Below are 72,089 nucleotides of genomic sequence, written 5' to 3'. Positions count from 1 at the left end.
TACAGGATTATAAAGCAAAATACAGGATGTACTTTTTATAACCGGCAATATTTAAGGAGGTGAAGTCATATAACTGTTACCGAATACAAAACACTAAGTAAAACTGCATCATAGTAAAAAAAAAACGCCCAATGGACTTGCCTCGCGTGACGTCACGTAGTGTTTTTAACCGTCGCCTCAAATCTTTCAAGAAGGACGGTTCTCAAGTCGTCTGTTTGTTTTTTATTTTATGTTTGTTCCTCGATATCTCCGTCGTTACTGGACCGATTTTGAAAAAAAATTTTTTTTATTGAATGAATATGCATACAGATTAGTCCCACTTTTCTCAGAACCCAGTTCTGATGATGCGATCCTGGAGAAATCGAGGGAACTCCTCAAATCTGAAAGGTGTACATATGGTGATTTTTGTGTTTTTAAAGGAACAGCATGCATTTACGTACGGAACAGTGACATTTGGTGCAGTGGAACTGCTGATGATGGCCAGAACGGAACTCTTCAAATCTGAACGGCACGCTTATAGTGACTTTGGTATTTTTCTAAGAACAGCATGCACTTACATCCAGAACAGTGACATTTGGTGCAGTGGAACTGCTGATGATGGTCAGAACCGGACTCCTCAAATCTGAACGGCACGCTTATAGTGACTTTGGTATTTTTATAAGAACAGCGTGCACTCTCGTCCAGAACAGTGACATTTGGTGCACTGGAGCTGCTGATGATGGTCAGAACCAAACTCCTCAAATCTGAACATTGAGAAATAATACATAGATTACAAAAGGACTTTTAAATAAGACAATTTTTAATCATGTATTTCTTATATTTAAAAAAGAAACAACCCCAATGAATGATCGATTAACGTTATACCGTTACGCCACCGTTTTTGACTTTCCCAAAAAAAAATTCTCATTCCTATTTTTGGCCTCCGGTTTTACCTCGTGCCAAATTTTACCGCGCTCGGACCGAAGATAAAAAAATCAAAGTCGGCCATTTTGAAATAGTGTAGTTCAAGCTTTTTTGAACTTTTTCCAACCGTTACGGAGATATGGTTATTAAAAAAAACTTCCATACAAATTTCAATTTGCCTTCAAAGACCCCCACTTTGTATCTTGAGGCGGCTGTCCACCCGTGTGCCGAATTTCAGCGCGCTCGGACCATTTTGAAATATAAAAAAAAAGTCGGCTATTTTGTTTTATTTTTAAATGTCATTCGATGGATCTCAGATGACTGTACAACATTTGTTCAAGCACTTTTAACTTATTTGTATTATTATGGAACCATGGCGACTAAAAAAAAACCTCCACACAAATTTCAATTGGCCCTCAAAGGCTGCCATTTTGAATTTTTCAAAAATATTCTTTTTGAATACTAATTTTGAGGTGGCCATCCACTCGTATGCCAAATCTCAGCGCGCTAGGACCATTTTGAAATAAAAAAAAAGTATTAGTAGTATTATTAGTAGCCATTTTGAATTATTTTTAAGTACAACTTTTTTCTACTCCGAGACTTGTATGACATTAATTTGGTCGAGCACCCCGGCTAACTCTTACGATTTAAAAGTTGCCATATAAAACAAAAGTGGCCAGTTTTCTCACATTTGCAGCAGTTTTAGGATTCCGTAGTCAACTAGGAACCCTTATAGTTTTGCCATGTCTGTCTGTCCGTCCGTCCGTCCGCGGATAATCTCAGTAACCGTTAGCACTAGAAAGTTGAAATTTGGTACCAATATGTATATCAATCACGCCGACAAAGTGGTAAAATAAAACGTAAAGCGGGGACTGGTTTTCTTTTTATTCCAACCCCAACGTGTGATATATTGTTGGATAGGTATTTGAATAACGGTGTAATAAAATCGTTTTTTGGAAATATTAATATTTTCGGAAATAATCGATCCTAAAGGAAAAAAAAGTGTGTCCCCCCCCTCTAACTTATGAATCATAATATGTTTAAAAAATATTTAAAAAATCACAAAAGTAGAACTGTATAAAGACTTTCTATGAAAATTATTTTGAATTTGATAGGTTCAGTAGTTTTTGAGAAAAATACGGAAAACTACGGAACTCTACACTGAGCGTGGCCCGACACGCTCTTGGCCGGTTTTTCCAAAAAAAAATTATTTCATTCCAATCAAGGCTGCTTGGAGATTCTACGACCAAAATTTGAGTGCTCTATGACAAACTTGAAAAATCGTCAAAAATAGTCGGCCACTTAGAAAAAAAATGGCGGCGTCAAAAACAGCCCAAGATCCTCTATGACATTTGGTCGAACACCCCCCGGCTATCTCCCGCCGTTTGGCCAGGCCGTCCAATATTTTTTTACCCGGAATAGGTAGACCGACGGTCGGATTTCTATAGGGTCGCAGGACAAACCTCTATACGGCCACACTAAACACTGCCACCGGCGGAACCTCCTTCTGGCTATTTTTGGAAAAATGTCAGTCGTGTTGCAGCTTTATATTATAACAGCTTTTGCACGCGGCTTCGCTCGCGTTAAAAAGAGACAAAAAGTAGCCTATGTCACTCTCCATTCCTTCAACTATCTCCACTTTAAAAAATCACGTCAATTCGTCGCTCCGTTTTGCCGTGAAAGACGGACAAACAAACAGAAATACTTTCACATTTATAATATTAGTATGGATAGATAAATGTGAGTAAAAAAATTACATACCTATTTTGATTACCATTTTTTTTTAAGGTAGGGTTAAATTCTTAACCAATTGGGATAATGTCGAAAGTCTGTGAAAAGGATTCTTATGCCATATAATGAGAATAATAACAATAATGGCTACCGCAGTCTCACCACCCGTGTTTGCACACACGCGCGCGCACACAGACACACGCGACTTTTGTTTTATAAGGTGTAGAGATATATTATACCGCCGTGCGCTTCGTGTCCATTATAAATGAAAATTAAGGAAAATATGAGAAATAATATTCAAGTTACAATTTATTTTACTGTTTTTGGGTTTTGTATTAATTTGCATCCATAAATATTTACCGTCATAAAAATTACACCCTGTATTGTGTAACTAAAAACTGAAATCAATAGTTACAATAATATTAATCACGGTATATGAATAGGAGTGCCGGATCGAATTAGGCACTTCAATATCGGAACAAAGGGTTCCGGAAATTCGAGGGAAATGTAAAATAAAATAATAGTGCATTAGGGTAATTCCGAAAGTCGTCTAATTACGAAAGTCACATAAAAATCACCATTATTTCCATCATATCAAGATTCCCTTTTCGGAATTACCACAGCATTTTTGTCATTCGGTATTACCCTAATGCACCACAATAAAACTTAACTATAGTTTAGCTAGTTTAATTCGTTTATTTTAGATACCTTTACGTGTTTTCGAGATTTATAATTGGTCTGTTTTCATTACTAATGTAATACAGTTCTTAAGGTTAGTAATGTATAAGTTTTAATTGGGAAGACATGCAAAAAAAAATAATCAGGAGAATCCCGCCAAAGCCCGAACTTCTGGCAGTTCTGGCAGTTCTGGCAATCTTAAATTATGTATGACTGCGCACGAGAAGTAGGTACCTACGCCTCGTGTCACAGCGCGGCGTCGCACCAGCGGCATGCGCCAACCTGATTGGCTATCGGTTGCGCGCCACACAGCGCGTAAATTTAAAATACTATTGCGTTGCGTTTTATTCTGCCAAATATTGAAAACCCATGGATGAAAGTGACCCAAATTAAAAATGATGACTTGATATCATATTATAATTATGTAGACGTCAACTTTTTAACATGAAAATTTTTTTGAGGCTTTGACAGGGTTTTTATTAAAAAAAATTTTTTTTTAACCTAAGCATTGGATGAATGTGACACACTTTTAAAATATATATATATAACAATGTCCTGAATAGTATAAGACTTCACTTACCAACTCTAATATTTTATTAGGTGTTTAAAGGCCAATATTAGACATTTTTAAAATATAATTAAACCCATCTATGAAAATGACCCAAAATGCATATGTACATCGGCAACCACGTTGTTTTTACATAGATACAAATAATTTCTTCTCGAATATTTTTTTGACTGAACACTGCTTAAAAATAGAAATACCTAAATTTCGAGCTAAGCAAGTACCTAGGACGACCCAAAATATTATTTTTATATTTGATCAATAGTCTGAAAACCATATGCAAAAAGTAAGCAACATGAATATTATCGAAACCTCAAAAGTTATCGCTACCCGACTATGTTGCAAGACTTTCAAGGCACGAAAGCTGAAAACAATTGAAACGAGAAAACGAGAAATGTTGCTGCAGGTAACAACCATTTTTAAAATACTAGCAAAATTAATGTTATTTTATTAATAAATATTTATCATAATTATTATCACATCAGCGTATCACAAAACCAACCATACAAACAAAAATAACTAAAAATTTGCCTAAGAAAACTTTGCACGCTAGAGAACAAAATGCTACTATGCGCTGATTTTGAACAAAGAACAAAGCTTTTCAGAGCATTGTGATAAAAAGTGTTTACATCGTCATTGCTTTCCATGCAAATGTCTGCAGACAGTGCCGCAACGCTTCCTTATCTTTTATTATGGTTTACACTTTGTTTCATTGCAAAATGGTGGTTTGCTAGATTTTTAAAGCGTTGCAGACATGTGTGATAAAAATAGAAGTTGTAAAATGTATTGTATTATAAGTAGGTAACGGGTGTTGCCCTTGAGCCATCTTAGATGTCGCTGTTTGTGGGAGCCCATCTTGTGGGGACGAGTCACCGTCTGCCGGAAATAAAATTGCATACCGTTTTATTAGGCATGCGTCCGGTTTTTATCCCGTAGCCCAGTATTTAGTCCATCACTTTCATCCAATAGCCCAGTTCATTTTAAATTCATTTTCTCTCAAATACTCCTTACACCCTGGCGGGTGTTGCCTCTGCGTGTGTCCTATGATACGGGCAAGGGCAACATCCGTTCGGTGTACCCGTTACATTTCATAAAAGTGTCAAAAGGGCCTCTACGCGTTGGGTTCGGCCTCGCACATGCCTCCCAAAGGTCCGGAACACCACTGTTCCGTGATGGGGAAGACATTTTAAGTAGGTATGTTACTGGCGCAGTCAGTGGGATCAGTAAATAAGTTTTTAGGACCAAAAAACTTTTCAAAGCATGCACAGTTAACCAATTGGAGTCAAAATGGCAAGCAGTAAGGGACTGCTTACAATCTGATTTATAACGTCACTGTGACATAGTTCTATTGTGGCCTAGGGTTCTAATTGGTTGACCGTACCTCCATGCATTTCCGAGACAAACAGACTCACAGAAACAAACAGGCAACAAAGTGAATTTATCAGGATTTCCTTTTTGAGGTAATGTACCCTAAAAACTAATCATGACAGGAAATTGAGAGCCACACACATAATAACGCAATAATAGTTTAATATTACAATCTCACATAATTGCATAACAAGCCCTAAAGCAGTATCGAATTGATATTGCTATAACAAACTACTAATATGATATAACAAACAATATCGGCACTTTGCCAAAACCAGCCAGCGAATTATAAACTGATTCGAGCATTAATATACGTCAAATACATGTTCTAGTAATTTAGATATGTCAATGGAATCAGTCGTTGCTTTGCAGATATCCATGTTAATCAAAATCTAGAAAATTATTTTGCTATACTTCGAGTACAGAAGCTAGATTTTGATTTTGGTTCAGATATGTACTGAAGTGACACTCTTTTAGACATTGTCATATTATGACCCTGAAATATTCGACCCATATCGTATTGAATATATTTTTACGTACCTATATTAAATGTTGAATCAGGTCGGATATCATTCGGTAGCATATTAGTCGGTAATGGCGCTTGAGGGACACTCAGTCGTAATAATATTGGTATAATAGTAAAATACTTTGGCTTTTCTTTGTTCATAAAGTGTCTCCGCAAAATGAGGCAACTATGTTAATATATTTTCATAAATATTAGTAGGTACGAGTATCCATAAATACTCGTATCCATATGCCTTCCAAGACATAATAATATGTATTTATAAAGTTTGTACGAATATTAAATCAAAATGCAAGCTCTATTTATTTTAACTTTATCAAATATCAATATACATAAATTACACCATACCAACCTCAAATTACAAACAATAATACAATTATCACATTTGAAAAGTCATCCGCAACACAGGCTTCATCAGTAAAGCAAAATACTACCAATTCTCATTACAACAAATGACAATTGTCATGAAATTGAGAAAGGATGACACCTTTCAAGCCACCATTTCAGCAGGCTGACAGTGGGCTGTTTCACCATAGTGACATTGACACTGATTCTTCTGTGACTGTTACTGGGTCGATAATAGTTATTTGTTATACAAGGGTGCAAAGTTGTATTTTAACGCCGAGTGAGGGATTGAAAAACGAGCAAGTGAAAGGATTCTATAGTTTTACAAAACTTTTCCCCTCACTACAGCGAGGAAACTACAACGCAAAAAGCGCGTTTATTACTGCTTCCAGTACTTCCACAGGTGTTAAGTCATCGTCATGACTAGATTCACTTACTTTTATCAATTTTAAAGCAGAAAAAATGACAATATTCAAGGTCAAATTACTTTATCCACTAGTGGATAAAATGCGTTTTTACCAGCTGGTATTGAAGGACAAAACACGTGTTTCCGAGCTAGTGAGGGGAAAATTACATTTTTACTAGCGGCAATATTTCCATGTTGAATAGGGCAAAGTATTTTACTATTAAGGGCGACAATTGTCATTGTGGTGACACAGGCCACTGAAATGCACACAGTATGACATGTATATAATACCTACAACTAAATAAATATGGGTAGACAGGGTGTGATCAATATCGGGACATGTGGAAATAATGGCCCTTGCAGAGCACAGGGTGTTGAATCGATACACAAGGTGAGCGTTAATGTGGGCCTATTGATAGCCAAGCATATACCTATACCTATAAGTTTTTACGTAAAAATTCAACTTACTTCCATTTATACAATTGTTTTTGCAATCAGATTTTAAACAACCAAATACTGGGACAGCAACGGAAACTGATGAATATACCTTTGTGGAGACTTTTTAATACGTTACTGGATAATGTGTAAACGCCTCGGATTATCAAACGGTTATTTAAATAAAATTAAAACCAACCATTTTACCTTCTAGGTTCGATGGTTACGCCGCCACTTGTTTTCGTAAAAACTATTGTCTACGATAGATCTTGAGATCAGTAGGCCTAGCACATGATTGCCGCGAGAGTATGTCGCCGCGAGATAGAATCACACGTCTTCTTTTATCTATATTAATGACATAAGGACGGGTACTACTCGCGGCGACATACTCTCGGCAATCATGTGCTAGGCCTACAGTTGCCAAAAAGGACCGCAGGCTCTCAAGAGCCTTGGCGAATTGTTTTGATAACGCTCGGAAGCAGAGGGAGAGGCTTAGTTTCGAATTCAATATTATATTCTTATGTAAGTAAATAAGGTTTCCAAAATTAAATTCATCGTCAAAAATTCCACATTCAACTTTCTCGCGCACACAACAGCAGGCGGGAATACCCCGAATAATAAAATATTTCCTAAACCGGACCCGCCCAGTATCACTTGCGCTTTGACCTTTGGACTGAGATGTCCCTTCTTACAAGTAGACGTTGGACTTTGAAGAAAATATTTTAAGGTTCATCTATGCATGCACAGTCACCGTCATAAAGAAGTGATGAGGTCAGTACCTTGTCGCTTCTAACCTTTTGTCAATTTTGTATGACATTTCAAACAAGACGTTAATTTGACAAGGTACAGAAATCATCACTTATTTATGCCGGTGACTGTACAGTGTGTTGACTTGTTAACTGATGTTCTATTATTACAATTTCGTGTTCTTTCCGTGACTGTGTCTTACACTTTAACAGTTTCATATACTCTTCCTAACCCGTTTGGGAAAACAGGTGTGAGTTATGCACTCACGTCAAAATTGCTGTCACAATGCCTACCCCCCTAAGTCCTCACGTACAAATTTTTACATTTAAATACAACATTCATTTTGAACATTTATTGAGTAACAAAAGGTTCCAAATTCAAAAACAGAACAAATGCTTCCAGAGGCCCGTTTCTCGAAAGGTACAAGCCTTGTATTACAAAAATGTTTCCATGACAACCCATACGTTTTGACAGTTCGCGCACTTGTAATACAAGGCTTGTACCTTTCGAGAAACGGGCCCCAGGACTCAGGAGGCTATATGTACAGTCAAGTGCAAAAATACGTATCGAAATAATAGTCTCATAAATATGGTACTACGCTCTTATTACACCGGACTAAGGTGCTATAGGACATATTTTTGAGTAAGATGTGTACACCCATATTTTTACACTTGACTGTACTGTGAACTGTTTCCCAGCAACGAAAATGAGGAGGCACACTCAAAGGTTATGATAGATGGCGCCACCCTATTTAGTCCATTGCACAGATAAATAATGTCATACGTGAGAGTGAGATGATATTTGTTTTCTCTCTCACACATATGAATGACAGTGATATGCCTAGACACTTGCACAGGCGCCGCCTGGCGGTATAAAATGTCAGTGTGCCTCCTTATTGTCGCCCGACAGTGACAGTTCGCCGTTCATGGCCTGTTCAACAAGGGAATATTGACGCTGAGCAATGTTACTTATCAACGCAGAAATAGGCACAGAATTGTCAGTGTCAGGTGTCACTGTGGTGAAATATAGCTCGCTGGTCGGTACAAGGGAGCGGTCTGAAAGTTTTGTGAATCGTTACAGAAAAGGGGAGGCCAGGCTAAAATGGTGACGCGATATCAATTTGATTCGGTATTGACAGCTTCGCTGACGGCGGTCATCTAGTTAGAATACAGGACGGTTTTTTTTTTATTTATTAAATATTTTTTTTAATTTTGGTTTCGTATTTTTATTTTATAAACGTAACTTGTTTGATTATTCATCATAGAGATTCAGTTAGGTACTTATCGTTTAGTAGGATGTCCTCACTATGTTTTGTTTATTAAATTAATCAAGACTAACTAGTAAATAATAAATCAAGACTTTTATCGTTAATTTTGTAGACCATCTTTTGATTTTTCGTACTTTTGACAATGAATTTCGTACTTTTGACAATGAATTTCGTACTTTTGACAATGAATTTCGTACTTTTGACAATGAGTGAATGACTCTACGATATCAAAATACCTAAACAATTTCAATAGGAGTGACGCCATAACAATTTTTATTAAGTCTTGATTTTTGCTGCACTATTATATTTGTATTTTTGTGGAATCTCATAAAACCAGCCTGTATATTTGCTATAGTAACAGGAAAGGTATCTGCAGACTTAATATAAGTTTCACTATGAGTTATGGCTATAATATAAAACTGCCAATATTCGGACTTCATTTTATTTGCATTCGCTTTTAACTTATTCTCAGTCAGTGTCCTACGTTTATTTTTTTAGAAAAATGTAATAAAAAAGTAAATCCTCTGCCACGGTTTTGATGTTTTTGACCGGTCTGGCGCAGTCAGTAGTGACCCTGCCTGCTACGCCGCGGTCCCGGGTTCGAATCCCGGTAAGGGCATTTATTTGTGTGATGAGCACAGATATTTGTTCCTGAGTCATGGATGTTTGCTATGTATATAAGTATGTATTTATCTAAGTATGTATATCGTCGCTTAGCACCCATAGTACAGGCTATGCTTAGTTTGGGGCTAAGTTGGTCTGTGTAAGGTGTCCCCAATATTTAAATTTTAATTTTAAAAATTTTAAGTTACGTTATTCTATTATCTTAAACGCCACAGGATACCTATTTGTTTTTGGTTCCAGGTAGCAAAGAGGATCAAATATTATAGAAAACTGTCAAAGCAAAATGTGTAATCACAGGGCATATACTGCCATCTCTCGACACAAGCTTAAAACTGGATTGACAGAAGCGCATTGAGTGAGTCTGTTTGGGTTTTTAGGTTATCATCCTTGTATAAATAAAACTTCCTTTATTTACATACAAAAGGTGACGGTATATTAACTAACTTATTCTATATACACAAATTACACATAAAAAACTTCCGGCTGAGAGGCAATAAAGGTAATGGAAGGGAATGAGAAGGAGAAGCCGCCGGACCCCGGTGGTGGCAATTTCAATGATCTAGCGGATGCTCACAATGCAATGGAGGTAGATATAGAGACTAGAAAGAGAAACGCTAGATCCTTGGAATTGACACAAGCCGACCAGGCCCGCGAACCCCAAGAAAAACGTCCTACACAGGGAGACATTAGCAATGCATCTGTCTCTACACTATATAAACATCCGGACCTTGAAAAAGAATCGCGCAAATACGACACCAAAGACTGTGGCCCATTCATAGTTCACATCTCACGTGAATCAGAATCCCCTAATACGAGTTCCTCACTCCAGCCTCTTAGAGTTGGACAAATTTTTGCAAGGGAGAATGTCCCTGGCATCAAAAAGGACGGCATTAAATCCATGGGCCGCAACCGCGTCGCGGTAGAGTGCAAATCCGCAGAGGCTGCCAACAAATTAATGGAGAACTCCTGTTTAGCTCGCAATAAATTAACAGCATTGATCCCATCCTACCATGTATCCCGCATGGGCCTTGTCCGTGGTGTTCCTGTAGACTGGTCAATGGAGGAGTTCGTCTCGGCTACGGATTTAAAAGAGGGAACTGGCAAAATTCTGAAAGCCCGCCGACTCCAACGCAAGGTTCTCAAAGAAGATAGTGCGCCATCATGGGTCCCGACCCAATCTGTGGTTGTCACATTTGAGGGTCAGAAACTTCCTTCCAAGATTTTTGCATGCTACACATCACTAACCGTAGAAATATATGTGTTGCCCACTATTCAATGTAGGGAATGTTTGCGCTTCGGACATATCCAAACTCAATGCAGATCAGATGCACGGTGTTATAAATGTGCCAAAAAACACCCAGGCGATTCCTGCAACATTGCTCCAGAGCATATTACTTGCCTTTTCTGCACAGCTCGTCATTTTGCCACAGATAAAAAATGCCCAGAATTCAATAGGCAAAAATCTATTAAATTGCTAATGTCAGAGCAAAATATCTCTTATCAGGAAGCAGCGGCCCGTACTCCAAACCGTTCGTAAAACCTACTCTGATGTAACAAACACTATGTTTAGCCCCATAGTTCCAGATGCCCCTCATCTCTCTCCCCCGATTGACACAACTCCCTCCAATTCACAACACCCACATAATGGACCAAGTGTATCTCAATCCCGCCGACAGACTATATACCGCCCCGTCCGACCTAGGACGCCACTTTCCCCCAGTTATGACCGCCATGCTCACCAAAATATAATTTCTACACCTCCTTCTCAATTGCCAAACGGACATGCCCTCTCATTCCCCCAATCATTTACCGAGCCCACAAATGACAACAGTCTATCTCTCATGATAACTCTGATGGAGAAGTTTACCTCCATGATTAGCGAATGCGTACCGAACAACGTTGCCCATCACCTTGCAGCCATCAGAACCGAACTAGCCTCAGTTAGCTCCCCCTATTATGGCCCCTACGGCCACTATTCTTCAATGGAATAGTCGTAGTATTATTAAAAACAAAACAGATTTAATCAAATTAATCAATGATCACTCTGTTACGGCCGCGGCCATTTCGGAGACATGGCTTAGGCCTGGATCCCGCTTTCGGATCCCAGGATTTTCATGCCTCCGTGATGACCGCAATGATGGCCGTGCAGGTAGTGCCTTATTGATTAACAGAAAATTCCCCTTTACACAGATCCAGCTTCCCCCCCATTCCCATGACATTAACGCAGTCGCCGCTAACGTCGTGGGAATAAACATTATATCGATTTATATCCCTCATCCGAATCTAAATTTAATTCCTGATCTATCTACTCTCTTTTTTTCAGTCCCACATCCTCTTCTGATTTTAGGTGATTTCAACTGCCATAACACCTCTTGGGGTTCATCATACAGTGATACATTCTCCTCATTTCTCATTGACCTGTTTGATGATATCAATGTATCTATAATCAATGATGGCTCTCCTACTCACAGAGTATATCCCGGCCAGAACCCCAAGTCGGTCTTAGATCTCTCTGCTTGCTCTCCTAACCTTTCTTGTCTGCTCTCCTATCAGGTTTTGAACCAGTCTTTCGGTAGTGATCATTTCCCTATAATATATAATTTCCAAACCGTCTTCAGTATCGTCTTTTTCATCACCAGATCCTCTTTTAAAATATAAGCTGGAAAAGGCTGATTGGCCCAACTTCTCATCCCAAGTAGAGGAGAAATTAAAACTACAACTTAATGTATATAATTCATTAAGTCCTCTTGAAAATTACTCCCTGTTTAAATCTATAATCTTAGAAGCAGCTGACAGTCACATTCCGAAGAAAACTCCATCCTGCTCTAAGATTCCATCTCCCCCGTGGTGGAATTCAGACTGTTCAGCAGCAGTCAAGGAACGAGATGCAGCAGAGCGGAGATATAATGAGACAGGACTTTCTGAAGATTTCAATTCCTTCAAAAAAGTAGCTGCCCAAACCAAGCGACTTTTAACCAAAACAAAAAAGAGCGGTTGGAAAGGATTCTGTGAAAGCCTTAATCCTAGAACTCCATCATCACTGGTTTGGAGAAACATTAAAAAATTTCGAGGATCACTCACGCCCGACCCTTCATCATCTTGCGATTCTTCTATCTGGCTGGAGGAATTTGCAAATAAACTAGCCCCACCATCCGTCCCAGAGGAATGCTGCTTAAATTCATCCTTTTCTCTTCAGTTAGTGGCATTTGACAAACCCTTTTCTATTTCGGAATTTGACATGGTTCTAACTGGTCTCCGCAACAGCTCACCTGGTGAGGATGGAATTCCATACTGCTTCATCCAAAAAATGAGCCCTTTCTGCAAGCAACACCTTCTGAATCTCTTCAATCTGTTCTTCATATCCGGTGAGGTCCCCGAGGATTGGAAGACCCAAATAGTAATCCCAATCTTGAAGCCAGGCAAGGATCCCCAACAAGCATCTTCTTACCGCCCCATAGCATTATCTGCAACTATAGGGAAAATATTTGAACACTTGATTAAGAGCAGATTGGAATGGTTCGTTGAAAACAAAGGGCTCCTAGCAGATACGCAATTTGGATTTCGCAAGGGGAAAAGTACCTTGGACAGCTTATCCATTTTAACTGCAGATATAAGACTAGCACTCTCTAGAAAGCAACAACTTACCGCTTGTTTCTTAGATATATCTGCAGCTTACGACAATGTGCAGCTCCCACTGCTCAGAGCAAAACTGCTACAGCTGAGCATTCCTTTGAGAATTGTTAATATTGTCTGCAAACTGTTCATGGGAAGAACCATCAAAATTAGATCTGGCAAATCTTTCCTCCCCCCTCGTACAATCTGGCAAGGCCTTCCTCAAGGCTCGGTCCTCAGCCCTCTTTTATATAATCTTTACACATTTGATATTGATCAATCTGCCCTCCCCTTCTGTAATGTTCTCCAATACGCTGATGACCTGGTAGTTTATACTGCGGACCATAGTGTGGACAGTGCAACTGTTAGACTCAATGAGGCTCTTGTATACCTTAAGGAATGGTTGGATGAGCATGGTCTATCTCTTTCTCCCTCAAAAAGCAGCACTGTTACCTTCACTCGCCGTCACTCCATCCCAAATATACTTCTTCGCTATGAAGACCAAATTATACCCTCCAGTAATATGGTAAAATTTCTGGGAGTGTTTTTTGATTCCAAAATGTCAGGTGTTCCACATTTGAAACATATCGTTGGCAAATGTGAAAGAGGCATAAATGTTCTCCGATCTCTCTCTGGGGTTTGGTGGGGTGCACATCCTTACTGCCAGAAATTAGTGTACAATGCCTTAATCCGCAGCCAAATGGACTATGGCTCCCTTGTCCTAGAACCCTGCAATAAAGAAGCACTCAGAAAGTTAGATGCTATTCAAGCAAAATGTCTAAGGATAATTCTGGGAGCTATGAGATCCTCACCAAAGAATGGCATGCAGGTGGAGTGTGTAGATCCACCGCTATCTCTCCGCAGACAACTCCTTGCAGACCGATATGTATTGAGGGCTTGCTCCATATCAAATCACTTGCTCATCCCTCGGCTACAAGCTCTCTCCGCCTTGATACCTGTAAATGCATATTGGTCTCATAAAGATACACCTAGGTTTATATCTAGTTTTCGAAAAATTCAAGACCTGCCTGCCTTACTCTATAGCACAGGTAAAAATGTAATCTTTGAAACCGATTATAACTGTTTAATTTACTCTCCCAAAGTAATTTTAAATTTTAACATTAATAAAAATGACCCCGGAGCCAATGCAAAATTTAACAAAGAATTGGAAAAGTGGGAAGATTTCTTACCAATTTACACAGACGCATCAAAACTGAACAATAATAGCTGTGTGGGAGCAGCAATTTGGATACCCAGATACCGTATCCTTCTATCCTACAAATGCCCTTCACAGGCCTCTGTCTTTACCGGTGAATCAATTGCATTGATGGAGGCTGTGACATATGTAGAGTCTCACAGCATCCCAAAAGTTGTCATTTTCTCTGACGCTAAAAGCTGCTTACAGGCCGTATTGGGCAACCATTTCAAAATGAAAATGTTATCCCCATTCATCCTCAATCTGAAACAAGCATTACACAGATGTCACGAAAAAGGCCTACAGATAACATTAGTCTGGATTCCGGGCCACTGCGGGATAGAAGGTAATGAGGATGCCGATATGTGGGCAAAACAAGCAATCCTCAATGGATCAGACTCACACAGCATGGTTCTCGCATCCGACCTAATGATTAAAGCTCGCCGTGATTTGAGAGACGACTGGCAAAAACTATGGGACGCTTCCAGACGCCATGTTGGAAAACATTACGGAAACATACAGCCAATTATTCCATATAAACCATGGTTCTTCCGCTTCCGTTCCGCTACCAAATGGGCCACGTCTACACTCTGTCGTCTCCGATTAGGTCACGTCTGTACTCCGGTGTTCCTTGCCAAAATTAGGGTTCGGGATAGTTCCCTGTGCGAATGCGGGCTTGACGAAGGAACTCCTGATCACATTTTCTTTTCGTGCAGCAAGCTTAAACACTCGATGTACGACATTTTACCAAAAAACATCCCGCGTCCTATCAATTTTCAAACGCTCCTGGTCCTCATGGACCCTCCCATTACCGCATTGCTTCTCAAACACATACAGGAAAATAACATTAAACTTTAAATTCTTTTCTTATTCTTTTTCTCCTAACATAATATTACACTGTCAATTGTCAATCTCTAATTTCTCCTTATGTTGGCATTCTTACTAACTGTCAAAACTGTCGCCCTTTCTCGCTCTTCTCTCTAATAAACTGTACATTCGTCCTGTGCTGTCTGTGATGTCCTTAACATTAAATGTTTTTTGTTTTAGGTTTCCAGCTCCTTTCCCACCACAAAAATTTTCACCGAACATTCTTATCGTGCGTTGTATGTCTAACGTCGTCATTGGCAAAATCCCTCCTGCCAAAAGAGGGGAAAGCCATAAAAAAAAAAAAGCTTAAAACTTTTAAACCTCAGTTTTGATAATTTCTCCATGCAATGAAGGTCATTTCCCGTTTACGCTATCCGAAGTAACGTATTAAAACATGTTAGTCTTACCAAACAAAACTATTAGACAATTTTATTTAAACGAATAGTACAGACAACCAATAAGAACCCTAGGCCACTCTACAACCATGTCAAAGTGACAAGCAGTAAGAGATTTCTTACAATCTGATTTATAACGTCACTATGACATAGGTCTACAGTGGCCTAGGGTTCTAATTGGTCCACTACAACCGGCCTAGCCGAATGACAATCGTTAACACTAGACGCCTATCGAAACGCAGTCTGGCTCTGTCGCGCCAATACGGAAGAGCGATGGAGATAGCTAGATAACGATATTGTCGTAAGCGTTTATACATTTTGCTACGTACCCAGTTATTGGTACAAAACTAAATAAATCTGTAAATTAAGGTCTACATCTGACTATCCGGTTACATCCGTGGGAAAACTAGTGTTTTATTCATACGTGTTCCGTTCCGTGTCTAATTGAAGTCGAGATCTGTCTGGTAGTTACGGAACTGGTTAGCTTTTTGTTAACTTACAGACTAGACAGGAGATCCAAATAGTTCCGCTAACTAGTTATGGTGCTTGAATTTTATTTGTATTCATTATAGGCCTTTCCATGAGTCCCAATTATTGTTATATAAGTATGTAGAAAATATATAGCAAAACTCGTTTAGTACTTGTACCTAATACGGTATGAGTATGATCTACCGGTACCCCCTTTCTTCCCACGGGTGTCGTAGAAGTCGACTGTGGGATATGGATTAGATTGTGGCGTAGGCGAAAGGCTGGCAACCTGTCACTGCACAATTTGGATTTCTTTCAACCCCTTTGCCAGGAGTGGCATTGAAATAGTAGTTCTTGTGCTCTGCCTACCCCTTTATGGAATACAGGCGTGATTATATATATGTTTATATGATCTACACATTAACTCTTCTAAATATGATCAAGTATAACAAAGTCACCCTGTACGGATTTTACTAGATTAATATAAAATTAAATTACAATAACCACACCAGAAAATTAAAACTTTAAAAAACTTCCGACATAGTAGACCGATTTTTATGAAACATGGCTAAGAACACTTCCGACTAGCTCAGCATTCAAACAAAAAAAAATCTAAATCGGTTCATCCGTTCGCGAGCTACGATGCCACAGACAGACACACAGACAGGCAGACAGACAGATACGTCAAAATATAAGTAACCTTCGTCGTTTTGCATCGGGGCTTAACAGATTAATTAACTGTTAAATTATTTGAACCTCATGCCACTTAACCGTTTTAAATTAAACGCGACTCTTAGACTTACCAATAAAACGGTATCCGTTTTAGAACAAAACACATTATGATACAATTACTGGATGCCTCGTTCTTGGCGGAGCTATCCAATAACACACATTGTTATTGTACTCACTTGACGAACAATCCGTTTGTTGCGTGCAATTTTAACTGGTAGCCAGTTAAGTTAGCAGGTGCACGATGACTTTTGTCTGATAAATTAGTTTTGTCAACCTTTACTTAGTGTTAATTTATTCTGTTTTGCTCTTTAAACCTTTTATTCAAATTCAAAATTTAATAAAAAATCAAAATTAATCTCTATACTTATCCGTTTCGCCCTCTCATTATTAAGTAGGTACTCACATCGCCTTGGCAGCGATCTAGTTATGCGCCGGGTTATTTAGCTAGTAAGCTAGTTATTTAGTTAAGTATTAGATTTAAGTTCATTGGTTGGGGACTGAAAATCAGCGGTCTCGCTGAGTCTCATCCATTTTACTGCACACATCTGTAATTTACTAAGTTTTTATAAGTTCTTATATTTCCATTTCGTGCTGTGTTGGTAAATAAATATCTTTTTTTTTTAACGGAAAAAAATAAAGTCCAACCAAGAACTCGCCTGGTGGGTACTCGTTAACTTTGCTCAGATGCCAGACAACCCGCTGGGCGGGTTCACGCCATACAAGCGGCGGTTACAAAATCACCTGTTTCTGACGTAGTGCGCCATTTTTTGTCGTTGTAGTGAATGTGTTGAGGGGTTAGTTTTAAAGAATAAATGAGTGAATTTATCTTTTTCATGTTTATCCGTGGCTGCCATTCCTGAATCCACCGATTAAATAGCAGCTGACCTTCTCGAAGGTTCTTTATTTATAGCCGTATCACTCTACGAAGTACCTACACCCTCTTGCGCGGATTGCGATGATCACCTGAATTTTCTGACCACTGTGGCCTATTTTACTACAGTGACATTGACACTTGACACTGACAATTATGGGCCTATTTTTGGGTTGATAAGTAACATTATTGCTAATAACCCGTCAACCTTCAAATCAAGAGTGAACAGGCATCTTCTGGGCGAGCTCACTCTATCGTAGGCCACGTCTTTGCCTTTGGCTAGTCTGTGGCCAAGAGTAAGCCCATTTATAATAATAATAAAAAAAGCGTCAATATTGCCTTGTTGAACAACATCAAGAAAGAGATGGACCGGGACAATCTAAGCAACCCAGAGACGAGTTCTCTGGCGCAAGTTTAGTGTACAGGGAGACCTGACCCAGATAAAACTGGGAACATGGGTAGGACAAAGAAGAAGAGATTGCCTTGTTGAACAGGCAATAAACGGCGAAGTGTCACTGTCAACCGATAATTGTCACTGTGGTGAAACAGGCCACTGGCCTATAAACTTAGGTAAAGTAACGACCAAGACGATAGCTCTGTATTCGATGAGAATATTATGATTCTAATTGCTACGAGAAACGAAAGAGAAGAAAATGGTGTCGAGCGATAACACAATTTAATAAGATGTGAGAAATATAATATCTTTGAAATTCTTCGCATTATTGTTTCTAAAATTAATTATTGTGGCACCTATTTCTAATCAGCTTAAAAACATTTGATAGTAGGGGGCTGCCTTAAATTGGGACATATTTTTAAATTAAAGAAAATAATAGTTATTTGTTATACAAGGGGGCAAAGTTGTATTTTAACGCCGAGTGTGGAATTGAAAAACGAGCAAGTGAAAGGTTTCTATATCCTATAGTTGAACCACGAGCGAAGCGAGTGGTTCGAGAATAGAATCCTGAACTTGCGAGTTTTATAACACACGAGAAGTAAAATACATTTGCACCCGAGTGTAAAACAAAACTTTACCCCTCATTATAGCGAGGAAACTACAACGCAAAAACTGCGTTTATCACTGCTTCCAGTAGTTCCACAGGTAAATCATCTTTATTACAGATTACTAGATTCACCTACTTTTATCAATTTTAAAGCAGTTAATTTGACTCTATTCAAGGTCAAATTACTTTACCCACTAGTGGATAAAATGCGTTTTTACCCGCTGGTATTAAAGGACAAAACACGTGTTTCTGAGCTAGTGAGGGGAAAAATAGTTCACACCTCCGGTAGGAGTCCAACCTCCGACCTATGGCTTTGCCGGAGCCATCGCTCTCACCAATTGAGCCGATAAAAAACCTTTTTTCTGATATCCCAAAAAACCAAAATTCAATCTAACTTCAAAATTATGTGTCATTAAAATTTAGAAAAAAAAACCCCGACATAGTGGACCGATTTTCATGAACTCGACTAACTCAGCTTTCAAACAAAAAAAACTAAATCTTAATCGGTTCATCCGTTCGGGAGCTACGATGCCACAGATAGACACACACACAGACTGACAGGCAAACAGACAGACAGACACGTCAAACACCCCGTCGTTTTTGCGTCGGGGGTTAAAAAAAACAGTTGATTACAAAAAAAACGTCAAATAAAGTAACTACGATAAAAACTACATACATCGCCATCAGATATGAAGTAAAAGCTCATAAATGGAATTCCCCGACACGCTCACACTTTAGTTCAATATCGCGCTGTTTGCTGTCTTCGCGAGTTTTTGTCAAGATATAAATCATCGCTACCGGGGGTAGAGGGGGGGGGGGAGTGCACAGACATATAATATGGAGTGGTATCCTAATGTATACTTGCAATAAAAAACAATTAAAGATCATGCTTATTCTTACAAAGAACGTGGGTCTTGTCTACAGTATTAACACAAGGGTGTGCTGGCTCAGGACACAGGGTCATGATTTTTTAAATTTATTCATTTATACAATAAACTTTTTTTTAATTGGTTTCGTTTTCAGTGTAAAAATAAAGTGATTATAAAAATACATAAAAGGTTGTTTCTAGAAAAATATTACTCATAACCATATGAATGGTAGGTAATAATAATTATGAACTAAAATGAAAAACCCGATTTAGTAAAATAAAGACGTGGTCTTTGTAACGCATGTGGGTCTTGCTTAGTCTGTCTTAGATGTATCTGTGGAAGGGGGGGCGGGGGTGTTGCGGACACTAGTAAGTTTTGCGTATTTTAAAAATTGTGAAAATCTCGAAAACCAGGCGACTTTTACTAAACCTTAATGTCGATTTTCTGGACCAGTATAAGGTGCCCTCTTGGTGGTTAAAAGGTTGTCCATTAATTACCGGGCACCCGGTATATCATATAAATCATATTGGTATATATAGATTTATTTTATTTCCTATTTATGTATGTTTATTATATTAGTATTAAGATTATTTGACGTTTTCTATCACTCACTGCATCATCTACTCAAATCAGTTGTTTTTTGTGTCTTGTCTCCACTACCCAAAGGTTGTCTGAAAGAGATCGCTCTTTAGCGATAAGACCGCCTGTTGTCTACCACAGTTAATTAAAGTTATGTGCTTATTTTTTTTAATGTCATCTTGTTATATTGGTGAGCAATAAAGACTATTTGTATTGAATTGTATGTCTGTGGCAGGAGCAGGGGGTGTGTGAGGGGGTGTTGCGGACACGAGTAAGTTTAGCGAACTTTTTGTACTCTTTTGTGGAGTTGTTTGCACGTTCCTGTCTGGACTTTTGGCCGAGGAGGGCATTGTGTGTGACTAAATGTCTGTGACAGAGCAGTCGGATTTATAAAAACAGTGTTTGCTTAGTCAAAAAATAAAAATATTATCTTTGTTCTTGATAGTACGTATATGTATGTATATAACTACTAGCGTTTTCCCGCGGCTTCGCTCGCGTTAGAAAGAGATAAAAAGTAGATGTCATTCTCCATCCCGTCAACTATCTCCACTTAAAAATTACGTCCTTTTGTCGTTCCGTTTTGCCGTGAACGACGGACAAACAAACAGACACACACACTTTCCCATTTACAATATTAACTAGTATGGATTGGGAATAAAACTTCGTATCGCAAGTTTACTGTCACCTCTATAAGAAACACAGGCGTAATGTATGTACTTAAAATTAAGAGAACGAAACTTGATTGATATTTTCTTTGCTTTTCTTGTGTCAACTTTGATCCATCTTTGGGAGCTTTCTGAAGTTGGATAATTTCATCATCCTCCTTGCATTATCTCAGCATTCGTCCCGGCTCATGTGAGCCTGAGGTCCGCTTTGGCAACTAATCCCAAAATTCGGCGTGTTGTGTGTGTATGTATACATTTACGTACTGGCGGGTAGAATAAAAACACTGTAACCTAGATGGTAGTTAGACACTAGTTTTACGAAAGTTGCATGATCTCACCCTACCTTAAAAACGGCCCTAAGCTTCTAATCAAACACGGTATTTAGTTAAAAGTACCCTTTGTTCGATAAAAGCGGTATTGAGGTAACTCCTCCACCAGAGCGACTACCCTGAGTAATGATCGGTAGAAACGGTTCCATTTTATACGGCTGATGGTCAATTATACAATAGTATTTTATGCAACAGGCATTTCAAAAAGATCAAAAAAGACGAGTGGCGTGGGTAATAAAGACGCCACGAGTATTTTTTTACTCAGTTAAACACCGTTGCATACAATACTTTTTACTACTACCATTCACTTAGTTTTTAATAGTTTTCTAGAATAACTTTCGTGAAATTCACACTGTTTCCTGTAGTTTTCACTGCCAGCGCAGCTACTCAAAGCCATCCCCCGCTAGCTTACCGCGCACGCGCACAGTATCGTTATAACTATGCGTTGCCATGGTTACAGAGCCAAACAATGTGTTTTAAATTTTTTCGTTACTGCGCGCGTGCGCGGGAAGCCGGTGGGCGCTGGCTTTGGGGAATAAACTTTTATGTAGGGTTTTAATGATCTAAGATGCACGACCCTGTAAATGACAAATCGGAATGTGAATGATTTCGGGAGTAGAAAAAAATTAATATTAAAGTCATTAAGCTTAATTTAAAAGTGTAAAATGTCTGCCTTGGGCGAGACTTCAAGTCACTGCCTCTAGATTGATACGGTCGATATTATAGGACATTCCTAGACAGATTGACTGTCCCACGGTAAGTTCAAAATGGCTCGTGTTGCAGGAACTCAGACGATATATATAATATACAAATACATACATACATACAATCACGTCTGTGTCCCATGAAGGGGTAGGCAGAGCACATGAAACTACTCAGGTTTCAGTGCCACTCTTGGCAAATAAGGGGTTGAAAGAAAACGAAACTGTGACATTGCAGTGACAGGTTGCCAGCCTCTCGCCTACGCCACAATTTAACCCAATACAAATACATAAATATCATCCATGGCTTAGGAACAAATATCAGTGCTCATTACACAAATAAATACCTTTGCCGGGGTTCGAACCTGGGACCACGGCAGCAGCGCTAGGCCTGCCCGGTCGTCATAAATGATGCTTCATGCTACAGATGAAAGGATGCTCTCGGTAGAGGCTCACTATTTGGTAACTCCTTTACCGGGTGGTTCGTTAAAACTGCCCCGTGCACTTTTTATTCGCGGATGTGATTGGGAAAGGCTTGTTACATAGTTTCGGACAAAGGGGAAAAGGTCGTTTTTTTTTCCGAATATGAAACTACTACGTAACAGCTACAGTCTAATGGACTAGGGCTGTTTCTAGTGTCACGCGGAACGTCCGCGCGGACTCGCGGAGCGATCCGCGCGACCAATTTGTATGAAATTGATGTTGTCGTCCGCGCCACTCTAAAATGTGCGTAGCCGAATGCACAAACGCTCACGATAATATCTCTTTCGTAGGGTTCACTATTTTCTGGCAGAAACTTTTTACGCATATATTTGATTCGTAATAGTTCTTGGCAGAAGTCACGTTTGGCAGAAACACCTTACGCAGAATATATAATAATTTGGCATAATTTCGCAGATTTTTGTAATACCGAATCGTCTGTTGTCATAATGTTGATGAGCATAATAGTCTTCTAGTCGAACAATACTTTTGCAGATAATTTTGTGCATAATATTTAGGCGGCATAAAGTTGCAATTTGCTATTTGATAGCGAGTTGGATGTGTTGGGGATGCAAGATACCTAACACTCCTCCTCGCTTCGCTCGTCGTCGTACCTAACGGTGACTCTAGGGCAGTTTTTCTTTTATGATAGCGTGTAATAATTCTGCTAATGTAATATTATGCTAAATCAAAGTTGACCAAAGTAATGTTCTGTAAAACAATATTCTGCCAAATGTGTCTTATGCGTGGTAGTAATAATGCCAACTAAGTTTTATGAAAAATTACCATTCGACTGAAAGTGTTTCTGCGAAACATGTTATGCGAAGTGTGTTTCGGACTAAAATTATTCTACCAGATGAGGGTAACCCCTTTCGTAGCTATCTATATCTATCGCTCTTGCGTATTGCGCAGACTACTTTTCTGCGGCATTTCGGTGGCGTTTCGGGTCGCGGAACGGCGGGGCATGAAGTTAAGTCCAGTGCGGATCGCTCCGCGCGGTGGGTCCGCGTGACACTTAAACCAGCCTAATACTATACACCGTGTTTCCGGTAACACTCAAAACCTCAGACACCCCAACTGATTTTTATTTTTTTAAACTCATCTAGAGTATTCATCTTTTAATCTGATGGTTACTTTTTTTTTAATTGAATCTTTAATTTTCTGTACAGCTCTACTTGACTTTTAGCTCTACACTCAATAAAATAATTGCTAACTTCCACCATAAACCCTAAAACTATTTATTTGTGTACGTTACTGCAACGACATAAGGCTTACCAATAGACAGCTAAGATGTCACTGTAAAACACTTTATAGCTCAGAACACAGTAAACTTCAAATTGGACAGGTAATCGCAGTAAGCAAATTTAAACCCAATATTCAAAATGACAAGGTTGTAATTAGGTACGAGTTCAATTTGTTATGACTTATGATCAAACACCGGTTTCGCGGGGGCAAACATGTACCAGTGCTAGTGATTCATTAAATATCGACTTAGTTTATCGACATCCATAAAAATTAATTTTTAACCATCATTATCATAACTAAACTAATGGCTAAGTTTGAATACGTTTAACTATGTGCAAACCTCTTTCATTTATACTTATCGCAACTATAAACAACCGATATCTGACATTGACTGTGTCAGTCACTTTTGACAACCATTGAATCGTTAAATAATTCATCTAGTACCTACAACAATATTATTTTGCATTCCGATCAATTAAATCTACCTTTTTGTTTCTTAAGGCGGCTAAAAATGCCACGCAAGAAAAAAGATCATTCATCTTCCTGGAAACCTGACCATTCAGATATAGATGATAAAGGTACGACTTACTTTTGCAAGAAATGTAAAATTCATATGTCACGAAAATGTGTAAAATGTGGAAAAAATTTTGATTGTATATTATGAAAATTATATTAAATATTAAAGAAAGTTAATTCCTCAAAAAGTTTATTTTTGTGTATGTAGTTTTCTTCTTCATTCAAATTCTTGAAATTAAACAACGGTTGTACGACATTTTTATCGATATCAAATAATAAAATTAGTTTAATGTGTCCTCGCACTATTAAACGTCAGTACAGATTTGCCCCCGCGAAACCGGTGTATGCTTATGATAAACATTAAGATTAAACTGACAAACAACGTCAAACTCGTAGCGGAAAAAATAATCGTCCAAGTAACCAGCCAGTATTAATACCCCTAAATACTGAAAAAGGTAAACAACCTCTAGCAATGCGATATACACAATGTTGTCTTACAAGTACAATAGAATAGGCATAAGCACGTAAAAAATAACTAATAATACAAATTTAAATAAAAATATTACCCCCATCAAGATATAGCTCAATCGATTCTACTCTCGATTCTTAACAAACTGTTTTCAGGTTTTTAGTGTTAAGTGAAACACGGTGTATAGTACCTAGTATACGTCAAAAAGTTGCGATAGATAGTGTTTTGTGTGAGGAACCTTCACTTTTGACATGATATACAGTCATTCAGAGTTTCAGATGAGGTTTCTATGCGGCCTTCTGCGTTATCATTGCCGCTGACTATACATACAACTGTCATTTTATTTGATAAAACCATTGGATTTAGAATTAAACTAACAAAGTGCACCCAATCTGCACAAACTACCTCAAATCCCTCACTATTAGACCCTCTGGGCATAATCGGGTGCTCGCGTTAATTTGTCTTTCCACATAAAAGGGTCTCTTCTTCAAGTGCAATAAGGATCTAATAATTAGAATCCGTTTGGCTGTACAGACAATCTAAAGCAGTAATGTAACTCGATCAGTTGTAGTGTAACCACATTTTACCCATTGTTAAAATGCAGAAACATTTACGTATTCATTTAAATTAAAATAAAGAAAAGAAATGTTTTTTGAGTAATTCCTGTGTTGTGAGCCTCTTTGCGTATTGTACCTATCTCATAGTGCTTCCACCATTATAGTGTTTGGCTTCGGTTTCCTGTAAAGTTTAGCCGCAGTTAAATATTGTGTAAACTTGTAGAGTTCAACCGGGGAAGCACTTTTCTCTCTGCTATAGATTTTGAATATTTACTTTTATGTGCCCTACCCCTGTAACTTGGAAACTTCTCGTAGCCGTTTCACAAATGTATCGCAGAGAAGTGGAAAGATGAAATCTTGATTATTCAGTTAACCGTTTTTTTTTCACTTTTAAATTGCATTGTAGCAATTTATAACTTTTATCCCTTTACCGCATATTGTTCCATATTTGGCCGTTATAAATTCTACTCTACTGACAGCTGTTACAGTTCAAATTTGAACAAATATTGCATACGTCACATGCGGTAAAAGGTTAAAAAAAAACCGGACAGAGTTTATAAAGAGGTGTTACTGCTTGCAAGCCTCTGTGTCAGTAATATTGGCCTGACCCTCGGGCCGCGGGCCAGTAATGAAGGCTGGAGCGATCTGATTGTAATTGGGAACCGGTTTGCTGAGGTCTACAGTGGGTCTACGGGTCTACATGGTTTTTTTTTATGCTACTGGAATTACGCAAATCTCATTTGACTGTCTTCTATGGCATCTAAGGTTTTCAAAGATAAAATGGGTGACCTGAGAGCTGGCCAGTATTTTGCTCAACGCGTTAGCATTGCCATCCAACGTGGCAATAAAATAATTTATAGATTATTTATATGCCTAATCATTTTATACAATAGGCAAATCTTATTCTTCTTCTGTTTAATATGTTTCGTTTATTTAATATTAGCTTTTTTATTTATTTAGTCGTATGGCATCAATCAGAATTTATTCGTCGCTTTACAGGTTAATATCTAAGTTCTTCACCCAGTCGGCTGCGTATTTACTTAGTTTATGTAAGTCCAGAGGATCTCCTGGGTATTTTCTTTTCGGGCATTCATGGATAATGTGGTAAATGGACTGCACGGGTGCTCCGCAGTCGCACTTCGGTGAGTCTCGCCACCCACACTTAAACATAAATTCTCCTGATCGGCCGCTTTCAGTGCGAAGTCTGTTTAGTTGGCACCATTCCCGTCTTGGAGCTGAGAAACCCTGCGGTTTGTTAGTGGGATCGTAGTTCGCAAGAAATGCCTTCGGCAAGTTAGCAGTCCAATCCTCTTTCCATTTTTCGTTAATGTTAAAGCTACCCTCTTTCAGTTCCTGTGCCGTCTTATACGGCGGTTGTCGGGATTTCAAGCGTAGCTTAGGTGGAGAGAAGAATTCGGAGGAGACGGGCAGTTTTGGATTTGAGGCAATTTTGCGTGCTTCTTTTAGCAGGGCTTGTTGTCTCCTGAGATTAGGTGGAGCAATATGGCTCAGAGCTGGCAGCCATTGTATCGGTGTTGACTGTATAGTGCCGGTTATACATCGCATGGTTTTTCGCAGCTGAACATCGATCTTCTCCACATGTGCGCTGTTGAGCCATACCGGAGCACAGTATTCGCCAGCGGAATACACTAGACTGAGTCCTGTCGTACGAAGAACGTCAGCGCTGGCTCCCCACGTAGTTCCAGTCAGCTTGTGCAGGATGTTATTGCGGGTTCCTAACTTCTTGCTCAACTTAGAGAGGTGGGAGGAGTATGTGAGAGAACGGTCTAAGGTCACGCCGAGGTATTTTGGCTGTGGATTGTGCGAAAGGGTTTTGCCATCAAAGCTCACTGTGGGGGTGTATGAGGCCTGTCTATTATTTAGATGGAATGTGGAAATCTCTGTTTTGCTGGCGTTTGGCACTAGTCTCCACTTTTTAAAGTACGAGTTAAGTAATTGCAGATCTGTGGTGAGTTGAGTTTCCGCCGTTTTAAAGGTGGAGTGCTGGTGAGTTAATGCAATGTCGTCAGCATAAACAAATTTCCTGGACGTTGTCTCTGGGAGATCGTGTGTGTAAAGATTGAAAAGTAGTGGCGCCAGTGTGGAGCCTTGTGGTAGGCCGTTGTTTAGCTTCCTGGGACGACTCTGATAATCCCCCAGATGGACGACAAATTCCCTATTACATAGCATATTGTTTATGAGGCTAGTAATATTGCGGCAGGGGACTGCTTTCATTAATTTGTAGTACAGACCATGTCGCCATACTGTGTCGTAGGCTGCAGATAAATCCACGAAGACAGCTACTGTTTTAAGCTGTTTTTGAAATCCTGTCTCAATATGTGTCGTAAGGGACAGTACCTGATCTGTACAGTTACGACCCTCTCTGAATCCGGCCTGCTCTATTGGGACAACTTTTTCAATAAAGGGTGTAATTCTGTTAGCAAGTAGCTTTTCTAATAATTTATACAGTGAGCTAAGCAGGGCTATAGGTCTATAGCTTTTCGGGTCATCTGCTGGCTTGTTTGGTTTGAGGATGGCAACTATTTTGGCGAAATTGAAAGTGGGGGCAGCTTATTTCTAGCCAGTATGTCCGCATAGAAATTTGTAAGCCATTTTCTACAGTTTGGCCCCAAGTTCTTTATGAATTCATTGTAGATGCCATCCTCTCCCGCTGCTTTGCCTAGCTTAAGTTGTTTGATGGCGTAGGTTGTTTCCTCTTCTGTGAAAGGTCTTGAGATGAATTCGTCAGCCGAGAGCTCTTTCTTGCAGTTTTGGCTAAGTTTCTTAACGGTTTTAGTATGGGGCCGATCACCTTTTACACGTGACGTTTCGACGACTCGGTTGGCTATGGAATCAGTTAGTTTTTGAGACACGCATACATTTCTTGAGCCCGATTTGCCCGTTAATTTGTTAAGAACGTTCCATGCCTTCCTGCTTGACGTTTTGAAGTCCATCTTTTCCACAGTGGTCAACCACTTGTTTTTCCGCTCCGTGTCCAGTGACTCCAGTAGGTTCCGTCCTATTTCCTGGTCTCCGGTCGATTTGTATTGTCGGTAAAGCTGTTCGCTTTCTTCACTCCAACCAGGGACATAGGTTTTTCTGTAACCCCGCGGAATATACTTCTTTGCCGTTGCAGTCGTCAGCCCGACAAACCTCGAATAATTTTCGGCAATTGGAGGAATCCATCTTATAGCGGAGTCCATGTCGTTTGCAAAGGCAACCCAGTCCGCCTTCTGCAAATTCCACCTAGGGAGAGGCATTGATTTCATTAAGGGGATTTGGTTTCCTGTCTTCATCAGAACTGGACGGTGTTGGCTATTGGGGAAATTGCAAAGAATATTTCGTGTTATGGGAAAAGGAACACCTGATGATTCGCATGATACGAATGTGAGATCTGGGTTATAGTCTCTTTTCCATCGAGCAGATCTGAAGGACCCCTTCTCCTTTGCGTCGAAAACCAGGTGAAAACTATTTTGTTCTGCCCATTGTTGCAGGTGGATCCCATTTAGGTCATTGGAATCGTAGCGCCATGCAATGTGGTGGCTATTGAAATCGCCCGCGAAGATGCAGGGGTGCGGGAACACCGGCAGTCCGTCTCCCCACTCTTGGGCAGGGGGCTTATAGATGTTTACAATCGAGGTGTCCTGGACTTTGATTGCTATTAAGTAGAAATTGCTAGGGTTTACTTTAGTTGGCAGGATGGAGATGTCCGTTAGGCTCTCCCTAGCATAGGTTACAATCCCATATTTTGCGTGATTGTGTGCAGAAATAATGTTGTATCCTAGGATCTTTCCTCTGGACTCGAGATCTTGCATGTCTTTTGTGTGCGTCTCTTGTAGCAATAAGACATCCACATTGTGTTTCGTCAGCATTTTGTGCAGGTATTCGCACTTGGCCAAGCTAATTCCCTCGACGTTTAGCTGGCAGATTCGTAAGGATGGCCCAATACTTATTTCAGAGGGGAGGCTATCGTGTAGATTCATATTTCCGTATCGTATCAATTAGCATCCAGAGAGCATTTGTAAAAGCGACTCAAAATATCGTGCTGTGAGGTTATTTTACAACAACGGGTACAGCAGCCAAGGTTTGTTACTCGTTTAGCGCCACCCGGGGGACACGTGCAGGGTGTTGGTGGCAATTCCTGCGGACGTGAGTAACAATCATCCCCCATTAAAAATTGGAATGGGTATCGTTTTATTGGCTCGTCTAACTTTAACTTTAATTTTGAGTTTCACTTAATTGCTTAAATTTATACTTAGATTGTTTAGAGTTTTTTTTACTTTCCTAAACATAGAAATATGTACAGTTTGTATATCGTAGAAATATGTATTTTATCGCATCTATGTATGTCAAATCGTCAAGTAGCCACATGTACTGGAAAACCGTCGTGCGAAGAGGAAATTCGTCTTCTCCGCACTTGTATCGTAATGTACCTACTATTATTACATAATAGTGTGCATACGGGAAAAAAAGAACTGATTAATTGAATTCAGCCTCCCGGATCATTCGCGGGAACTGGAATCAGAAGTAACAGATTTAAAAAAAGTCACTCGTTGCTGAAGAGCGTTGATCGTCAACTTTTGGTCCTAACTGTACCTCCCTCATTAATTTGTGCGTAGGTAAGATAATTTAAGGAAGGTAAATGTGCTAGCCTGTCGGTAAAATGTACTCGATCTAAAGGTCACTTGGTGCGTAATTTCTGAGACCCTACCATTAACATTTGACTTTTGAGAATAATTCATGAAACCAGGCGTTACTTTACAGAAATCCAAGATAATCAAAATCCAAAATAAGTCTTTGCTAATTCGCGAATAGATAACTTGCTAAGGCACTATTATACATGATACATGATGAAACAGGGTGAAATAAAGAGGTCCGGCCATACTTTGCATATCGACTTTTGAGTTCATAATGAGCAACTTTTACTATGGGACCAATAGTAAAATCGCGAGATAAAAATCGCATTTCCATAAAAATGTATGGAACAGCAAATTTTTTTTGCATTTGCACCATTGGTTCCATAATAAAAGTTGTTCATTATGTCCTCAAAAGTCACTATGAAAAGTATGGCTGCCCATTTTTAACCCCCGACGACGTCCCTGTCTGTCTGTCTGTGTGTGTGTCTGTCTGTGGCATCGTAGCTCCCGAACGGATGAACCGATTTAGATTTAGTTTTTTTGAAAGCAGAGTTGGGAGTGTTCTTAGCCATGTTTCATGAAAATCGGTCCACTATGACGGGGTTTTTTTTTAAATTTTCATTTTGTGATTAGGTTATTGCGTGTATAAGTCCCACTGCTGAGCACATACCTCTCAAATGTGTGGGTTAGAGGTGCTGTTTTAAAATATCTTTACAACTTTACACAACGTGTGACATGAAAGCCATAAGTATCGGTCTCCTGTAGCGGCTTACCGGACCCAATTTATTTTAAAACGTCCTCTTTATTCAGAGGATGATTGAGTTCCTTCCAGCGATGTTATTCCTATAGCTTAACTCAACATAGCTTCTCTACGCGACGCTCCATCATACTGGTCCATTGGTTAAATGATTAGGTTATCACGTTACGTGCTCTTACAAAGGTTTTGTAAGAGCACGTAACTGCAGACCGGGGTCAAATTTTAGAAATAGGTTAAATAAAAAAATAGGAAATGCAGGGGTAGGTTCTCATATTATAAGGCTCAAAATAATGTAGATAATATGGCACGAGGTACAGATAAATAAAGAAAAGGAATCTTTACTTGTAGCGCGAAGGCTCACTGCGCGGAAACACGCCCCACGTTGGGCGCCAAACTGTCATGTTACGTACTCTTACAAAAACCTTAGTGTGGAGAGCGCAGCGTTGACAGATGGTTTATGAAGCTGTTGGTGGGATAGCGATTGATTGACAATGACCATGGGTTTTTTATCAGCACATCAAAGTACGGCTCAGCCACAACATTGAGCTAGTTTAGGTAAGGTCTCATAGCTGTGTCTAGCTGCCAGAGCGACCAGTGGCGGCAAGGACTACCACGATAGTCTTTGCCGCCACTGGTCGCTCAATATCGTGGATAGACTGCAATAAGTATTTGGCCAGCGATGGCAGAACTTATTAATAATTCATAATAATTCATAATTCTTTATTCGCATTTAAAAAGTGTTAACATGATAGGTCTTACATAAATTGTGTCTAATATATGTTTCTTTCTAAAAATTCAAGAATGTGGGATGAATGAAGGATAGACGGGGAGCGAAGTGTAGATTCAAAAATCTAAGAATGAATTGTGTAAAAGAGTATATGAGAAAGAAATGAGTGAGTACTGAGGTACTAGTAAAAGATAGAGAACAATGGAATTAAATAAAACACATTTAGTTCCACTCCGAAATAACGTGAGATTGGCATGAATATAAGGAGTAAATATTTGGGAATAACCTCCGCTTGGTTCAGTATTTTCACTAGGGTGGAGCGAAAAAACACTTTTCTGGAATTAGCAAACCTAATAGTTATCAATCAATGCCCCTTAGTCTATGAAGCCTTTGTGCAAATTTTCAGCTTTTTAAATCAACATCTTCTGCCTCCGCATTAGGGTTGAAATTTTGAAAATCTCATACAAACCTAAAAATTCAACTTTCAGATAAAAAAAAAATTTCGACAGTATTATGTTTAGTATATGTTATTGATACATATCATTATGAGAAACTACAAAAAGTTGCGAAAATAGCGTCAAGAATCGCCAAAGTTTGTCTAGTTTCAGTACATTCGCCAAAATAGCCGCTAAAATACTGAAAATTTGCGATTTTTAACGCTATTTTCGCAATTTTTGGTAGTTTCTTGTAATAATATGTATCAATAATGCATACTGAACATAATACTGCCGAAAAACATTTTTTATCTAAAAGTTGAATTTTCAGGTTTGTATGAGATTTTCAAAATTTCAAACCTAATGCGGAGGCAGAAGATGTTGATTTAAAAAGCTGAAAATTTGCACAGAGGCTTCATAGACTAAGGGGCATTGATTGATAACTATTAGGTTTGCTAATTCCAGAAAAGTGTTTTTTCGCTCCACCCTAATTTTCACCCCTTATTTTTTTATGCCAGAAACTATTACTTACGGCCTAGACACGACATTGGTCTAAGCGCGGCAGCAGTGAGCGGCAGCCATACGTGCGAATGAAAAGCCCTATCGCTCTGTCTCGCTCCAATGTATGGGCGCCGCTCACCGCTGTCGGGCTTATACCAATGTCGTGGCTGAGCCGTTAGTCGTTTTGCAACCTTGTTCCACAATTTCCTATGACTCACCTTGACTCGCCAGGCGCCAGGAATACTCCGCTACGGCAGCTTTGCGGCCGCAACCCTTGCCCGGACTCAATTTAAAGGTGTCCTATTGAATACCTCCTTCCTGATTGCTTCACCAGTCCGGGGAAAGTCTGGCCTTTTCTGGATTCGATTTCTAGGTACTATTGGGATACTGGATATCCTTTTTTTTTGCAAGACATTCACTACCAAGGGATGCCGTTTTGTAAGACAATGAACAAATTAATGACAATGACAATGAATTAATGAGTTTTGTATGTGTTGCTGGCAGTACAAATATCTATCTGCCGATCTCATAAATAAATGCCCTTATCGGGGATTCAAATCCAGGACTTCAAAGGCGGGATCAGAGCCCGCTAAGCCAGAATATTATTTGACGACCGGTCTGGCTCAGTCGGTAGTGACCCTGCCTCCTGAGCCGCGGTCCTGGGTTCGAATCCCGGTAAGGGCATTTATTTGTGTGATGAGCACAGATATTTGTTCCTGTCATGGATGTTTTGTATGATGTATATCGTCGCTTAGCACCCATAGTACAAGCTTTGCTTAGTTTGGGGCTAAGTTGATCTGTGTAAGGTGTCCCCAATATGACTGTGTGAAGGCATTTTTTAACCCCCGACGCAAAAACGAAGGGGTGTTATAAGTTTGACGTGTCTGTCTGTCTGTCTGTCTGTCTGTCTGTCTGTCTGTCTGTCTGTCTGTCTGTCTGTCTGTCTGTCTGTCTGTCTGTCTGTTTGTCTGTCTGTCTGTGTGTTGGTCTGTCTGTGGCATCGTAGCTCCCGAACGGGTAAACTGACTTTGATTTAGTTTTTGTTATCTGAAAGCTGAGTTAGTCGGGAGTGTTCTTAGCCATGTTTCATGAAAATCGGTCCACTATATCGCGGTCGGGGGATTTTCCAAAATTTTATTTTTGTGGTTATACTAGATCCAAAACACTTGTTCTTGTAGAAACACTCAGTAAAGAGGTTGCATTATATAAAATTAGATTAGAGTAGTTATTTAGTTACATTAGCGATAAACCTCATTAAGAGCCCTTCAAGCGACTCAATATTCATTACATTCGGATATTTTAAACCTGCGACGACTACGTTAAATCCGCAGCTTTACATTTAGGCACTGATTCTACCAAACGCGAGTAAGCGATGAGCTATCAGCAATAGAAACGAACAAAAGGGAATTTTCACGAGAACAATCACTATTTTTTAAGGTAGGTAAATTTTATGTTTTTCCTACTCAGAATCACAAGCCCTTTCGATCCTGGACAAAAAACAAGAGACACAAAAATTGTCCCGAAATTGTCTATTGTTTTGCACACTTTCTACTTTGTAACCGCTGTACAAAGTGTTTGGAAAATGGTAATGAAGAGGAAAAATTAAATTTGGGAAACTTTTTTTACCTACTAGGATCGAAAGGGCTCGTGATTCTGAGTAGGAATAAATTAATAGTTTAAAAAACACTATAAAACACGCTTTTATAAATGCACGTAAAAGCCAAAAATAAATTATGGATCGTTCAAGTTGTCTCTATTTGTGAGCTGAAGTTTAAAAACTATGTGCTTTTAATTATAATATTTGATTGTAAAAGCGTGGGGCGCTGGAACAGGAAAGACTTTTTGTATAACCACAGAATATATAAGTATAACTTGCTGATAAATCAAATTATGCTATGTTACGGGAAGGAGGTTACACAGATTGACGCGCTAACTGGAGTTGCAGCATGACTAGTAGGTTCTACATTAAACAGTAAAATCAATTAAAAGTCAGTGTTCAAATTAGGTACCAGTTTGTCGAACTCAGACAAAATATGCACTAGTAGCGAGGAGAGTCGACAGTCACCGACACTTAGAACGCCGCTTTTTTCCGGTAATCAAAGTACAAAAGGGGAAAGTGTCTACAGTGACAGGATGCAGAGTTCTTGTTCGTGGACGAGATATCTTTGGTTCTCTTTGGTAACCCTTAGGCGGCATATGTAAACGTTATGTTCTTATGCAACTTCATTCGCCAGGAAGTTCGAATTAGTATTTGTTTACAAGAAAGTCTTTACTGTTCCAGCGCCCCACGCTTTTACAATCAAATATTATAATTAAAAGCACATAGTTTTTAAACTTCAGCTCACAAATAGAGACAACTTGAACGATCCATAATTTATTTTTGGCTTTTACGTGCATTTATAAAAGCGTGTTTTATAGTGTTTTTTAAACTATTAATTTATTTTATACTTTTTAGTCATTAATAATGAAATAAATACCTTTTAACATTTATACATAAAATTATTTCAAGTAGGCGGATTTTACATGCCATTTGTGGCTTAACGTGTACTTATTGCTAATTGCTACTTAATAATAACTAGCGGCTACCTTCTTATTACGGTATTATCATAAAAATGTTTATACCTAGTAAGTTATCCGTAAAAGATAGACAATATAGACATGTGCCATCGCGGACTTTTTGAAGACATTAGAGAGACATACTTTCGCCATACATTGTTTTGAAGCTCTCAGCTAGTGGGATTTTGTTTGACTCGATTAGAAAATATTGTCACATTTCAACTAATTCAAACAAAATTTAAGTATTTCTTTTTTGCCGAGCCCCCCTTTATTTGCACTTAAGGGTCACAGGAAAACCATTACCCAACTTATTTTAAATACAACGTTGATCTTTCTTTTATGCGGGGGGCTTTGCCCCCCGAACCCTCCTTTGTTTGCTCTGAAAGGTCACAAGAAAACGCTAACCAAACTTATTTTAAATACTACGTTAATTTTTCTTTTATGCAGGGGGCTTCGCCCCCCGAGCCCCCCTTTTCGTTACTCTTAAGGGTAACAAGAAAACCCTAACCCAACTTATTTTAAATACAACGTTTATCTTTCTTTGATGCGGGGGGCTTCGCCCCCCGAGCCCCCCTTTGTTTGCTCTTAAAGGTCACAAGAAAACACTAACCCAACTTATCTTAAATACTACGTTGATCTTTCTTTCATGCGGGGGCTTCGCCTCCCGAGCCCCCTTTGTTTGCTCTTAAAGGTCACAAGAAAACCCTAACCCAACTTATTTTAAATACTACGTTGATCTTTCTTTTATGCGGGGGCTTCGCCCCCGAGCCCCCTTTTCGTTACTCTTAAGGGTCACAAGAAAACCCTAAACCAACTTATTTAAAATACAACGTTGATATTTCTTTCATGCGGGGGCTTCGCCCCCGAGCCCCCTTTGTTTGCTCTTAAAGGTCACAAGAAAACGCTAACCCAACTTATTTTAAAAACAACGTTGATTTTCTTTTATGCGGGGGGCCTCGCCCCCCGAGCCCCCTTTGTTTGCTCTTAAAGGTCACAAGAAAACGCTAACCCAACTTATTTTAAATACTACGTTAATCTTTCTTTTATGCTGGGGCTTCGCCCCCGAGCCCCCTTTTCGTTACTCTTAAGGATCACAAGAAAACCCTAACCCAACTTATTTTAAATACTACGTTGATCTTTCTTTCATGCGGGGGGCTTCGCCCCCGAGCCCCCCTTTGTTTGCTCTTAAAGGTCACAAGAAAACGCTAACCCAACTTATTTAAAATACAACGTTGATCATACTTTCATGCGGGGGCTTCGCCCCCGAGCCCCCTTTGTTTGCTCTTAAAGGTCACAAGAAAACGCTAACCCAACTTATTTTAAAAACAACGTTGATCTTTCTTTTATGCGGGGGGCTTCGCCCCCCGAGCCCCCCTTTGTTTACTCTTAAAGGTCACAAGAAAACGCTAACCCAACTTATTTTAAAAACAACGTTGATTTTCTTTTATGCGGGGGGCCTCGCCCCCCGAGCCCCCCTTTGTTTGCTCTTAAAGGTCACAAGAAAACGCTAACCCAACTTATTTTAAATACTACGTTAATCTTTCTTTTATGCTGGGGGCTTCGCCCCCCGAGCCCCCCTTTTCGTTACTCTTAAGGATCACAAGAAAACCCTAACCCAACTTATTTTAAATACTACGTTGATCTTTCTTTCATGCGGGGGGCTTCGCCCCCCGAGCCCCCCTTTGTTTGCTCTTAAAGGTCACAAGAAAACGCTAACCCAACTTATTTAAAATACAACGTTGATCTTTCTTTCATGCGGGGGGCTTCGCCCCGAGCCCCCCTTTGTTTGCTCTTAAAGGTCACAAGAAAACGCTAACCCAACTTATTTTAAAAACAACGTTGATCTTTCTTTTATGCGGGGGGCTTCGCCCCCGAGCCCCCCTTTGTTTACTCTTAAAGGTCACAAGAAAACGCTAACCCAACTTATCTTAAATACTACGTTGATCTATCTTTCATGCGGGGGCTTCGCCCCCGAGCCCCCCTTTGTTTGCTCTTAAAGGTCACAAGAAAACGCTAACCCAACTTATTTTAAAAACAACGTTGATCTTTCTTTTTTGCGGGGGGCTTCGCCCCCCGAGCCCCCCTTTGTTTACTCTTAAAGGTCACAAGAAAACGCTAACCCAACTTATTTTAAAAACAACGTTGATTTTCTTTTATGCGGGGGGCCTCGCCCCCCGAGCCCCCCTTTGTTTGCTCTTAAAGGTCACAAGAAAACGCTAACCCAACTTATTTTAAATACTACGTTAATCTTTCTTTTATGCTGGGGCTTCGCCCCCGAGCCCCCTTTTCGTTACTCTTAAGGATCACAAGAAAACCCTAACCCAACTTATTTTAAATACAACGTTGATCTTTCTTTTATGCGGGGGCTTCGCCCCCGAGCCCCCTTTGTTTACTCTTAAAGGTCACAAGAAAACGCTAACCCAACTTATTTTAAAAACAACGTTGATTTTCTTTTATGCGGGGGGCCTCGCCCCCCGAGCCCCCCTTTGTTTGCTCTTAAAGGTCACAAGAAAACGCTAACCCAACTTATTTTAAATACTACGTTAATCTTTCTTTTATGCTGGGGGCTTCGCCCCCCGAGCCCCCTTTTCGTTACTCTTAAGGATCACAAGAAAACCCTAACCCAACTTATTTTAAATACTACGTTGATCTTTCTTTCATGCGGGGGCTTCGCCCTCCGAGCCCCCCTTTGTTTGCTCTTAAAGGTCACAAGAAAACGCTAACCCAACTTATTTAAAATACAACGTTGATCTTTCTTTCATGCGGGGGGCTTCGCCCCCCGAGCCCCCCTTTGTTTGCTCTTAAAGGTCACAAGAAAACGCTAACCCAACTTATTTTAAAAACAACGTTGATCTTTCTTTTATGCGGGGGGCTTCGCCCCCGAGCCCCCCTTTGTTTACTCTTAAAGGTCACAAGAAAACGCTAACCCAACTTATCTTAAATACTACGTTGATCTTTCTTTCATGCGGGGGGCTTCGCCCCCCGAGCCCCCTTTTGTTTGCTCTTAAAGGTCACAAGAAAACGCTAACCCAACTTATTTTAAATACTACGTTAATCTTTCTTTTATGCGGGGGGCTTCGCCCCCCGAGCCCCCCTTTGTTTACTGTTAAAGGTCACAAGAAAACGCTAACCCAACTTATCTTAAATACTACGTTGATCTTTCTTTCATGCGGGGGCTTCGCCCTCCGAGCCCCCTTTTCTTTACTCTTAAGGAACACAAGAAAACCCTAAACCAACTTATTTTAAATACAACGTTGATCTTTCTTTCATGCGGGGGCTTCGCCCCCGAGCCCCCTTTGTTTGCTCTTATATGTCACAAGAAAACGCTAACCCAACTTATCTTAAATACTACGTTGATCTTTCTTTCATGCGGGGGCTTCGCCCCCGAGCCCCCCTTTGTTTGCTCTTAAGGATCACAAGAAAACCCTAAACCAACTTATTTTAAATACAACGTTGATCTTTCTTTCATGCGGGGGCTTCGCCCCCGAGCCCCCTTTGTTTGCTCTTAAATGTCACAAGAAAACGCTAACCCAACTTATCTTAAATACTACGTTGATCTTTCTTTCATGCGGGGGCTTCGCCCCCGAGCCCCCTTTGTTTGCTCTTAAAGGTCACAAGAAAACGCTAACCCAACTTATTCTAAATACAACGTTGATCTTTCTTTCATGCGGGGGGCTTCGCCCCCCGAGCCCCCCTTTGTTTGCTCTTAAAGGTCACAAGAAAACGCTAACCCAACTTATCATAAATACTACGTTGATCTTTCTTTCGCGCGGGGGGCTTCGCCCCCCGAGCCCCCCCTTTGTTTGCTCTTAAAGGTCACAAGAAAACGCTAACCCAACTTATTCTAAATACTACGTTGATCTTTCTTTCATGCGGGGGGCTTCGCCCCCCGAGCCCCCCTTTGTTTGCTCTTAAAGGTCACAAGAAAACGCTAACCCAACTTATTATAAATACTACGTTGATCTTTCTTTATTCTAAATACTACGTTGATCTTTCTTTCATGCGGGGGCCTTTTCTTTACTCTTAAGGATCACAAGAAAACCTTAACCCAACTTATTTTAAATACAACGTTGATCTTTCTTTTATGCGGGGGCTTCGCCCCCCGAGCCCCCTTTGTTTGCTCTGAAAGGTCACAAGAAAACGCTAACCCAACTTATTTTAAATATTACGTTAATCTTTCTTTTATGCGGGGGCTTCGCCCCCCGAGCCCCCTTTGTTTACTCTTAAAGGTCACAAGAAAACGCTAACCCAACTTATCTTAAATACTACGTTGATCTTTCTTTCATGCGGGGGGCTTCGCCCCCCGAGCCCCCCTTTTCTTTACTCTTAAGGATCACAAGAAAACCCTAAACCAACTTATTTTAAATACAACGTTGATCTTTCTTTCATGCGGGGGCTTCGCCCCCGAGCCCCCTTTGTTTGCTCTTAAATGTCACAAGAAAACGCTAACCCAACTTATCTTAAATACTACGTTGATCTTTCTTTCATGCGGGGGCGTCGCCCCCGAGCCCCCTTTGTTTGCTCTTAAAGGTCACAAGAAAACGCTAACCCAACTTATTTTAAATACTACGTTGATCTTTCTTTCATGCTTCCCCCTCCAGCCCCCCCCCCTTTTTTCTGTTCTTATCTTCCGGCACCATCATCAGGCCTTGAAACCTAATCGTAGTCATAGTTCATTACAAGACTTTTCTAAGAAGCCCAAAAACAGCTATGATACGATGTTCCATCATGTAGTTCCAGTCATTTCAGTTCATATCTTCCGGCTCCATCATCAGACCTTGAATTCTAATCGTAGTCAAAGTTCATTACAAGACTTTTCTAAGAATCCCAAAAACAGCTATGATGCGATGTTCTATCATGTAGTTCCAGTTCATATCTTCCGGCTCCATCATCAGACCTTGAAACCTAATCGTAGTCAAAGTTCATTACAAGACTTTTCTAAGAAGCCCAAAAACAGCTATGATACGATGTTCCATCATGTAGTTCCAGCTCATATCTTCCGGCTCCATCATCAGACCTTGAAACCTAATTGTAGTCAAAGTTCATTACAAGACTTTCCTAAGAAGCCCAAAAACAGCTATGATACGATGTTCCATGATGTAGTTCCAGTTCATATCTTCCGGCTCCATCATCAGACCTTGAAACCTAATCGTAGTCAAAGTTCATTACAAGACTTTTCTAAGAAACCCAAAAACAGCTATGATACGATGTTCCATCATGTAGTTCCAGTTCATATCTTTCGGCTTCATCATCAGACCTTGAAACCTAATTGTAGTCAAAGTTCATTACAAGACTTTTCTAAGAAACCCAAAAACGGCTATGATACGAGGTTCCATCATGTAGTTCCAGTTCATATCTTCCGACTCCATTATCAGATCAGCTCAACAGTACCATATTATTGTATTGTCATCGGAACTACATATAGCTGCCAATTTTCATTACGCTACGACTCCTGGAAGATGGTTAAATTAGCCTCCGCAGATTCCATTACATACATAGTTACATACACGACGACCTAATAAAAGCGTGTTAAAAACATTAAATTTACCTATTTTGGAATAAAAAGGTTTTGAATCTTTTTTGGCAAAAATGCCCAAAACATGCTCCCGAGTGAATAAAAGAAACGCGATGGTAACGCGAGCGAGTCGCCGTCGTTCGTCGCCGCTCGCTCTCTCTTTTTAACCCCAGACGCAAAACGACGGGGTGTTATAAGTTTTTTTTTTTTTTTAATCTTTATTTAAGGAGCTTAGTCTAAGAGACGATGTCGCTCCATGATACACATCAGGAGTTATTCTTACCGACGTGTCTGTCTGTCTGTCTGTCTGTCTGTCCGTCCGTCCGTCCGTCCGTCCGTCCGTCCGTCCGTCCGTCCGTCCGTCCGTCCGTCCGTCCGTCCGTCCGTCCGTCCGTCCGTCCGTCCGTCCGTCCGTCCGTCCGTCTGTCTGTCTGTCTGTCTGTCTTTCTGTCTGTGTGTGTGTCTGTCTGTGGCATCGTAGCTCCCGAACGAATGAGCCGATTTAGATTTAGTTTTTTTTTGTCTGAAAGCTGAGTTACATTTACACGGGAGAGACTATATTTTGTTAGTTTCTATTTCCGATAGCTCATCACTTACTGGCTTTTGTTGGGACCAGTGCCTTATCGCCCCCAAATGGGGAGGGGGATTTATACCCCCCAATTAAAATGTTTTAAAGGGAAGTATCGGACCATTATTTGGTTAATTGGGTTTCTATTGGCTTTTTGTCAACGGTTTAATTGCATTCTAAACAAAAGGTGCAATTCGGTTACCTACATAAATATGTTCAGTTAACGAATTGCTTTTTAGTTTAAATTCAGTTACATTTTATACTTTCGAACGTTCCAGACGTTTTCTTCATAAATATGCTACAGATTCAATATAGTAGATTATATTATATCCGCAAAATTTCTAGTGTTTCGCTCCCAGCTTTCTTATCCTCGGTGCACAATGCTCAAAGCTTGATTGAGAGCATTTTAACTCCTTCTCTCGGCACCATAGAGGCAGCCCATTGCACCGAGGCCAAGAACGTCTGGCTATTAAGCTGTGGCAACACAGATCCGCCTGCCAATCTCTGCTCGCAGAAGCAGTGGGACGAGCCGCTCTGCCGTCTAGTACGGAATAGTCTTGTTGATACGTCAACTAGCGCGGCAGAGCGAGCTCGTCTTCTTGCTACTGCGGAGTGGGAGTCGGGCCTGTGGTTGCAAGCAGTACCCTCACCATCCATAGGCACCTTACTCGACAACTCCACCTTCCGACTGGCGACATGTTTGCGTCTAGGGATTACAACTAACGTCCCCCATCGCTGCCGCTGTGGTACCATGGTGGATAGCCATGGGCATCATGGGCTCTCCTGTGGCAGAAGCGCCGGCCGCATACCCCGACATGCCAGCATCAACGATATCATCCGAAGGGCCTTTATGAGTGTCCAAGTCCCAGCCATCCTTGAGCCAGTCGGTCTGGCAAGGGACGATGGCAAGAGGCCCGACGGTATGACTCTGGTGCCTTGGAAGTTGGGACGGCCTCTGGTGTGGGATGCCACGTGTGTTGACACACTTGCGCCGTCCCATCTTCAGGGCACCAGCGGTGGTGCCGGTCATGCGGCGTCTGTGGCCGAAGACCTCAAACGCCGCAAATATGCCACCCTTGGCAGCAGTTACATTTTTGCGGCGTTTGGTGTGGAAACACTGGGGCCATGGGGGCCAAGCGCGCGTCAGCTATACAAAGAGTTAGCGGCGCGCCTAATTGACGTCACAGGTGACCAGAGGGCTGGCCAATATTTTGCTCAACGTATAAGCATTGCCATCCAACGTGGCAATGCGGCCAGCCTTCTGGGCACACTGCCCGGTGGCAGCGACTTGGGTGAGGTTTTTTATTTATAAGTTATTTTAATTAAATCTAATTTATTTTATTTATTCCTTATTTCTAAGTTTATTTATAGTTGTTTATATTGTTTGTTTTTCATTGAATAAAAATATAGTAGATCGGAAATGACACTGTCAAAAGTGACGTATCTTAAAAAGTATCATTTTTAGGGTTCCGTAGTCAACTAGGAACCCTTATAGTTTCGCCATGTCTGTCTGTCCGTCCGTCCGTCCGTCCGTCCGTCCGCGGATAATCTCAGTAACCGTAAGCACTAGAAAGCTGAAATTTGGTACCAATATGTATATCAATCACGCCAACAAAGTGCAAAAATAAAAAATGGGAAAAAATGTTTTATTAGGGTACCCCCCTGTTTTGTTGATTTTGAACCTTAATGCATGCATATTGTAGAACACTCCTGCGTTCCCTTTCTATAATGTTTGTCCTCTCAGTCGCTTAATAAACTCGTACAAGTTCACACGCATATTTAATTTATTAAAATCCAAAAACCCAAAATTAGTTAAAGTGCACCTTATTACAACCACCATATGGTCGCAATCGAACCGGAAGACTGAGCGCATCGGACACCGGCGGGCTAGTAACGAGAACAAAAGGCAGCCGCATTCCAGAGATAAGAAGCGAGCAGATGCTAACGAATTGCACATCAAACTAATAAGATTGTTTCATTACTAACGAGTTTTATTGCAAAAAGTTACAACAACGTTTTTAAGTGACTTGTACGTGAACTTGCAGTGTTTTGCTAATGAAAAATGACTGAAAAACAAAAACAATTGCTTTCTGTGCTTGAGGATGGTGCTACAGTACTTAGAAAAACACAGATTAACTTGAAGAAATGCCCAAAGGAAAGATTAACCAAGGGTTACATCGAGTCTCGTGTTAAAATGATTGATGAATACTGGACTACGTTTAATAATGCACATCAAGAGTTGGTTAAGGTTACACCGACGGAACAAAAGGGTGTTTTATCATACTTTTTGAATGAAGAGTTTTTTGTTTACGAAGATTTATACAACGTACTCCGGGGAGATTTAATGGATAAACTAGCCAGTTTAATGCAAGAGACTTTGATGGAAACTTCAGTTGCTAACTCAAGCTATGCTATGGCAGGGACACAAAACAACTTTGTACGTTTGCCGCGGATCGAGTTACCTACTTTTAGTGGAAGTTATGAAGAGTGGCCCGCGTTCAAAGATTTATTCATTTCACTCGTGCATAACAACAAGATGTTAAGTGACGTACAAAGGCTACATTATTTGAAGACAAGTGTTACCGCCGAAGCTGCGTCGTTATTGAGGCACATCCAAATTACGTCAGATAATTATTCACAAGCATGGATGACTCTGAAAACAAGGTATGGCAATAAACGATTAATTTTGAACAATAATTTAAAGAAATTAGTTAACCAGCGCAAAATGACTACACAATCAGCTGTTCAATTGAAAGTACTCCTAGATACAACGTCAGAGTGTTTACACAACATTCAAAACCTGAATGTTTCTGTTGACTCTTGGGATCCACTTGTGATATTTTTGCTCGTTCAAAAATTGGACCCAGAGACGCATAAAGACTGGGAAGAGCATGCGTATAAGAGTGACTCTGAACCCTTACCGAAGTGGAATGATTTTAAGGAGTTTTTAGAAGCAAAGTTTCGTACGCTGGAACTACTGTCAACGAATACAAAAGAAGTTAAGACAAACAAGGAGCGAAGTACATGCCATGTTGCCACACCTACCTTTGAGAACAAGAGTTGTGTAATGTGTAAAGAAAGTCATACACTATGTCACTGCAAGGAGTTCACCAAGATGGAACCTAAGGAGAGAAGCGAATATGTCAAGAACAACAACTTATGTTACAACTGTCTAGTACCAGGGCATTCAGCAACAAAATGTCGAGTACCTGTGTCCTGTAGAATATGTCACCGACGCCATCACTCCCTTCTACATCAACTCAAGCAAGCTGAGCCTGTGGCCACCTCGAGCCCCTCACAACCACTGGCTTCATCATTACATGTTGTAGAAGATATAGAAGAAGTGCAAGCAAACACAGTGATCGCGTTACATCTCACTACTAGACAGAAATCAGCACTACTAGCGACTGCTGTGGTGGAAGCAAGAAGCAATCAAGGTCACATCATTCCACTGCGCGCGCTAATAGACCAAGGTTCCGAAGAATCATTTATAAGCGAAAAAGCGGCTCAACTGCTCAAGCTTGACCGACAACACGTAAAAGGAAGCATCACGGGCTTGGGGCCTATGAGAACAGAAATCAACCATGTCTGTGAGCTGCAAATCAAATCACAGTGGGACAAAACATTTGTCCTACCGGTCAGAGCTTATGTAATGTCGAAACAGCTGACCAAGAAGCTACCTAAGAAGCATATCGTTCAACAACCATGGCCTCATCTACAAGGATTACAGCTAGCGGATCCTAATTACAACAGCTCGGGACCCATAGATCTCTTGCTTGGAGTCCGAGTGTACGCTAGAATACTGCAGGCAGAACTAGTCAAAGGTCCACCAGGTACACCATGCGCACAAAGAACCGACCTGGGCTGGATTCTTTTTGGAGAGAGTGACAGCACACCACAAGAAGATTCTTACCTTGTTATGCATCATCAGGTCGATATAGAAGACACACTGAAATCTCTATGGGAAATAGAAACAGACAGTAAGAGAAAATACACCAAGGAAGAACAGCTATGTGAAGAAATCTATGAAAAAACAGTCACTCGAAACCAAGAAGGAAGATACATCGTCAAGCTGCCATTTAAAACTGAGAATCCTAAAGTACTTGATGGAAATACAAAAGAAATAGCTACAAAGAGATTTATGCAACTAGAAAGAAGATTTAAACGTTCGCCGAACCTGAAAACTGAATACATAAAAGGTATTAATGATTACATCGAAGAAGGACATCTAGAAGAAGTACCTGAAAAGGAAAAAGAAGATAGATCAGTGTATTTGCCCCACCACGCAGTAATTCGCGAAGATAAAGAAACTACACGCACGCGTATCGTTTTTGACGCTTCCTGCAAGGGAACAAACAACGTCTCATTAAATGATGAACTAATGATCGGCCCACAGCTACAAGATGACTTAAGAAATCTTTTGATGAGATGGAGACTTAGACGCGTTTGCTTTGTAGCAGATGTCCAGAAGATGTACCGCCAAATATTGGTGACTAAAGAAGACGCAAATTACCAACGCATCCTTTGGCGACAAGAAGAGTCTGATGAGTTGAAAGAATATCGTATGCTCCGAGTCACTTTCGGCACCGCTCCAGCTCCATACTTAGCGGTCAAGACGCTTCAGAAGATTGCTATCGATGAAGAAGAAAAACAACTCAATGGACATAAAACTAACAAACACACTGAAGTTGCAATCAAAACTATAAAAGAAGACTTTTATATGGACGACTTGCTGTCAGGGGCAGCAACCAGTGAAGAAGCTATTGGAATAGCTAATGAAGTAGTACGTATCCTGAAACAAGGCGGATTCGAACTAACCAAATGGTCCTCTAACAACATCGAATTTATGAAATCCATTGATGAAGATAAAAGATCAGCGAATGCACAAATAGAACTGAACCTTGATGGAACTATAAAAGCACTTGGAGTTGTTTGGAACCTTGGTACTGATCAATTTCAATACAACCTGTCACTACCTCCTATATCAACGACTATAACTAAACGTGGGATATTGTCAGATGTGCAGAAGCTTTTTGATCCACTAGGCTGGATCGCACCGAGTACTGTTATGGCAAAGATGCTGATGCAAAAGTTATGGCTTGAGAAAGTCTCATGGGATGAAAGTGTCAGTCCTGAGCTGGAAGAAGAATGGAAACAAATAAGAGATGATTTTGAGAATGTCAAGGATATCAGAATGGATAGATGGCTTGGAACGACAGATACAGAAGAAGAAAGTATACACTTACATGGATTTAGCGACGCATCTATGCGTGCATACGCTGCCGTCGTGTATATAAGAGTTAAAAGCAAGAACAAAGTAACAACAAAAATCATTGCTGCACGTACGAGAATTGCGCCCTTGAAAACAATCTCACTCCCGCGATTAGAGTTATGTGGCGCCTTACTCCTGTCTAAATTAATGAAACAGATTGGACAGGCGATGAGAATACCAACAACAAACATGTTCGCATGGACCGACTCTTCTATAGTCATCGCTTGGCTTTGTGGAGAACCCAATAGATGGAAACCGTTTGTAGCCAACCGAGTCGTAGAAATCGTCGAGAACCTGAACAACAAACACTGGTATCATGTGCAGTCTAAAGACAACCCTGCAGATATCGCTTCGAGAGGGATGAACCTGTCCACACTTAAGAACTGTGGTTTGTGGTGGCACGGCCCGAGCTGGTTATCTGAAAAAGAAATACACATTAGTAAACATGAAAACTATACAACAAATGAAGAAATGAAAGTTGAGAAAATTAAAACTTACCTGAACATTGAAGACCTGGAAAAACGAGAAAATGGAATAACTACACAATTTGAAGACTTTGATAACTTAACTGATTTACTGAAGACTATTATCTATTGTCGAAGATTTTTAAACTTCAAGAAAAATCCAGATGGCATCGATAAAGATATCACTGCAATGGAATTACAAGACGCCATGAATATATGCATTAAAAAGGTACAGCAAGAAGAGTATCAAGAAGAAATAGATCGATTGACATTAGATAAACAGGTGAAAAGAAAAAGCTGCTTAAGATCACTCGCCCCATATATAGATGAAAATAAAATCCTCAGGGTGGGCGGTCGCCTCAGACATGCAAATGTTGATGAAGACAGAAAGCATCCAATCATTTTGGGACACAAGAACTCATTAGTGCCACTAATAATTGCTGATGCACATTCAAGAACACTTCATGGCACTTTGCCTGAAATGCTATGCTACTTACGATCTAAGTACTGGATATTACGATCAAAGTCCTTAGCCAAGAGACACATACAGAAATGCCTTACCTGTGCAAAACAGAATGCTACGTCTAAGCCTCAAATTATGGGAGATTTACCGGAGGCGAGAGTCACTCCTGCGAGACCATTCCTACACAGTGGAGTAGACTTCGCAGGACCATACCAGATATTGACGTCTAAAGGCCGAGGAGGAAAAACTGTGAAGGTGTACATAGCCATTTTTATTTGCATGGCTGTCAAGGCTATTCACATTGAACTAGTGGGAGACCTTACCTCAGAGGCATTCATAGCAGCATTCAAACGCTTCGTCGCTAGAAGAGGAAAATGTACTCACCTGTGGAGCGATCAGGGTAGAAACTTCGTAGGCGCTAACAAAGAACTTGTAGAAGCCTGGAATGAAGCTAAATTGAAATTTACCGGACCAATAGCTGAGACTCTTGCTATCGAAGGCACACAATGGCACTTCATTCCTGCTTATAGCCCAAATTTCGGTGGCCTTTGGGAATCGGGCGTCAAATCGATAAAATACCATCTAAAGAGAGTTCTGACAACAAATCTGACGTTCGAAGAGATGACGACGGTACTTCACGAGATCGAAGCCTGTCTAAATTCACGTCCTCTATGCCCGATCGATAACTCAGATCCTGAAAACGCGGAAATTCTCACTCCAGGACATTTTTTAATAGGTGAAGCCCCTAATGTTGTTCCAGCAGCAGATTATAAAGAATGCAAAATACATACCCTGTCACGCTGGCAACTCACGCAGAAACTGTTGGCAGATTTTTGGCGTCGATGGCAAGATGAGTACTTATCCAGACTGCAACAAAGACCTAAATGGCTGAAAAAAGAGAATGACTTTAAAAAAGGAGATGTAGTACTTATTAAAACTGATAACTTACCTCCAGGCAAATGGTCACTGGGCCGCATTATGGAGAAACACCCTGCTGAAGATGGTTTTACTAGAGTGTACAGTGTGAAATCTGGTAGTGCTATAGTGAAACGTTCTGTAACTAAATTATGTGCGTTGCCCGTTGATACTGATACATTGTAATGTCAATTTGATTCAATTTAAATTGTATTATTGCAAAGTTATGAAAAGGACATAAGAGTCCTTTTGGTGGGCGGTATGTTTTGTTGATTTTGAACCTTAATGCATGCATATTGTAGAACACTCCTGCGTTCCCTTTCTATAATGTTTGTCCTCTCAGTCGCTTAATAAACTCGTACAAGTTCACACGCATATTTAATTTATTAAAATCCAAAAACCCAAAATTAGTTAAAGTGCACCTTATTACAACCACCACCCCCCTACATGCAAAGTGGGGGCTGATATTTTTTTTCATTCCAACTCCAACGTGTGATATATTGTTGGATAGGTATTTAAAAATGAATAAGGGTTTACTAAAATCATTTTTTGATAATATTAACAGTTTCGGAAATAATCGCTCTTAAAGGAAAAAAAAGTGCGCCCCCCCCCTCTAACTTTTGAACCATATGTTTAAAAAATATGAAAAAAATCACCAAAGTATAACTTTGTAAAGACTTTCTAGGAAAATTGTTTTGAACTTGATAGGTTCAGTAGTTTTTGAGAAAAATACGAAAAACTACGGAACCCTACACTGAGCGTGGCCCGACACGCTCTTGGCCGGTTTTGATAATGACATAATTATCCGATCGCTATCGTATCTAAAACTATATGTTAAAGTTAAACTTTAATGAAACCTATTTATCGAAAAACACGGCTCTACTGACGTTTATTTATTTATTATGTATTTAGCCTTCATTGCACCACATAAAGCACAAATGGCGAACTTCATGCCTAAAGGCATTATCTACCAGTCAACCTGACACTTTTCTATCTTCCTTCGACATCGTCTTAACAAGAGCTACCCTTTTTCTTCCATAGATCTATATAAGTACATAGATATGTTGTGATTCTACTGCATGGCAACATGGTATCTCCAAAAAAAAATCCTTTCGCTAAAAGAGGGGAAGGCAATTTTTATACTTACCTTTAAAACAGCAATTCTTGTATGTTTAGTTATATACCGGCGATCTCGACAACCACTCTAACGATATTGCTGAAATTTGTTATGTGGGGGTTTTCGGGGATGAAAACTCGATTTAGCTTAGCCTTATGTGACGGAAAATGCGAACTTTAGAGTATTTATGCGTTTTTCTTTCGCATTAGTAAACGCAAAATATGGTCGCTAACTTCGTCGTTCGAGCGTCGGTGGCGCGTAGCTTCGTCGTAAGTCCGACGGCCTAAAAATCCTATGCACATCGCGGGTGTCAGGGTTCGAATCCCTTTTTTTTGTATCTATAAGTTTTTTTTTATAATAGAATAGAATTGAGTGAAGCGGTCGCCCAGGGACAGTCAACCAATTAAAATCCTAGGCCACTATAGAACCCTGTCGTATTGACACTGTGCTTTATTTGCTATAGAAGTCAGTTTTACTTTTACTGTAAAAGGGTTCTACAGTGGCCTAGGATTCAGATTGGTTTTTGTATCATTGTGATATTTCAGTGGAAAAGCCTTATAAGAGAGTAGACAAAGTATCCTGTAGCTTCCTTATTTCATCGTAACAAACAATAGTGTCACAGAATGTATAGAGTCCGGGATCGGGAAACAATCTCGCCTGGATTGACCTCCGCGACAATGGGAGAAAAACATACACAAAGGAGAACACAGACCTTTACTGAAATATAAAGTTAAATAATAAAATTATATTATAAGGCATTCTTAGACAGATTGACTGAGTCCAACGGTAAGCTCAAGAAGGCTTGTGGGACCTCAGACAACGATAATTTTAAATAATGTACCTAAAAAATAATGATACAGAACATACCTAAGACCTAGGTTTTACTAAATCAATGTCCAAAGTCTAAAGTCCAAAGTGTTTTATTTGTAAAAGCTCGAAGTAAACAACAAATATTTCTAAAAACAAATTTTAAGTAACATATAATAGAAAACATCTATGACTCACGGACCGATATCTCTGGTCATCACACAAATAAATGCGCTTACCGGGATTTGAACCCAGGACCGCGGCTTAGCGGGCAGGGTACTACCGACTAGACCAGACCGGTCGTAAAAAAAAGTAATAATTCGCTGGAAAAGCTTTATAAAGAGTAGAGTAGAGTAGTAGAGTAGAGTCATCACACACTGAGAGAAATTTGCATTGTGAATTTAACAAGTTCGACTTGTTGCGGTTTATCCGTTTGAATCAGCCAAACGTATGTTTAAAACAATATGTGTCAGGTTGTTTTTATAAAATCGACTTGTTGATTCAAATATATTACCGATTCAAATGACAAGTAGCTTGTTGTTTGAACTAAAGAGCACGTAAGCGCTTTTTTAACCAAAAAACTTGTTGAACGAACATGAAAACTGGTTGTATTTTCTCTCAGTGCAGTATGATGTAGCATCCTTATTTCCTTGTAACAAACAATAGTGTTACACAATGTATAGAGTCCGGGATCGGGAAACAATCTCGCCTGGATTGACCTCCGCGGCAATAGGAGAAAAATATACACAAAGGAGAACACAGACCTTTATTGAAATAGACACAATATATTTTTTTGAGTTATTATAAGGATGAATCCACCCACGTAATAGTAACGTGAGTCACGACTTCATCAGTGTTTATTTGAACTACAACTACAAATGAAAGGTTCTATGCATATATCGGGAAAGTAACACTTATTTAGAGATAGATTATCACTTGAACTTGCATCTTGAATAAATTTAATATGGCATAAAATCGTGACTAATGTTACTCTTGCCGCGGACTGACCCATACAATGAGTAGATAAAATCCTAGAAACAGATATGAAATACTAATGTTTGACAGTTACTTTGTACGAAACGAAATTCGCATGGTCGATACTGGTCTAAAACGCAAAATGTCGGTTTAACCTACATTTTCTAGGTTCGTTTGATATCTCCAAATAGAGATGGGTAGTGAGTAAATACTCAAGAGTAAATATCGAGTAAATACTCAGTATTTACTCAAAATACCCGTATTTACTCGTTTTTACTCAAATTGGTGGGTATAAACTATTTAGCGTGCTGAAATGGAAATACAAATTAGAAATATTGGTGTATTTTGTTATCGGCTACTAAGTTAAGTAATCAAATTTATATGAATTTTATTTTAAAGACGTGCTCTTCATACATGTAACTATTTTTCACAAAAATAAAATTCAGAAATTACCAGTGTATTATACATCATCTGATAGGTCTTTAAAAACTAATTGAATGTTTCTAAAAAAGTTTTTTAATAATATGAACAGTTTTGGAATAAAACGATAATTAAGGCCGAAATAATGTTTATACCTTTATAACTTTCGAATTCGTTGTTGGAAAAATATCCAGAAACCGTCAAATTATTGCCCATATAATACAAAACACAAAACTAGTACTTTAAACGTCATCAGCTGAGCCATTTTTGAGTTTTCTTTAGAAAACCCTTAATAAAAGGTCGTAAGTGCCACATTAACAATCACTTCCGAACGTCATGCCGTTATCTAGAACATCAATTTAATTTAAGTCTCATACTTTTACTGTAAATACCTGCTTTTTTAAAACAAAACTGCTAACTAAACATTATCACTATTTTTTTCTCACAATGTTGACCTCTTTTTCGACAAACTAAGACTCCCATAAGCTTCTAATAATATAAATCTCATTTAAACATGTCCACACAGTTAAAATAAACACGACTAAATACTTAAATCTCATTTTTTAAATTATTTTTAGGTAACAGTTTCTACTCACCCAAATGAGTAAATACGAGTATTTACTCGGTGCTTTGAGTAAATTACGGGTAAATACTCAGTATTTACTCACCCCTACCCATCTCTATCTCCAAATGGTCGAAGGTCAAACTGCACAGAATAGGAGCCCCGTGTAAGTACTTACTTAAATGTGGTAGTATAAAATGTGGTAATTGCGACATAATTCACAGGCGTGCAACGCCTAAAATATATACCCCCTTATTCATAAACTTTCACTAAAGTTATCAAGCTGACAAAGATCGTTTGTCACTTTCTATCACACCAATACGTCGGAAAGGGCCAAACGAACTTTATCGGCACGATAATTTTAGTGAACGTTTATGGATAAGGGGAATAGACTTTACTTTTGTGAGAAATATTCAAATATCGCAGCAGTAACGATAAAATAACGTGAGTAAAACCGTAGTTTCATTAAATATTCGCATAAATAAAATTCGCATAAAGAGTGGTTCACACAAATGAAGTGTAGCACAATCATCCTTCATCCATAGTAAACCCAAAATTTAGGGTGCTTGTGGTTGTCTATTTCAGCTTATTGTCTGTGGTGACAATGAAGGCAAAAACATACACAAAGGGCTCGATGACAAATGTAACGGATGCCTTTTCTTGCTTTTTACGTTGCGAAGGGGGTTAAGGGGGTAGGAGGGATAGGTTTCCATACAAACATTGACTTTATTTTCCTCTGAATATCAATATCAATAGTGTGGAAGATCTGCGAGCGGTTAGGCCTCCGTGGCTCTGTTGGTCAATGTGGCTAGGCCGGCAATCCTGTAGGTCGCAGGTTCGAGTCCCGCTGAAAGTTAATATAATTAAAATTTACAAATTTATAGTTTTAGACGATTCGATTGAACTTAACCAAAGCTTCTTAATAACACTGACTTAACAATAAAAAAAAATTAAAAACCAAAATATCTGCCGCAGGAGTATAGATTAAATTCTAGAGATCAAAAATAATCCATTGTTTTAAGTTGACTGCTTATCATCTATGATAGTAAGACATCAATCCATATACGTTTAAAACAAAACAAAGTGTTTTAAAATATTTCAATAATAACTATATTTAGGGAGGAAAATGGGGACATGTGTATGGAAAACCGAGGCAGTATTTTCTTCTTTAAAGGGATGAGGGTTGAAGGAGTGTATATAGATGGCAGTAGATGCTTGAGATTAAGCTCTTACTCATAGAAATTTGTTCAGAATTGTTGTTCGTTGTCCCTCTGTTTTCCGAAGACAGGTATATCTATGACTAGTTACAGTTTTTTTTTAGTTTTTTTACGTGTAAAAATAGGTTTTTACAAGTTTTTACGTAAGCTGAGGTTTGGGTGAAATAAAATAAATCCTAGATTTCTATAATGAAATGAATAAAATGAAATGAAATGAATTGTAATGAAATGAAATGAAATGTTATGAAATGAAATTAAATGAAATTAAATTAAATTAAATTAAATTAAATTAAATTAAATGCTGTTTTTTGGGTGAAATTAAATGAAATGAAATTAAATTAAATGCTGTTTTTTGGGTGAAATAAAATGAATATAATATTGTGATGGAATGGAGATTTTCTGATTATGTATAGTAATGTGAAATAATGTTACGTATCTAATCGCGTTCGACTCATGAGTCATTTAAAAAAAATGTAATCAAAAACGATATAAATATAAATCGAAAATCGTACTTCAAACTTTCACGGATAAATAAAAAACATAACTAACAACAAAATTAAACTTGCTTTACCTAAACCTGCAGTAAAACTCATGTTTACCGACAATTTCGGTAACAGGCGAGGCGGAGGGTGAGACTTCGCTCGGCCGTAAAACATAGCTATTTGTTCCAGTGTGCTTTAGTGTACAGTATTGTGACTATAAATATTCGTATATATGTACTTACAGTAAAGTGAGGCATGGAGGTGGAAGTTAATTTTAAATAAAAATATAACAGCGCCCCTAACCAGTTACTTACTAGGGCCAAAAATTACATAAGTACGTTTTTCGTGACGTTTACGTTAAAATCTCAGAAACGCTACGTTTAAGACTCAAAACGATATCTTATTTAGTTATTACGAAATTGGAGTGATTTAGATGTTATAAAACAGTGTGCGCAGTGTATTGTAACGCTTTAAAACACTTAAAATTTTCGCAATTTCGACACATATACAAGTCACTCACTGGTCGAACGCGACAAAATATCAAATATAAGCTAACATAACAATATTTTATCACGTTCGACCAATGTCACAGCGAGTGACTTTAAAACTTACATGTATGTTTAAACAGTACATTGAACACATACAAGACTGCTTTCAAAAAATTCAAAACAAACACAAAATAATTAAATAAATAAAAAATAAAAAAATAAAAATAGTTTTTTTGCCAAAAAGTGTTACAAAAGATTTTACCTTTGACCACCACACTAGGCTAGGCCTGTCTCGTGGAGTCAGTCCAAACATTACCATTTACATACTCGTATTACATTTACTTTTCCTACGCTGAAGAAACAATTCTAATGACTAAAAAATATTTAAGACTAAAGCTAACCAGACTTAACAAGGGTTTAGATTAGAAAGGTAAGTCAACATACTGTGTTACTAGTTAGGTATGCGGTGAGCTCGGAACTAAAATCGAACTATTTAAATAACCGCCAACTTCTAACTTTGCCGACAGACAAACACACAATTTATGGCCCGTTTGACTGCAGCGGAGTTTCTATAGAGTATTTCTAGCGTGGTTAAGGGAATCGTGAGGTAGGAAAGAATACGTATGTACGGTCATGGACTTTAATTGTTGATCTACTTCTATCCCATTTTATACCGGACAGTCGGGACACGTCATAGCTTAACTATGAGATGACAAAATTATTGTGGCCTCGATGGCTCAACAATTGACAACGTTTCAAAATTTTCAATGTTCCTAAATCGAAAACCATTTCGAGATATACAATTGTAATTCACATAAATCGTTTTTTTAATTTTTTTTAAGCATTTTTAGTATAAAAAATCTTAAAAATAGTTTAAAGGGGAAGTGACGTCAAATAGCTGACTTATAGAGCTGCCACTATATCAAAAAAATCTTCCAGTTGGGATGTCACTTGAGTTTGACAGTGACACTTATCACAGTTCGTAGCAAAGATATATAAAAATTCATGGCTTAGTCTATGATTCGTAGTCATTCACTATTTGGTTGACAGTGACACTTGACATTCAGTCATACCGGACTGTTTAAGCTGACTGTTAAAACTTTTTTTTAGGAATGATTTTGTCGTTTTCTTAGGTGTCACGAAGCTGTGTCTTGACGTTTGTAACTTACGCTCTTTCTGCTCGAAGCAGTAATAAAAATGGAATTTCTCATTTAAATAGCAGTTTTTGGAAAAAATATAAAATACGTGTATCTTTTAGTATTGAGTTCTTTCAAACCAAACAATAAAAAGTAGTACTCAAAAATATGAAATGTTGTCAATTAAAGTCCGTGAGTGTACAGTGAACTACGAGATCGCATGGTATTAACTTTTTAACAAAAAATAAAACCGCCTTCAAAAATAAGCGCGCTGCAAAACACGGAGAAACTAAAAAGCCAAAAATAACAAACCTTTGAATTCAGATTTCTTATCAGATTGCAATAATCTAAACATCCAAATTATAAACAAATCAATTATTTTTGAAGTCGGTACCAGACCTGTTTGCCCCTCCCAACCATACGCAGGCTGGCCCCGCCTTCAAAAATAATTGATTTGTTTATAATTTGGATGTTTAGATTATTGCAATCTGATAAGAAATCTGAATTCAAAGGTTTGTTATTTTTGGCTTTTTAGTTTCTCCGTGTTTTGCAGCGCGCTTATTTTTGAAGGCGGTTTTATTTTTTGTTAAAAAGTTAATTTATTTGTTGATTTTTAGTGGTTCCTAGTGATATTATATGTATCAGTCCGAATATATGTACAGTAGTGAAAGAATTATCCTTTAACTCCTAACCATTGAGGAGTTGACCTTCCATCATCAGCTCAGCCACATAAAATTACTACCGTCTGGCGTAAATACTGGTGTACCTTTGAAAAATACACTAAAAACCTTACATGTGCCTATAACATTTGAAGAGTTCCCTCGATTTCTCCAAGATACCATCATCAGACCCTGACTTGGTGTCAATGGGACCATCTCGGGGTTATACCCGTTCGATCAAAAAAAAAATTTGAAAATCGATCCAGGATTCTCGGAGATATCGAGTAACATACATACAAAAAAAAAAAAAAAAAACATTCAGTCGAATTGAGAACCTCCTCCTTTTTTGAAGTCGGTTAAAAATTATGAATTCATGGATAAATTCGCGATATACTTTTGCAGCTTACTGTATTTTTACAGATCATGTACTATCACTTCTTGACGTTTTTGACATATAATAAGTTACTCGTTAGCGTGTACGTCACAGATAATGTTTGTAATTTTGTGTATGTGGGTAGATATGTATGTAGGGTAGGCGGTAACATGAGCTGAGATGGTTTCATTGTGTGATCCGTAATACTCAAGAACTACACGAGCACACCGTCCCCATTCTACCATCGGACTCTTAGACGCACGGCCGGTCTCCATCCTTACTTGGTAGATATTCCGCGAATTCGCACGAAACGCTTTGCTTCTTCTTTTCTTATGCGCACTGAGAGGGTTGGAATTCCTAGCCGGTGGCTATATTTCCGAGCTCACATAACCCAGCGACCTTCAAATCAAGAGTGAACAGGCATCTTCTAGGCAAGCTCACTCCATCGTAGGTCACATATTTGCCTTTGGCAAGTCTGTCCCATTTGGCCCATTTATAAAAAAAAAACTTTACATGGCGCAGTCGGTAGGATACGAACTTACGCTCCCACAGTGACCTTGAAGCCAAGGATACACTAGGGGACAAATGTCCCACGACACGTGTCGCCAGCAACGTCGGGTGAAGTAGCGCGACGTTGTCAGACTTCGCTCGACATGCCTGGCGACATCGCGCGACACGTGTCGCCAGTGACATCGGGTGATGTAACGCGACGTTGCCGGACTTCGCTCGATATGTCTGGCAACATCGCGCAACACGTGTGGGCAGTGACATCGGGTGTCGCGCGATGTCGCCAGATATGTCAGGCGAAGTCTCGCGAAGTCGTACGACTTCGTTAGACATCGCTGAGGATATAAGTCGCGCGATGTCGCCAGATATGTCAGGCGAAATCGGCCGGCTTCGCTTGACATGTCGCCGACACATGTCGTGGGACATTTGTCCCCTAGTGTATCCTTGGCTTGACACTGACAATTCTGTGTCTAATTCTGTGTTGATAAGTAACATTGTTACTCAGGGCGTCAATATTCCCTTGTTGACAGGGAATGAACGGCCAATTAAGTGTCACTGTCGGGCGACTATTGTCACTGTTGTGAAATAGACCACTAGAATTCCATTTAGGGTGCTGTTGATTTTCTCCATACAATGAGTATTAAGACAATAATTATCATAACATGAATATATAATAGTGTATTGTGGGATACGTTATTACGCAGCGTAAACAGCTTTTCTTATAGGACATTTTCTTAAACAGATTGACTGAGTCCCACGTCAAGCTCAAGATGACTTGTGTTCCAGGTACTCGGACAACGATATGTATAATATACAAATACTTATATACAATACAACACAATACAATACATTTATTTTCCAAATCTGAATTACATAAAGCCTAAGTTAATAATAGAAAAACAAACTAAGAGCTTCTTAGAACAAACAGTAACCCTCACACAGGTCTAGCCTGTATCGTGAGGACTGGAGCTTTTATCCTACGATTTACCAATTAAGTGCGGAGAATACAGATCTGATAAATTTACAGGCACTATAAACAGTTTTATAACATAGAGAACATCCATGACTCAGGAACAAATATCTTCTGTACTCATCACACAAATAAATGCCCTTACCGGGATTCGAACCCGGGACCGCGGCGTAGCAGGCAGGGTCACTACGCGCTAGGCCAGACCGGACGTCATACATTAAATGTATGAAAATTTTCTTCTGCCAACATTTAGAATCCGTACTTAATATTATAAATGGGAAAGTGTGTGTGTCTGTTTGTTTGTCCGTCTTTCACGGCAAACGGAGCGACGAATCGACCTGATTTTTGAAGTGAAGATAGTTGAAAGGATGAAGAGTGACATAGGCTACTTTTTGTCTCTTTCTAAACCCCCACTTCCCTAACATGGGGGGTGGGAGTTTGTTAAGAATCGTTTAAAAACCCCTAGTTTTTAATCCTTTTTCTTATATTCATTTTTGATAACTCATTAATTTTTAATTTAATTCAAATAATAATTGTTAAATAATATATTCAATTTTCATATTCTTTCATTCAAATATTCAATATTGTATTAATTCAAGTTGACATTACGCATTTATAAATCATTTGTATTATTTTTAATTCATTAAGCATTCATGGTAATTCATTATTTATTCAATTTGTATTTTTTAAATAAAATATCAATATTGTTTAAAGTCACATAATAATATGTAATTCAAATAATCTCTATGCACAAATTTACCTATGGCAATATTCAAAATTCAAATTTGACAGCTTTGAGCTTTCAAAAACTTACGGTTGTTACTGTTCGCTTGTTCCGCTCTTCAACGACAACATTCACAGTGTCACTTTCTTTGTTCTTCTCATATTTATTCACATTTATACAATTTGGAATCCACATCCATGTAATTTGGAAGTTACATGGTCCATCGAGCCTTCGAAATTGTGAGGGGGCAAGATTGTGGCACCGAGTCGAGCTCCACATATTCAACGGACGTTCTTCAGCGAAGCCGTGGGTCATCCAGGTTGGCGTAGGGCACATCCAGCTACGTGCCAGTTCCGGAGCTGACACTCATCGCGTCCCATCAGTCAGGAGCGACGAGTGAATTCACGAACAGCATTCACCGGACACACGGAGCAATTCCCACTACAGTGGGAATTCACCGTAACCGTCAGTCAGTTACGGAATCCAGCCCATCCAGCACCAACCAGACCAATCCAGGAGCAATTCAGTGGAGAGCAACGGCAGCCAGATTCAATCATCCATATTCAGATCCAGGAGCAGTCAGCGCAGAAGGAGGAAGCACGAAATAGTGAGATCGTTCCTTGTCCTTCTATTCAATTCACATTCCTTTGTTTTTTTTTTCAACTGTTCCATCCATCCATTCATACATTTTAATTTCAAATTATACCTATTCATATTCACAGTTATTCTATCAAATTCACATAATAGTAAATTCATTGTCTTCATTGCCACAGTTTGGTCAGTACACAGTAGATATTCACACTTATTCACATAATATTCATTTTTGTAGGCATATCCTAACCTTTTAACACATTCCGTAGCAATACATAACATTTACATTCACAAATGCACTTTTAACTTTTATTCATTAATCATACAGTCAATTCAATAATCCACTAGTCTAATTTCAATTTTAAACACTAATAATCTCACGCGAACACGTTATTGAGTCAATTTTTATATCTAACTGCAGATTGTCGGTAAGGTGTAAACAAACTCATTAAGTGATTACATAACCATACGTGCATCTCATATCAGCGTTGCGTTGCATACAAGTTTGAGCGCCTGAGCATTTATAATAGCAAATTTTATTCATGACGTTTTATTTAAATTTATATATTTAGGCAATTCAATTAATTTATTATGTCACAATGTCTTCTGACCAAAGTTTACACAAACTTAATTACAGGCGTGAGGTTATTAGAGGCAAAGTTACGGCCTTTCAGCAATTTACTTCACATTTGGCAGCCGAGCCACAGTTAAGCGATTTACAGCTTGCTGAATTAAAGCTACGGTTTGATAGGATAGAACATATTTATGACGAATTCAATTCAATACAGACAGATATTGGGATATTGTCTGAGTTAACAGTCGAAGGAGATATCGGAGAGGAGCAAGCTCTCTTTGAAGATGCCTACTTTGCAAGCATGTCGTCTGCACAAGTATTGATTCAAAGATATTCAAAGCCTGGTTCTACTATCAAAGTGTCGACTCAGACTTTGAAAAATAATGTAGATGACAAAATACATAATCTGCAGTCTATATTACATACACAGGTACGCACATCTGCACCTGAAACTCCCACAGATTCAATTGTTCCCAGGCACAGTTTAACGCCAGAACAAAACGCTTGTGAGGAGCAGTTTTCGAAAGCTGATCCTGACGAGCAACCCATACAGTTAGATGAGTCGCCTTCGGTTCAGGGCATCTCATTTCAGTGTACTTCAGTGGCGTTTTCACATATTGTTCACAGACACAACCCCGATTGTGTGGCGGGAACACCGAGCAACCCCATTTACGGTCACGTTCTTGAGGGTTCAGGGTTGCTCAGTTCCATGGTTCGTCGTCACCAAGTATACATCATGATATACAAATATTACCGACTCACATTCTTTCATGCAGGGCCTCTTTTGAACAGGAAAACGGTGCAGCTCTTGACGGGCACCATATCAAGAGAGCGTGAGGCGTTAAGAGAATTCACCCATACATTTATTATTTTTTCACACATTCATACTTACACACATTCACATACATGTCATACATCACTGTTTCAAATTACGGCAATTTTTATCCAATTTAATTTCAGTCCCTAAAATCCCTTGGTTCCTTCCCATTTCCTCACAGGGCGATCCGTTATTTTCATGCACATGCACAGATTGCAGCCCTCAAACTTCACCGGTTCGTAGCAGCTACACTTCGGGAGGTATCCATGGCAGCGACGGCATCGCACGGGTTCTCAGCATCTTCCATCCTCTCCCTGTCTACACATTGTTGAAGTCATAGACTCCAAGGCGGGAGCATGTTAAGAATCGTTTAAAAACCCCTAGTTTTTAATCCTTTTTAGGGTTCCGTAGCCAAAATGGCAAAAACGGAACCCTTATAGTTTCGTCATGTCCGTCTGTCCGTCTGTCCGTCTGTCCGTCTGTCCGTCTGTCACAGCCGATTTACTCGGAAACTATAAGTACTACAGTGATGAAATTTGATGGGAATATGTGTTGTATGAACCGCTACAAAATTATGACACTAAATAGTAAAAAAAAGAATTGGAGGTGGGGCCCCCATACATGTAACTGAGGGATGAAAATTTTTTTTCGATGTACATACCCGTGTGGGGTATCAATGGAAAGGTCTTTTAAAATGATATAAAGTTTTCTAAAAACATTTTTCTTAAAGTGAACGGTTTTTGAGATATCAGCTCTCAAAGTCGTAAAAAGTATGTCCCCCCCCCTCTATTTTTATAACTACGGGGTATAAAATTCTAAAAAAAATAGAGGTGATGCATGCTAATTAACTCTTTCAACGATTTTTGGTTTGATCAAAGTATCTCTTATAGTTTTTGAGATAGGTTGATTTAACTGTAATTTTGGTTAAGTTATTGGTTTATTATATTTGCTGCTACGGAACCCTTTGTGCGCGAGCCCGACTCGCACTTGGCCGGTTTTTTTCTTATATTCATTTTTGATAACTCATTAATTTTTAATTTAATTCAAATAATAATTGTTAAATAATATATTCAATTTTCATATTCTTTCATTCAAATATTCAATATTGTATTAATTCAAGTTGACATTACGCATTTATAAATCATTTGTATTATTTTTAATTCATTAAGCATTCATGGTAATTCATTATTTATTCAATTTGTATTTTTTAAATAAAATATCAATATTGTTTAAAGTCACATAATAATATGTAATTCAAATAATCTCTATGCACAAATTTACCTATGGCAATATTCAAAATTCAAATTTGACAGCTTTGAGCTTTCAAAAACTTACGGTTGTTACTGTTCGCTTGTTCCGCTCTTCAACGACAATTCACTGTTCCACTTTCTTTGTTCTTTCTCATAATTCGGAGTAAACCAGTTTTAAACTACAGTCCGCTTATCATTTAACACCTCTGCAACACCTGAGCCCAGCGAAGATTTTCTAAGTTTGTATGGAGCATTCTGTAATTTTCGAATTTAACGCGAGCGAAGCCGCGGGCAAAAGCTTGTATCATACATACATACATACAACATACATACAATCACGCCTGTATCCCGTAAAGGGGTAGGCAGAGCACATGAAACCACTAAATCTTCAGGGCCACTCTTGGCAAATAAGGGGTTAGAAGAAAACGAAACTGTGGCATTGCAGTGAAAGGTTGCCAGCCTCTCGCCTACACCACAATTTAACCCATATCCCATAGTCGCCTTCTACGACACCCACGGGAAGAAAGGGGGTGGTGAAATTCTTAACCCGTCACCACACAGGCAGGCTAGTATCATATAAATCTTTTAAAGTTACTGTTACCGGATCATATATTCCCTGAAGATTCACAATAAAGCAGGAATTTGTCAGAAATAAAGAACCAGCTTCAGTCACAAACATAGGACATGCACAAACAACTGAGACACCTAATTTATAAAACGGTTCGTATCTAAAATAACGCAGTCTGATAAGCATTATACAGTTGATAATAAGGTTTAATATGATTTAAACTGGGTATGTTTTAGGAGGTTTTATGTCGGTATTGTTGCCACAAAAGTTGTGCAGAAAAGGAAGTACTGGAGTAAGGTAACAGTACAGAGTAACAGCTTTATATTAACTGCCAGCAGATTGTCTTGCTATCGTGGGCAGTTTTAGAGCGGTTGCCATTTATTTTAAAAGCTAGGCATTGCCGACGCAGACTCTTGCCTGAATTTGACAAGCAGGCCTCAATCTCCCATAACTGCAAGTGCTATAGAGTAAAGATGTGTACGATTCAGTTTCAAATCGAATATCGAATTGTTTATACCTATTTTTCTTAGCGATTGTCGCTATTTCCAATCATGGAATTCTAAACCAGTAAATCACCCAACCAATAGTTTTTAGGAACTTATGTGCGTAATGTCGCTTTTCGGTGAAAAACATCGTGAGGAAACCGGACTAATTCCCAATTAGGTCTAGATACCCTTCGGGTTGGAAGGTCAGATGGCAGTCGTTTTCGTAAAACTAGTGCCTACGCCAAATCTAGGGATTAGTTGTTAAAGCGGACCCCAGGCTCCCATGAGCTATGGCAAATGCCGAGATAACGCAAGGAGGATGATAAAATCGCTTGGATATGTAAATATTCTTTTCTCAAACATGCAATGAAATATTGTCTTTACGTTCCTTAAAATGGGCTGGGAAGTATCGCTTTTTGGGCGCAACAACTCGAGAGGACTGTAAAGGGATTTCATATTATTTTTTAGGCCTAGGCCTGCAAAGTAACTTTTTTTTATAAAATATTGTCCTTTAGAGCATTTTTTTTTTATTTCATTGTATGTTTGAGAAAAGCACTATACATGCCTCGGCGTGAAAACGGATTCCGGGTCTCGTATCCCTATCCGGTATATACCCACTTGGCCGGAAATCCTCATTTTCCCGGCCTCTGATGTAATGTACTATTACTTTTGAACTTACATTATCTGTCTCTCTGTTTTGTTTCCTTACTCCTGCCGGAAATGCCTTTGCGTCTGCAGCCATGGCAAAACGCCAGCTGACTCAACTTTAACCAAGACTCTGAACCTTCCTCCCTTGTAATACGGTTCAATATGGAGTTACTCCGGTGCCGGGGTGAAAAGTAGCTAAACGGTACGAAAAGATGACAGTTCTCGTTCGATACTGCGGATGCTGGAAATGTAAGGTTTTGTTTGGAAAGTGGCTGAAATAAATTACCGTCTTAGATACTCAGTGAAATAATAAGGACCGTTCAAACTTTGCGTAGTGACTTTTAGGTCATAACGAACAACTTTTACTATGACTATTATAACGAAAATAGGTATCAAACCGCATTTCTTTTTATTTGGATTTTTTTTTTCAAAAAACACAATTAGGTTAATCATTTGTAAATAGCAGTTGCTTGTTCCACTACTTCTGTTGCTGACTGTACCTAAAGTATTCCAACTTTGTGGCATTCGTTCCACCTCATATATAAGCGGTGCCAGTCGATACTTGCACCTCAATGCACTGGTTTCCTTGTATAACATTTATACATTGCACTTTAGCCTGCATACCTACTTACCTTACCGTACATACCTATAATATCAAGTCATTTGTATTATTGACTTTATTCTGCCCAAAACATTGGCGTGGAAGATGATGACGATTAATTAAAATACCTATCCTTTAAGTCCATCATTGGATATCAAATCATTATTATTATTTGTATGTCTTACCACATCTCGGGTTCATGGGGTCCCGGACTTTTGGGAGGCATGCGTGGAGCCGAAGCTAACAGCACATTATTTGTATGTCTTTCCCATCACGGAACAATGGTATTCCGGACCTTTGGGAGGCGTGCGCGGGGCCGAAGCCAACGCGTAGAGGCCCTTTCGACTCTTTAATGAAATGTGAGGGGTACACCGAGCGGATGTTGCCCTTGCCCATATCATGGGACACACGCAGAGGCAACACCCGCCAGGGTGTACGGACTATTTGAGAGTTAATGGAATCTAAAATGAACTGGTCTATTTTGATGAAAGTGATGGACTAAATACTGGGCTATGGATAAAAAACCGGACGCCTGCCAAATAAAACGGTATCCAATTATTATTATTTTATTATTTATTTATTGGAAAACCAACAGCACATGAAACATATTAATTAGCAGATGCAATAGAAACAGGAGGCCAATTATAGGTTCTCACAGATACAGATTATACTTCATACTTCATACTGTATGAAGTATGAAGTATGTATCATGCCCATATATTTCGTCATAATTTTCATGAAATTTTCTGAGCTGTAACTTAATAGTTATTTGTTTTACAAGGGGGCAAAGTTGTGGTTTAACCGCACACGTGCCAATATTGATACCCGAGCAAGCGAAAGATTCCAATATTGAACCGCGAGCGTAGCGAGTGGTTCAAAAAGTGGAATCTTGAGCGTTGCGAGGGTTTCAAGGCACGAAGGTTAACCAAACTTTGCCACCGAGTGAAACACAAAATTTTTCACCACAACAACACGAACAAAATACTGACTATAAAACTACAAACTAAATCAAATCTATCAATCTAATCAATATTTATCAATCTAATCAAAATCATCATTTACACGTAAATTATACCAGCCAGCTCAAGACATCAAGTTAAAATTTGTATGAAATTACTTTGCACTCTTGTGGATAAAATGCAATTTTGCTATCTGTTTTCGAATAGCAAAGTAAGCCTTTACCAGTAGTTGGTGTGATGAAAAATAATTTTAAAGTACCAAAATGGTACTTTAAAAGGAGTGGCGGTAGGATCTGTTACATTTAATTTTATGACCACGAGATTAATTTTGACATTTTTGACATATTCGCTAGCACTTTTATTTCTTACGCGTCTCACTCATACTGGCATATTAGTGTAAGAAAGATGTATGAAAAATCGCTTAAAATACACAAACGTTAGCGTCTACTATCCAGTGTCTATGTCAATCAGAATCAAATTATTAATGCGAAACTCGTAATTATAATTTAAGAGATTACAAAGATTAAGGAAATTCTGTCTTCCTGACTACTTACCTAGCACGTGGCAAGGGCCCTATTTGACTCGCTAATCTCCCCGCGACATGGCCCGTCACGCCGCGGGCTTGCGCGAGTCAAACAATTTAATTTACACACAAATTAGAGTTCTGTACCGTTACCATGGGCTGCCCAAGTGAGAGCCGTATTACTTTACTCAGAAAGTAAGTGAGTTTACGTTTGTTTACAATATATTGTGCCTAACTTCACGCCAAAGAAGCTGCTTCTATCCCTTTCTAAGTTTATCAATAAACGGAGAAAGAACTATAGGCGAATGCTACGCCTCTGGTGTTTACGCGATGGAACTAAAATCATAAGTAAATGTAATTTACCTATCGAAATCTGTCAATATAGGGTCTACTGCAAATTTCGAAACATACGCACTGAGGGATTCTTCCTCTTTCACTTTATACTGATAAGAGTAAAAGAGACTCATGTCCACATGTCGATAACTTCGGTATTCGGTAGTAGGCCTCAAACCATTCTGACGTGACATTTCTGTCAAGTTATACAAAAATCACACGGAATTTTCACAATTATATTTGCAGTTTTAAATAAAATTATGACTAACATATTGCATTAATTTATAATATTACGTGAAATTCAAGATTAGCTAAAATTGAATAAAAAGATAAACCAGTGAACAAATCAAATAAGGTAATGAGTTATTTTTGGCCATCATATTGTACTATTTACAATTGAGATGATTAAGTATAATGCTCAAAGCAGTTTTTGGTTTCAGAAAGATGACGGAAGCTATGATTGAAATCAATATTTCCGAACAAACCCGTATGGTATTCAGTCAACATGGAAGATGGTTCAATTTATATTAATACTGTGGCACTCTGGCAGTTACGCTACTCAAAACCTTAGGGCAGCAGAGGGGAGCAGTACCAATTTATAGGTGTTTTTGTTCCGCGATGCACTTAATGGTATTATTGGCCATGATCATCACAGGTATATACATATGTATAGAAGTGCTCCAATAAAGGAAAAAACCTCAACTCCAAAAAATAATCCTGTTACTAAAATAAAGTATTTCATTAATTGACTTTGTTTATTTGTGATGTTCTTGACTTGAGTAGTAAAGAAATAGAAATATTTTTTACAGAAAAAGGGTACATAGCATCTTATATAGAATTAGCTTTTGCCCGCGGTTTCGCTCGCGTACTAAAAGAATTCTTATTCCAACATATACAAATAATAAAATTTTCATTTGGATCCGTCGGTTTCTATGCAGACGTTTGTCTGCGTTTTTTTCAATTACTCATATTACTATTGTTTTTAAAAAGAAATGCTTGCAGTGGTTGTACAAATGTTACACAGCAACCACAGCGTAGGTAGTAGGTACCAGTAGGTATGTATTCTATATACACTGAGGAAATTACATATTGTACAACAGAACTCACATAGCTCCGTACACAGACCAACCCCTATAGACATCCATTACAAGACGATTCGCGGTCGCCAGCCTTCCTAGTATTTGCACTGATATAAGCGCGGGCGCTCGCCGTGCCCGATCAGTAGCGACCAAGTAACAGACCCGAAAGCAGCGCTTGTTTTTCGCAGTAAAAAAATTGAAAAAGGGTATTTTGATGCCTTAAAGATGTCCACCTGTAGTGTGAAATGGTGTGGAAAGGTAACAAGAAGCTCAAATTTAAAAACAGACGGCATTACATTCCACAAATAAGTCATATTTATAATTTATTCAGAGCCGGCATAGGTCAATTTACATTGGCCAATTACGCGTCAGTAGAGGGACAGTCCCTTTCATCTGGCGCGACTGCCCGCCGTCCTTGAAACGGCCAATCACAGCGCGCTTAACACATTCCCCGCCCGCTCCTCGCACCCCTAGCACTGGTGACTCGTATCGCGAACAAAATATACAAGATTGCTACTCTATAGGAGGTTCTCTGTGGCTCCGTATCTGGGCACTATTGTCGGTGGGTAAAAAGTACTTTCTCGCATTATCGCTTACAATTACCGATTGCCGACTAATCGACCTATCCCTATCCCTAACCCTACCCCTATCCCTATTAGGGTTTGTTGGGATTTTCCGCCAAGCAAAGAACCGGGAAATGAACTTGAAGGCTGTAGGCATAAACCCTATAATTTATGAATTTATTATGCACACTATTGGCGCTTTGTAAATAATTTGTAATTGTTAAAAAATACTTCTTTTCATTCATAAAACATTGTATTGTGTAGTTACTAAATAGTCATAAGTTTAGCATTTCAATATGTGCAATATTACTTTTATGATTAACAAAGTAATTGTTATTCCTGTAATTGTTTCTTCTGCTGTATGTTGTATTATAAATATTGTATGTTTGTGCTGATTGCCAAGTTGCCAATGCTCCCAATAAATTAAAAAAAAAATTAGCTTTGTCAACTTTGACACTAGGATAGGACTTAGCTGAAATGTCAATCGTTGACGCTGAACCATGGACTTTAAATCTATGTGCTAAACGCCGATCGAAATTCAGTCTAGCTCTGTCATGTCAATACGGAAAAGTGATAGAGATAGCTACGATAACGATGTTATCATAATCGTTTGTGCATTTGGCTACGTGCTCTGCCAAAAAATTAGATACAATTTTTACTTGTTTCAAAATGCTTTTTCTACTCACTTTTGTATCAAATTATAATCTTCATATACACCCCATAATGGCTTGTCGCCTTCAAAAGTTCTATACCTTACCTTAGACTTTGTCGTTACCTATGTCGATGTCGTTGTAATTGATGTTTGATATGTACGAAAACGCTGAATTTTAGGTTTTTAGTTTTCGTTTCACATCAATTTATTAAATACTTAGCCTGTTACTCAAGAATATTACAAGATAAACAAAGTCACAGAATGAGATACTTTATTTCAGTAATAGGATAATTTTTTTGAAGTTTTTCCTTTGGTTCACTTCTAATATATACCCACGAGTCTAATATATACCCATGGTGTTATGGTAACTACAGGTACAAGTATTGTGCATTGAGGAACTAACATGCCCATGAATTGGTACTGCCTGCTGCTGTAGGTAATCAGTTGATTCTTAACTGCCTCAATCATTATCAATTTGAACAATCTTCTACGTTGGGTTTGCTGAATACCATACGGCTGGCATGGAAATATTGTTTTCAATAATATCTTCTTTTTCTGAAAGCAAGCAATATAATCATCTCAACTGTAGCTAAACAGTACAAAATGATGAATAAATATAACTCATTACCTTTGTAAAAGTATCAAACACTGGTTTCATCACTGGTTTATCTTTTTATCGAACTACTGACTAACTGCTACATTTAAGCTGTTCTTGAATTTCACGTAATATTATAAATTAATACATATTAGTCATAATTGTATTTAAAATTGCAAATATAATCGTGAAAATGTTGTGGGATTGTTATATAATTTGACAGTAATGACACATCACAGTGAATTGGTGGTTTACTTTTACGCTAGTGACTGTCAATGATTACTCACGTAAAGTATTGAGTTTTCACTAGAGACTGTCAAATAGTTCTGGTTCTATTGACTTCATACAGTTAGAAAGAGAGCGCCTTAGCTGTAAAGTTAGGAACGTATTGAAAACTCGGAGTAAACACGTTAATAACTTATGGTACCGATGAAAATTTTAGTACGTGAGCGTTTCCGCTTGGAGCGCTGTTCAGTTTTTCCATACATTTTCCGTAACTCTCACTGAAAACGTAACGTATTTTTTAACTCAAAAAAGTCATGGTAAGGCTACTGGCCCCGTAGCCGAATGCCATTTCTGCGACGCGAAACGCCATCGAAACGCCGCAGAAATGTAGTCTGGCTCTGTCGCGCCAATACGCAAGAGCGATAGAAATAGATAGCTATGAAAGAGATATTATCGTGAGCGTTTCGTGAGCGTTTGTGCATTCGGCTACGCATACTGATCTCTTAAGCTCTGTGCACATTAGCGATTTAATCCTAATTCTTCTTTTTTCCTGCGCCTTTTGTTTTTCCGGGATTTTATACACGTCTGGGCTTTTTAGCTGGTACTAATTTGAATAATTAATGAAAATCCTTCTCGGAAATAAAAGGCCGATTAATACTGTTTGATTGAAAATCTATTTGAAGAAGATCTATTATAGATTTATTATATTATTATTAGATCTATTGAATCTATTTAAATCTATTTGATTATTTTTGAGTGAAGATCGTGTTAGTTTAAATCAATATAATCTATTTTTCGCTTAAAATTTATTAATTAATATTTTATTTTAGGCAAAAAAATATTTTCGATCGCGCCAGCAATACTTTTTCTGTACGGTCGGTCAGATAAGGACATTTTGATTTTTGAAGGCTTCGGCCTATAAACCCATTGTCAACTCAACGTTCAGTTTTGGTAATCTAAACTATTCGTTCAAACACAATTAAGGCCTCACCAGAAAATATATGACTATTGTTAAGAGGGCGCTGTTATTTTGAGATATAATGCGGTGACAATTCGGTATAGTATAAGTATGAAGAAAATCTGCAACATGGCGCCTAGTAATAATTATATATTCTTGTCAGTAAATACCTTTATACGTCTGAAAAATGTAAACGCTCGTGTACGCCACCCCTTAAACCTTAAGGCCCTTACAATAAATTACAAAGGTCATACCGTCTTGTTTAGCCCTTTCCATATTTATTCATGAGTACAATTGGGATCGCATAATTAAAGGTTCTATTCTGGAATTAATAAAAGGGATGGAAGGAAGGATGCCGGATCGGAAGGAAAATGAAAGGAATTTGAGTCACATGTAAGATGTGAGGAAATTATTGAATTCAAAGGATATCGACATAAAGTAATGGGTACAATTTCGGTGAAAAATCCTTTGTGCAGGACAAAGAAAATTGAAAAATATTGGTGTAGATATTACTTCGTAAAATTGGCGCAATAAAGGCAAAGGTTTTACCAAAGAGGATCGAGTATTATAGGGAGTTACTGTCAAAGTAAAATGTGTAATCACAGTGCAAAGACTGCCATCTCTCGACACAAGCTTTGACGACCGGTCTGGCGCAGTCGGTAGTGACCCTGCATGCTACGCCGCGGTCCCGGGTTCGAATCCCGGTAAGGGCATTTATTTGTGTGATGAGCACAGATATTTGTTCCTAAGTCATGGATGTTTTCTATGTATATAGAATAGAATAGAAAGCCTCTTTATTTTCCTTAACAACTACGTACATAGTATATATGTTACACTTTTTTTTTTTACATTATTTTTTAAACTACTTATTCGTTTTGTCATAAATTTGATTTAGATATTGTTAGTTTTAGACTTAATCTTATTGTTAGTATCTTATTTTGTATATATATATTTTTTCTTAGTTGTTAGGAACCCCATTTTATTGGGTAAAGGCCTCCTCCAATTTGTTCCATTCGTCCCTGTCTTTTGCCTTATTAGCTGGGGAGTTTATTGCAAAACCTTAAATTTTTTGACCAAAGCATGAAACTTGGCACAGTTGTTCCTTATATCAAAATAAGCCGATTAAGATCGGGAGCCTTCGGGAGCCTCCCCCCTGGGGCCCGGGAGGGGGTCAAAGTACCGCTTCACCCGGCTTGGTTTGAAAAATTCTAACTTACCCCGTTTAGTTAATAGGTCATGTTTGGTATCGTTTTCGAGTAAATCAATAACGTAGAATTCGTTTTTAGTACTAAAATTATAATTTAATGGTAAATAAAATAAAAAAAAATAAAAAATAAAAAAATTTCATCCATGATTTACAAATTCAGGTCATCATAAATGACAAACTGTTTGCTTTTTCTATAAATAAAAAATATGACATGATAGCCTATTTAATATAGATTATAAAAAATATAACTTTTATCCACCGTTACTAATATTAAGTTCCACAAAAAAATTACTTTAAGACGCGCGGCGTCGGGACGCCGCGAGCGTAATTTTAAAATGCCTTTATGTTAGAAACTCTATTAGATCCCGTTTAGCTATTAGGTCATGTTTGATATCGTTTTCGAGTAAATCAATAACGTAGAATTCATTTTTGGTACTAAAATTATAATTTAATGGTAAGTAAAATAAAAAAATAAATAAAAAAATTGAAATTTTCATCCATGATTTACAAATTCAAGTCATCATAAATGACAAACTGTTTGCTTTATCTATAAATAAAAAATATGACATGAAAGCCTATTTAATATAGATTATAAAAAATATAACTTTTATCCACCTTCACAAACGTTAAGTTCCACAAAAAAATTACTTTAAGACGCGCGGCGTCGGGACGCCAGGAGCGTAATTTTAAAATACCTCTATTTTAAAAACTCTATTAGACCCGGTTTAGCTATTAGGTCATGTTTGATATAGTTTTCGAGTAAATTAATAACAAAGAATTTATTTTTGGTACTACAGTTATAATTTAATGGTAAATAAATAAATAAAAAATATTCATCTATGATTTGCAAATTCAAGTCAACAAAAATGTCAACTGTTTGCTTTTCCTTAAATAAAAAATATGATGTAAAAGCCTATGCGTATGTCACCAAACACCCAGACAAGTTTGGTGGAAACTTCCTTCACGAACTGCTTGGTGTCTGATGACCATGGTCCAAATGTTTCAAATGCAATTGCCGCAAATATGTAGTTGTTTTTTAAAAATGCATATTTGCGCGTTTAAACTGGGCGTT

General features: G+C 38.8%; 2 protein-coding genes and 1 long non-coding RNA gene across 4 annotated transcripts; 1 reads left to right on the top strand and 2 right to left on the bottom strand.

Moving 5' to 3' along the window:
• Positions 1–13,584: 13,584 nt before the first annotated feature.
• On the bottom strand, positions 13,585–15,321 carry LOC125237156. 2 transcript variants are annotated; one of them, XR_007178297.1, is made up of 4 exons: positions 14,920–15,321; positions 14,395–14,663; positions 14,017–14,160; positions 13,585–13,933 (listed from the first exon to the last, which is right to left on the bottom strand). It is a non-coding gene; the product is annotated as an uncharacterized LOC125237156 (long non-coding RNA). The 2 variants fall into 2 exon arrangements; XR_007178298.1 differs by lacking the exon at positions 14,920–15,321 and adding an exon at positions 14,803–14,866.
• A 12,362-nt stretch (positions 15,322–27,683) lies between these two features.
• Positions 27,684–29,126, bottom strand: LOC125236889. Its single transcript, XM_048143807.1, has one exon. It carries the CDS (start codon positions 29,124–29,126, stop codon positions 27,684–27,686), a length of 1,443 nt encoding a protein of 480 aa, XP_047999764.1.
• Positions 29,127–43,563: 14,437 nt separating this feature from the next.
• Positions 43,564–48,138, top strand: LOC125236888. Its single transcript, XM_048143806.1, has one exon. It carries the CDS (start codon positions 43,564–43,566, stop codon positions 48,136–48,138), a length of 4,575 nt encoding a protein of 1,524 aa, XP_047999763.1.
• Positions 48,139–72,089: the final 23,951 nt, after the last annotated feature.

This window comes from Leguminivora glycinivorella, chromosome 20 (genome assembly GCF_023078275.1).
Source record: "Leguminivora glycinivorella isolate SPB_JAAS2020 chromosome 20, LegGlyc_1.1, whole genome shotgun sequence".
NCBI classification, from domain to species: Eukaryota; Metazoa; Arthropoda; class Insecta; order Lepidoptera; family Tortricidae; genus Leguminivora; species Leguminivora glycinivorella.
The sequence above is the reverse complement of the archived record's forward strand: the minus strand, read 5'-3'. Positions and strand labels throughout refer to the sequence as shown.

Bases quoted from the DNA above. Each gene is read 5' to 3' on its own strand.
- LOC125236888 (XM_048143806.1), top strand. From the start codon at position 43,564: ATGACTACACAATCAGCTGTTCAATTGAAAGTACTCCTAGATACAACG.
- LOC125236889 (XM_048143807.1), bottom strand. From the start codon at position 29,126: ATGAATCTACACGATAGCCTCCCCTCTGAAATAAGTATTGGGCCATCC.